Source organism: Bubalus bubalis, chromosome 8 (genome assembly GCF_019923935.1).
Source record: "Bubalus bubalis isolate 160015118507 breed Murrah chromosome 8, NDDB_SH_1, whole genome shotgun sequence".
NCBI classification, from domain to species: domain Eukaryota; kingdom Metazoa; phylum Chordata; class Mammalia; order Artiodactyla; family Bovidae; genus Bubalus; species Bubalus bubalis.
Window position 1 is genome coordinate 55,000,287 of NC_059164.1, and position 72,089 is coordinate 55,072,375.

Sequence of the window (72,089 nt, forward strand, 5' to 3'; positions counted from 1 at the left end):
TTTCAGATAATCTATGGGTACAGTTTAAGAACTTGTGTTCTGTAACAAATACTTGATTTTTCCAGAGGGGTGTATGAAATGTGTTGGACTTCTTAAAGAAAAAATGGATCAGTGAGCTTATTGAAGATAAGGAATCTTAAATTTTTTTTGGGGGGGGAGGTGGGGGGGATGTGATTACATCATTACGTATACCATGGGAAGTGGAGTTTATCCATCTATTGAGAAACATATCTCATTTCCATAGATAAATGCTTTTACATTGACAATGTGGCCTCCACTGGCTTATTCTTCTCTTTGGTGAAATGGCTTTTCCAAGTCTCTCATCACTGTCAATTCAAGTGGCTTAGTGTTGTCAGCACATGTCAAATGCTTTTTCTCCCCCATCCATCCATTTATTAAACAGATATTTAGGGGCTCTGTAACAATCTAGCGGAGGGATGGGGAGGGAGATAGGAGGGAGGCTCAAGAGGGAGGGGGCATATGTATACCTATGGTTGATTCTTGTTGATATTTGACAGAAAACAACAAAAGTCTGTAAAGCAATTATCCTTCATTTAAAAAAGTAAATTAATTTTAAAAACATATTTATTGAATACCTGTTACATGCTAGAATCTTCCTAGAATACTAGGCTTTGAGGATACAGGCACAAACAAAAAAATACAAGGTTCCCACTCTCATGCACCTTGCTTTCTAGTGGAAAGGAAGAGAACAATGGCCTGCATGCTCAATCATGTCCAGCTCTTTGTGATCCCATGGACTGTAGCCCACCAAGCTCCTCTGTCCGTGGAATTTTTCAAGCAAGAATACCAGGCTGGGTTGCCATTTCCTCCTCCAGGCGATCTTCCTGATCCAGGGATTGAACCCTGGTCTCCCACATTGCAGACAGATTATTTACCATCTGAGCCACCAGGGAAGCCCCAGAGGAAAAAATCAAACAAAGAACAAAGATAATTTCAAATAATGATAGGTTCATGATGATGATAAATAAAGGTCATGGGATAGATAAGCCACAGAAGTGAAAGGAAAGACTCTAGAATGTGATATTGATCTGAAATCTCAAAGGATGAGGAAGAGTCAACTGTGGACAGATTTAGGCAGAGAGTATGCAGTAGAGGGACCATCAAGAAAAGGGCCCTGAGATGAGAGCATGCTTGGCTTATTCAAGAAACATTTATGAACAGTATGACTAGAGTATTCTAAAGGTAAGATAAAGTCAGGTGGGTAGTGGGGTACAGACGCTGTAGGACCTTGCATATTATTAAAAAGATTTTAGATTTTATTCTAAATGTGATGAGAAGCCATTAAAGGATTTCAAGCAGAGGAGTGACTAGCATAACCAGATTTGTATTTTTTCAAAGATGATTTTGCCTAATATGACCCTAGACTCTATTGTAGCCACACTAGAGAATGCAGCAAATTCCAGTCAGGGAAGATAAACGAAAATTTCTACTACTGCTGCTGCTACTGCTGCTAAGTCACTTCAGTCGTGTCCAACTCTGTGCGACCCCATAGACGGCCTCCTACCAGGCTCCTCTGTCCCTGGGATTCTCCAGGCAAGAACACTGGAGTGGGTTGCCATTTCCTTCTCCAATGAATGAAAGTGAAAAGTAAAAGTGAAGTCACTCAGTTATGTCCGACTCTTAGTGACCCCATGGACTGCAGCCTACCAGGCTCCTCCGTCCATGGGATTTTCCAGGCAAGAGTACTGGAGTGGGTTGCCATTGCCTTCTCCATTTCTATTACTAATACTAAGTAAAGCAAGTTACAGTCTGTAAGTAAGAAGTTATCTTATGACTAACAACATATGTTTTTTTAGATTTGCTATTAACTGTTAATTTATAATAATGTGAGATATAAAAAACCTCAGGTTCTATCTATACCTTATTGAAAGCTCTAACTTTCCATTTGTCTAATAAGTAATTATTGAACAACTTCCTTACCCAGTTATTGTTCTAGCCTAGTACTTTTCAAACTATCTGTGGAGAAGGCCCAGTGTTTCCATGTTGACCAATATTTTTATAAAATGCAATAAAAATAAAGACATAAAGACAAGCTTAATTTATTATCATCAGGTGCAATAAACAGATAAAATTACATAAAATTTCAATAGATGTACTCAGAAGAAACATACCAAAGCAGAGAAAAAGAATTACAAAGAACTGCAAAACTAAGTGATTTCTAACACACTTGTACTTTTTTGTCATTCCACAATAGTAACTGAAGACTATGTGAGGAAATAGTGATTTCCCATATTAAATGCCTATTCACACACTTCAAAGAAACACCAAGATATCAATACTTAACGTTTTAGTGCAATAAATGAGCTTGCTTCTTGCTTGTCATATTAGCTAATCGAGATAGGATTGACAACAATGTATTTCTAAACAACTTCTTCTTGTTTTTAATAACACTCAAAAGTAGAGAAACCAGTCTTGCAGAAGAATATCAATAGGAATGCAAAAGATTTTTAAAGCAATTCTGGCAAGCTCAAGATACTCTTAACTTCTACACAAAATGAGGCAAGTGTGGAGGGAGGAGGGTTCAGGATGGGGTTCAGGATGGGGAACACATGTATACCAGTGGCGGATTCATTTGGATATTTGGCAAAACTAATACAATTATGTAAAGTTTAAAAATAAAATAAAATAAAAAAAAATTAATCCTCAATCCCTCATCATAGATATACCAAATGACTCTCTAAAAGTATAACTAAAGCCTAAACTGTCTATTCCCATTCAATGACTACAGTCGTAGCTTATGAGTCCACTGATCATGAACTAGAATGTTGCAGCAATGTCGAAAAATTACTGTAGAAGTTTCCAAATCCTTACTTCAACTTTTGCCTGTTTCTCCTCACAGTTCTTAGACCCATACCCGCTTATGAACTTCAGTTTGGAGAGCACTATTCTAGATTACTCTTTCTATGAACAACAACAAAAAAACCGTTATGTTTTCAGAATCATTAAACTCACTGTAGAGGGATGCTTTCTACTCATCAGTGTTGCTGCTGCTGCTAAGTTACTTCAGTCATGTCCGACTCTGTGCGACCCATAGACGGCAGCCCACCAGGCTCCGCCGTCCATGGGATTCTCCAGGCAAGAACATGGAGTGGGTTGCCATTTCCTTCTCCAGTGCATGAAAATGTAAAGTGAAAGTGAAGTCGCTAGTCATGTCTGACTCTTAGCGACCCCATGGACTGCAGCCCACCAGGCTCCTCTGTCCATGGGATTTTCCAGGCAAGAGTACTGGAGTGGGGTGCCATTGCCTTCTCCGCATCAGTGTTACAGATGGCAAATAATAAAAATAGCAGCAATAAAGTCAGTGTTAGAGGGATTTCTCTCCAGATAAAAAAAGATTTGGGGTAATTCATGTCTCTGACAACCTGGCTCTATTTCTGATGTCTGGGATTTGTTGTAACAAAGAGTTTTCTGCAATGATCATCTATTTAGAAGTACTCAGATAATTTTCTTGCTTCACTCCTCTCAAAAACAAGCAAGTAAAAAAAAGAAAAACACAAAACATACATATATATTAATTTAGCATATAACAAAATCTATTAGGACTTTTAAAAACTTCATTTAAAACCTTATAATTTCAATTTTTATTAGGTCAACTGAGTATTTATAAAAATGGAACTAAAATCGCTGGTTGGCTACAGTTGGCTCATACTAGTTTGAGAGAACCAATTACATGCATTATCTTCCCACTCAGCATTTCAATGACAACAGGTTGGTAGTTGAAATCAGCCATGGTGAAAGTATTTACACTGTGGAAATTAGCAAACACTACTAGTTAAGCTTTTTTTTTTTTTCCCTAGAGAGCTGGTTATTAAACATTTACTAGTAATAACTAGTTGTAATTAATATTAACCTCAAATTTCTTTAGAGTAAGAAAATTCACTGCAGATGGTGACTGCAGCCATGAAATTAAAAGATGCTTGCTCCTTGGAAGAAAAGCTATGACCAACCTAGACAGCATATTAAAAAGCAGAGACATTACTTTGCCAACAAAGGCCTATCTTGTCAAAGCTATAGGTTTTGCAGTAGTCATGTATGAATGTGAGAATTGGATTATAAGAAACTTGAGCACTGAAGAATTGATGCTTTTGAACTGTGGTGTTGGAGAAGACTCTTGAGAGTCTCTTGGACTGCAAAGAGATCCTACCAGTCCATCCTAAAGGAAAGCAGTCCTGAATATTCATTGGAAGCACTGATGCTGAAGCTGAAACTCCAATTCTTTGGCCACCTGATGTGAAGAACTGACTCATTTGAAAAGACCCTGATCCTGGGAAAGATTGAGGGCAAAAGGAGAAGTGGGCAACAGAGGATGAGATGGTTAGATAGCATCACCAACTCAGTGGACATGAATCTGAGCAAACTCCAGGAGATAGTGAAAGACAGGGGAGGCTGGCATGCTGCAGTAAGTGGGGTCACAAAGAGTCAGACAAAACTTAGCAACTGAACAACAAAAGAAAAAAAAAAGTCTTCCTGGATTACATAAAAAATCTGTCATTCAGGATAAATTTATACATACACATGCCAAATCACAAATAAAATTAGAAATAGGTATACAAGAAGAAGAAGAGTATATGTGTGTTTATGCCTGTAAAATTGTTTTCAAATAATTATCTTTATGTTGGCCATAATATACTGCTGCTGCTGCTAAGTCGCTTCAGTCGTGTCTGACTCTGTGTGACCCCACAGAGGGCAGCGCACCAGGCTCCCCCATCCCTGGGATTCTCCAGACAAGAACACTGGAGTGGGTTGCCATTTCCTTCTCCAATGCATGAAAGTGAAAAGTGAAAGTGAAGCTGCTCAGTCATGTCCGACCCTCAGCGACCCCATGGACTGCAGCCTACCAGGCCCCTCCGTCCATGGGATTTTCCAGGCAAGAGTACTGGAGTGGGGTGCCATTGCCTTCTCCATAATATAGTAGAAAAAGTTCAATAATTTATTCTAGATAGAGCAAAATCTAGAGCTAATGAAAAGCTTTTTGAAGCAAGAGGAGAAGAGAATTCACATATCACTATACAGGTGAAGCAGAGAAGGCAATGGCACCCCACTCTAGTACTCTTGCCTGGAAAATCCCATGGAGAGAGGAGCCTGGTAGGCTGCAGTCCATGGGGTCACTAAGAGTCGGACACGACTGAGCGACTTCACTTTCACTTTTCACTTTCATGCATTGGAGAAGGATATGGCAACCCACTCCAGTGTTCTGGCCTGGAGAATCCCAGGGACGGGGGAGCCTGGTGGGAGTCAGACATGACTGAAGCGACTTAGCAGCAGTAGCAGCAGCAGCATACAGGTGAAGGCTGTATTACTGAAAATATTAATAACAGCATTCTTATTTCCAATAATAGTATTAAAGATAGAACTCATGCTTATTTCTATAAACAAATAGCAGGCTACACTAAAACAACTTAAATCCATTACTGGAAAATGATATAAATTTTAAAACAGAATCATTTTTTAAAAGAAGTCAGAAAATGATAGATGTAAGGATCTAAAAAATGGTGAAAGAGTGGATAAATATTCAGTTCAGTTCGGTTCAGTTCAGTCGCTCAGTCGTGTCCGACTCTTTGCGACCCCATGAATCGCAGCACGCCAGGCCTCCCTGTCCATCACCAACTCCCGGAGTTCACTCAGACTCACGTCCATTGAGTCAGTGATGCCATCCAGCCATCTCATTCTCTGTCGTCCCCTTCTCCTCCTGCCCCCAATCCCTCCCAGCATCAGAGTCTTTTAAAGAAACAACCAAATTGCCTTGCTAGTTACAGTGAGGTTCCAAAGAAGTTAAGGACAGGTTCAGTTCAGTTCAGTCGCTCAGTCGTGTCCGACTCTTTGCGACCCTCATCACCAACTCCCGGAGTTCACTCAAATTCATCTGCATCGAGTCGGTGATGTCATCCAGCCATCTCATCCTCTGTCGTCCCCTTCTCCTCCTGCCCCCAATTCCTCCCAGCATCAGGGTCTTTTCCAATGAGTCAACTCTTTGCATGAGGTGGCCAAAGTACTGGAGTTGCAGCTTCAGCATCAGTCCCTCCAATGAACACCCAGGACTGATCTCCTTTAGGAAAGACTGGTTGGATCTCCTTGCAGTCCAAGGGACTCTCAAGAGTCTTCTCCAACACCACAGTTCAAAAGCATCAATTCTTCGGTGCTCAGCTTTCTTCACAGTCCAACTCTCACATCCATACATGACTACTGGTAAAAACATAGCCTTGACTAGAAGACGGACCTTTGTTGGCAAAGTAATGTCTCTGCTTTTGAATATGCTATCTAGGTTGGTCATAACTTTCCTTCCAAGGAGTAAGCCTCTTTTAATTTCATGGCTGCAGTCACCATCTGCAGTGATTTTGGAGCCCAGAAAAATAAAGTCTGACACTGTTTCCCCATCTATTTCCCATGAAGTGATGGGACCAGATGCCATGATCTTCATTTTCTGAATGTTGAGCTTTAAGCCAACTTTTTCACTTTCCTCTTTCACTTTCATCAAGAGGCTTTTGAGTTCCTCTTCACTTTCTGCCATAAGGGTGGTGTCATCTGCATATCTGAGGTTATTGATATTTCTCCCGGCAATCTTGATTCCAGCTTGTGCTTCTTCCAGCCCAGAGTTTCTCATGATGTACTCTGCATAGAAGTTAAATAAGCAGGGTGACAATATACAGCCTTGACGTACTCTTTTTCCTATTTGGAACCAGTCTATTGTTCCATGTCCAGTTCTAACTGTTGCTTCCTGACATGCATACAGGTTTCTCAAGAGGCAGGGCAGGTGGTCTGGTATTCCCATCTCTTTCAGAATTTTCCACAGTTTATTGTGATCCACATAGTCAAAGGCTTCGGCATAGTCAATAAAGCAGAAGGACAGGTTAGGTCACTCTAAACTGTGATCCTAGAGGGAACATTTAGTCTGACTGAAAAATGAAAGCCTAGAGCCACAGGAGAAAGCCAGCAAATTCGATGATTCACCACTACAATGAATAACTTACTGGTAACATACTAATTTATCATTCATTATTCCTGGGGGCAGTGGGACAGTAGCCCAGCTTTTGATACGAGGGGCTTCATAAATCATTAACCTCTATCTTATTTGTAGTCATCTCTTCTCCTAATCAAGCAAAAGCACAGTGAAAACCAAGCTGGAAAGAACAATTTTATACTTTAGAATAAACTGTTTTTCAAATATCATGAAAGATGTTTACAACAAAAATGTTTAACATATTAGCCTCATCTGCACCTTCCAACATTATATGTTCAAAAGAAATCATCTTAAGGATTGATATATTTTCCCTTGAAGAGTTCTTTTTTATGTAATTTGAATCTGAGTTATTTTTCACAGCACAGCAGAAACAGGATCTTATGGATAGATAAGTACTACTTAAAATAATGAAATAGAGAATTAAGAAGATATTCTTATCATAGTATATCCACCCTTTCCACTTTGTAAGGATTTGCTTACATTGAAAAATATTTTTTAAATGACTAGGAATCAAAAGTCCACTTCCTTTTAAGTTGTATGACAGGTGATCTCTCTAGTCTCAGTTTCTTGCTTTCTTTTCTCGTTCAGGGAAGAAAAATCTCCATCAGAGTGCTGCTCATAAGCCACTGAATGTGTGTGTGCGCGGATGTTCGTGTGTGCTCAGTTGTGTCTGACTCTTTGTGACCCCGTAGACTGTAGCCTGCCAGGCTGCTCTGTCCATGGGATTTTCCAGGCAAGAATACTGGAGTGGGTTGCTGTTTCTTTCTCCAGGGGATCTTTCTGACAAGTGATGCAATCCACGTGTCTTGTGTCTCCTGCACTGGTGGCAGATACTTTACCACTGAGCCACTTGGGAAGACCATAAGCTACTCAGTAGTCTTAAATGAGCCGTGTCAGTTGATTCCCTGACACCTGTAGCCTTATAATCACTCCCAGTGATGGCTGAGTGCCCATGGTTTTATCAACTATCTGTATCTTCCTTGAACATTTATTACACTCAGACAAAATAAGGTTTATGTCAATATTAACATCAACAATATTCATTTAGCACCTACAAAAAAATTTTAATTAAAATATGAAAAATGTGCCAAATTTCAATCATTGTAAACACTGAAGAAAAACAAGATGTCCTCTCCATTTTTGGATCTCCCTGCTTTTGATTCATAAATTTTTTAAGTTGAAAATTACAATGACAAATATGATATATTCCTGGGATTTTCAAAAGGCTGCATAATTGTCATCAATTGATATTAACGTCTTCACTTGAAATGGTTTTCTTATCACAGGATTAGGACACACCTGCCACTAAGTAATAGCAGTAAATAAGATCAAATCTTAATAAAAAACCTGTGTTTAAGTTGCAAGAGGCATGTTCTCAAGAGTAATTATATATTCATAAGTCATAAACTTAGCTTCATCTATTTCTTTATATTTTGGGAGCTAATAAAAGAAATCTCACCACATTTAATTTTTAAATGGCTGTATTTTTCCTTCATTGTCACATACAATCCCCACATGAAGAATGAACTATTACTATTTCCATTTTATGGATGAAGCAATGGGGATAGGGTATAAATGACTTTAAGTTGAAGCCAGTGCTCATTTACCATCCCCCAAATCCTAGGACTCTCAAGAATTATGCTACACCTACTCTGTGTCTGCTCTATAAATTGAACAACAAAGCTTGGCTGACTGTAAATCTGTTTACAATTTGGTTTACTGAAAGTTTTAAGGCCACTGTTGAGACATGCTGCCCAGAAAAAAAAAATATTACTGCTCATTGACAATACACCTGGTCATCCAAGAATGTTGATGGAGATGTACAAAATTAATGTTGTTTTCTTTCCTGCCATCACAACATTCATCTGTAGCCCATGGATCAAGGAGTCATTGTGACTCTCAAGTCTTATGATTTAAGAAATACAGGTTATAAGGTTATAACTGGCATAGATATTAATTCCTCTGATGAATCTGGGCAAAATTTATAGAAAACCTTATGGAAAGGATTCACCATTCTAGACATTACTAAGAACATTCATGATTCATGCTGCTGCTGCTGCTGCTGCTAAGTCGCTTCAGTCATGTCCGACTCTGTGCGACCCCAGAGACGGCAGCCCACCAGGCTCCCCCATCCCTGGGATTCTCCAGGCAAGAACACTGGAGTGGGTTGCCATTTCCTTCTCCAATGCATTTCACTCTCATGATTCATGGGAAGAGGTCAAAATATCAACATTAACAGGAGTTTGGAAGAAGTTGATTCCAACTCTCATGGATGACTTTGAGAGGTTCAAGACTTCAGAGGAGTAGTTAAATTGTTTCAAATTCCACCACTGAAGATGTGGTGGAAATAGCAAGAGAACTAGAAGTGGATCTGGATGATGTGAGTGAACTGCTACAATCTTGCTATAAAACTTTAATGGATGAGAAGGTGCTCCCTATGAAAGACCAAATAATGTTATTTCTTGAGATGAAATCCTCTCCTGGTGAAGACTGTTGAAATGACAATAAATGATTTAGAATATTACATAAAATTAGTTGAAACGCAATGGCAGGGCTTGAGAGGATTGGCTCCAGTTTTGAAAAGTTCTACTGTGGGTAAAAAGGTAACACACTTCTCATGCTACAGAGAAATCATTCATGAAAGCGAGTCAGCTGATGCAGCAAACTTCATTGCCTTAAGCGTTGCCACAGCCGCCCCCTTGTTCAACCACCATACCCTGACAAGTTAGGAGCTACCAATATGAAGACAAGATCTTCTACCAGCAAAAATTATGACTTTCTAAAGGCTCAGATAATGGTTAGCATTTTTTAGCAATAAAGTATTTTTAATTAGAGTCTTCCTGGTAGCTCAGTGGTAAAGAAGCCATCTGCCAATGCAGGAGAAGCTTCAATCCCTGGGTCGGGAAGATTCCCTAGAGAAGGAAATGGCAGTCCACTCCATTATTCATGCCTGGGAAATCCCATGGACAGAGGAGCCTGGCAGTCCATGGGGCTGCAAAAGAGTCAGACATGACTTAGCAACGACACAATGTTTTTAATTAAGGTATGTACATCAGTGTCTTAGATAGCATCCTATTGCCCACTTAATAGTCCACAGTATAGTGTAAACACTTTTATATGCACTGGGAAACCAAAAAACTTGTGACTTGTTTTACTGCAATATTTGCTTTATTTGCTTTGGGTTAAAACCAAGCCCACAGTATCTCCAAGGTATGCCTGTAATCTAATAGACTGCACTGTACTTGACCATATATGAAAGAGCCAATATAAGACACAACTAGTCATATTGACAATTCAGTACTTATTAGGTAAAGAAAACTAAAAACTAGATCTCTTTTGTCACATTAAAGTTACTTGCTTGCAGCTAGACTTTAAAAAATAATTTGAAACACTTTTTACTTAATGGAAATGTATTTTCTATTATAAAGTAATTCACGTATTCTGTGAAAAATTCAGACAATATGATATAAAAGTCATCTTGTAATATTAATCTTGTTTATAGTTTTCTAGGTAAATCTTACTTTGCCCTTGTAAAGTATGTGTTTTTAGAGCATCTTCTAAGTTCCTAAGTAATCATAGAATCTCAAAATTATAAATGGAAAAATGAATAAATTGTGATCTTTAGACAAAGCAATGCTTGTAGAGACAGAGAAAAAATAAATTCCACTGCCATTGAACAGAAAGTATGTATTGTTTACTCTTGCTTCTCTAATCCATCTGTTTATTATTTCTAAACTCAATTACTTTAATCTATGACTATTTGGTGTTACTAGAAGTTGCAATTCTTTGCCATAATCACTCATTTAATTTTTATTTTTAAATTTAATTTACCCATAAGAAAATAGCTATTACAACAAAGCAGAAAGCTCACGTTGCAATTTGTATAAATTGCTGGACTTATAATACTTTGAAGAGATCAGATTTTAGATCTCTATCATTGATTCACACTTTAAGTGCATATTAGAATTATCTAAGGGAGAAGGCAATGGCAACCCACTCCAGTAATCTTGCCTGGGAAATCCCATGGATGGAGGAGCCTGGTGGGCTACAGTCCATGGGGTCACGAAGAGTCAGACATGACTGAGGGACTTCACTTTCACTTTTCACTTTCATGCATTGGAGAAGGAAATGGCAACGCACTCCAGTATTCTTGCCTGGAATATCCCAGGGACAGAGGAGCCTGGTGGGCTGCCGTCTATGGGGTTGCACAGAGTCGGACACGACTGATGTGACTTAGCAGCAGCATTAGAATTATCTAAAGAGCTTGTCAAAACACAGATTGCTAGGCCCCCATGTCTAGTCTTTCTGAATTCACAGATCTGGGACTGAAATAAGAGAATTTGTATTTTGAACAAGTTCCCAGGCAATAGTATTGGGGCTGGCAAAGACCATATATTGAGAACTAGTGATCTATATAAGGCATTAAACATCATTTCAGAGCTCGTCTTTCTAAGATTTATTATCACTTGGTCTTGATTTTAATGGACAATTCAGTACTGTGTATATAGTAGCTTTCAGTAAATGCTGTTAACTGATCAATTCTAAAATTAAATATAAAATAAATTGAGTTATAAATCTATCAGTTATTAAATAGCCCATTCCCCCTCCATAATTTGCCAGTTGAAAAAATCTTGGCCAAGTTTTCAGATAGCATAGATATATCAAATACTCTTTGGATGCAGAATCTTTCTACCTATTAAGTTTCTTTTCAATGCACTTTTATTTTATTTACTGAAAATAACAATCACAGTCATCCTGGTACAGGGAATATAAAGGTAAAATAAAATACAATGAAATATTAGTAAAATTGTTGATTAGATTGTTGATTCCAAAACTTTTTTTTAGAACAGTATTTTGGTAATAGTAGAGAATGATTTTTGGAACAAAATAAATCACAGCTTGATTTTTTAGTTTTAGTATAACATTAAGCTTGTGTTGGTAAAATCTGCACTGTGTCTATTAGTTTGTTTTGATATCTATCTCTTACTCTGCATGATTAATTTAAGCAAGACATTTCTTTTGTTTCCAACCCTACAGTGATATGTTTAAGTCCTTTCTCATAGTTACACAAGCTCTACCAAATTCTGAATTCTTGTTGAAATATTTAATGATTTTTCCTTTTTCTTTGTCAATATGTTATGGCATTCACATGACTCCCTCTGGTGGCAAATGCAATATGGAATGTTAATCTTTTTCAAGAAATGTACATGTATACATTTCTCTTCCTATAAAGAATTTCTCCCCTCTGCCTGAAGTGTTCTCTATCTTAATGCTACCCACAATCTAATGTGACCATTGGAAACCATCAAAAATTATTAGTTCAATCAATACAAAGACTGCACCTCTTTGTCACACAATCACCCTGGAAAATAGTGTCAAATTATTTTTGTAGCTTTTTTATAATCACACCAGAATAGTAAAATACTAAAGCAACTGATTAGAAAATAACTCCCCAAACTCAACCTCAATTCTTCTAGACAGTCTTAACAGTCATGTATAAACTTAGTCTAAGAAACTTAAATATTTGCATTCAGGAAATACCTCAGAGCTCCATACAAATATGATGTAGAGTCATGCAGAGATGAATCTGAATTCTACCTCTGACACTGATGGAAGAGTAACCTACATCAGGTTATGCAACTGCTAAAAGACGTGATTTTCATACCCATAAAATGGAATAATACCTACTTCATGAAATTTATAAGACAATGCATTTAAAGACCTGTCCCTGTGTCTAACGTTTAATAAGATACTAGCTATTATTATAGTTATTCCTTTTAATTAACAAACCAAACACCTCTCAAATGTATTATTTACAGGAATTATTATCAACTGCCCCCTTGCCTGCACTCTGTCTCACATAGGATCATTTCAATTATACCATTTTACGATGCCTACATTTATGTACTCTCACTGTCCTCTTGTTCATCAGTCAGGGCCCCAGTAGCAAAAAAGATGTTACAGAAAGCTACATAATTTGAGAAGAGCTTAGTAATGAGAATATTTACAAAGAAATGATTGGGTCCAAAGGAAACCATAAGGGTGATGCAGTACCTTGGAAGTTACCTCCCCTAGGCCATAACAGGCAAGAGTAGTGAGCAGTTACCCAACCTGGAGAGGAGAGCTATATGGATACGGTTGCTGGAGACTCAGTATAGGCTTTGCTGGATGCCAGCCTGTAGTGACCAAACTGGGAGGGATCTGCGGGAACTGGTATCTTACCCTCACTCTTCTTTCCTCTGATCATTTACAGGTATCTCCCATTGGCCACATTTACCTGGAAGCCAGAGGGCAAAGCTGATTACCCTGTAAGAGGCAGCTTCCCAAAGCCCAGTGTAGCAGAAAGAAAGGTAGAGGGGGGAAATGGTGATGCAACAAAAGAATTCAAGCACATCCTGCAAACCCAAAGCTTTAATTTTACTACAGTGGCCATCATCTCCTGCCTGGATTATTTCAATGTCCTGCTAACTGGTCTCTGCCTCCAGTCTTGCCTCCTTCTTGTCTATTGTTCACACAAGACAGAGTGATCTTTCTAAAAGTATAAACCTGCTTATGTCATTTCCCTAATAAAGTTATCCAGTGGCTCTCCCATTGTTCCTGGGATAAATTCCAAACCACTTAACATGTGTTTTATGAGGGCTTTGACTATCCAGCCTTGAAGATTTCTCCAGTCTCATTACTCACTGTTTTCCTGGTTACTTTCCACATAAACTGAAGGGAATTTAAGTCCTCTAATAAGTCAAGCTCACTTTCTGATCTATCTGCATGATTGTCCTTTTGCCTGAATGCTTTTTGCCACCATCTCTGCAGGTTTAGCTCAAGACTACCTCCCAAATGTCTCCTCCTCTAGGGAGTTTTCTCCATCCTCCCAGAATTAGGTCATATGTCTTCCTGGAACAGCTCCATCTGCTCCAGACATGGCACTAATACATTATTTTAATTGCCTCTTTACTTATCTATTCCCCCCTAGAGAATCTAGGCTACTTAAGCACAAAAGATTATATTGTTCATCATTGTCACCCTGCCTCCAACCCAGGCTTGGCATCATGTGGGCACCTGGGGAACATTTACTGAATGATTAAATAAACTAAGAAGAAAAAAGTCCAATCTCTTAATCAAAACTTTCAGACTCTCTGAAACCTACCTGACATTACCTAGCCACCCTCACCTTATATTTATCCTATCTGCAATATCTATTTCCCCCATTCCCACTCCCATCATGAACTCATCTGTCCAACAATCTTTCTTCTCTAGGGAGGAAATTAAAGGTCCCTTTTCCTTCCCTACTCCATCTCCTAAATAATGGATTAGAATGTAGGCCTCCCATTCTATCTCCAAGGAGAAGGAATGTGATCCTTGATTACAACACAGTACAAGAAGGTAGAGTATTAAAAAGACTGAAAGATTACTCAAATATAAAGATGGTTCCTTGGGGCTTTTTTTCTTCCTTTCAAGAGACTGAAAGGTAAGGCGGGTCTCCAACCTGCCCCTCTGTTTTCGCGCAGTGAAGAAGATAAGCCTGCAAGTCCTTCCCTTCCGCCACTTCACACATAGGCACTGAGGCAAATCCTCTGTCTCTTACACACTCTTCACACTCTTCTGTGTCTTGCTATCATACGGGCTCACAAAACACACTGGAGTTGTAGGTAATCTTAGAGTCCAACCTTCCAGGGCATACCACTGAGGTTTAATGCTAAGTCCTCAGATTATAATCGAGGGTTAGCTTACCTGGTTTCCATTGTGTGAATTGCTTTCTTGGGATCTCAAGCATCAGGTACTTCATTTGAGGTAAGACTATTTTTCTGTGAACTAGAAAAATACCATCTTGTCAGTTTTTGAACTTGTTGCTGTTTCAATTTTTTTTTTCTTTTTTAAATACCATAGGTACATGGTAAAAAATTCAAAACTGTATAGTGAGGTAAGTGTCTTTTCTTCCCACGTTCTGTCACCTGGGAATTAGAAGTGTCTGCTAATTATATTTTACTACTATCATATCAATCTCAGAATTGATTAAGTATTCTGGTGGCAGACAACAGGTGGGAAAACAGGCAGGTGGACTCAGACAAATGATCACAAGCCCAGGTTTGACTTGGTGGAGAACTTTAATCTTTTTAACCCTGGAAATGTTATAAGGCTGACAGCACAGAGATAACCAGGATGCCAGGAGAGCTTGGTCAAGGCCAAAGCAAAAGGCAGATCCCATTATTAGAATATGGGTATGAGGCCAAAGTTAGATTAGTCACACAGATGATGAATGATGATGAAGCCCACCACGACCAGCCAACTACTCCTCACTTCTCCCCAGGTCGGGAAGATGAAGTAACTTTCAGAGGCTAGAAAATCATGGCAGAAGGAAGGCAAGCACAGCAGTATGGAAACAATCATTGTTACACTGGTATATGATTTGTCTTGTCTATCAGCTAAACCATGAACACCTTGAAGCTAAGTACCAAGGTTTTCCCTATATTTGTTCTCTGTAATAAACATTTTACCTAATTTCTGTGTACCCACTACTCGAATTATAATTTTGATAATTTTGTCTATCAAAAAGTTTACTGTCTGAAGTAGAATGTGCTAGTCACTCAGTTCAGTTCAGTTCAGTCGCTCAGTCATGTCCGACTCTTTGCGACTCCATGAATCGCAGCACGCCAGGCCTCCCTGTCCATCACCAACTCCCGGAGTTCACTCAGACTCATGTCCATCGAGGCGGTGATGCCATCCAGCCATCTCATCCTCTGTCTTCCCCTTGTCCTCCTGCCCCCAATCCCTCCCAGCATCAGAGTCTTTTCCAATGAGTCAACTCTTCGCATGAGGTGGCCAAAGTACTGGAGTTTCAGCTTTAGCATCATTCCTTCCAAAGAAATCCCAGGGCTGATCTCCTTTAGAATGGACTGGTTGGATCTTCTTGCAATCCAAGGGACTCTCAAGAGTCTTCTCCAACACCACAGTTCAAAAGCATCAATTCTTCGGCATTCAGCCTTCTTCACAGTCCAACTCTCACATCCATACATGACCACAGGAAAAACCATAGCCTTGACTAGACAGACCTTTGTTACTCAGTCATGTATAACTTTTTGCAATTCCATGGACTTCTCCAGGCAAGAACACTAGAGTGGGGTGCCATTCCCTTTTCCAAGGGATCTTCCCCACCCATTGATCAAACTCAGATCTCCTGCATTTCAGGCAGATTCTTTTACCATCTGAGCCACTTCCCCCCAAAATTAAGTGTTTCTGAAAACTTGAATGAAGCTATTTTTCTGGTATACACACCCTTTGCCTGCAAGTAGCTAGAAGCAACCAGATTCAGTTCAGGTCAGTCGCTCAGTCGTGTCTGGTTCTTTGTGACCCCATGAATCGCAGCACGCCAGGCCTCCCTGTCCATCACCAACTCCCAGAGTTCACTCAGATTCACGTCCATCGAGTCAGTGATGCCATCCAGCCATCTCATCCTCTGTCGTCCCCTTCTCCTCCTGCCCCCAATCCCTCCCAGCATCAGAGTCTTTTCCAATGAGTCAACTCTTCGCATGAGGTGGCCAACGTACTGGAGTTTCAGCTTCAGCATCATTCCCTCCAAAGAAATTCCAGGGCTGATCTCCCTTTGACACAAATGTCATAATCAAACTAAACTCCCCCATTTTGACCTTGAATCAAAATGTCAGCAATATGATTAACTGACTGTTTAGAGTAAAAGATAATCATTTCTGAGAGGTCCAGTATGATTAAGATCTGATTGTTCTTCACATTTTGCATTCTTTTCAGGGGTTTTTATACATACTGTGATTGGATACACCAGAACAATTTAATATCATCCAGAGTGACATCAACCTCAATGGAACCCATTAGATTACTTATGAAAAACCTTCCATGAAGCCTGAAATACCTGCCAAGTGTGCTGCTCAGGAAAATGTGAGTTTTAATGTCTAAATTATTAGGAGTTGAGGGCTTCCCTAGTGGCTCAGATGGTAAAGAATCCACCTGCAAGTCAGGGACCTGGATTAGACCCCTAGGTCAGGAAGATCCACTGGAGAAGGGAATGGCAACCCACTCTAGTATTCTTGCCTGGAGAATTCCATGAACAGAAGAGCCTGGTGGGCTACAGTCCTTGGAGTGGCAAAGAATCAGACATAGTTAAATGACTAACACTTTCACTTTCACTTTACTGCTGCTGCTGCTAAGTCGCTTCAGTCGTGTCCGACTCTGTGCGACCCTATAAACGGCAGCCCACCAGGCTCCCCCGTCCCTGGGATTCTCCAGGCAAGAACACTGGAGTGGGTTGCCATTGCCTTCTCCATTGTGTGAAAGTGAAAAGTGAAAGGGAAGTCGCTCAGTCGCATCCGACCTGTAGCGACCCCATGGACTGCAGCCTACCAGGCTCCTCCATCCATGGGATTTTCTAGGCAAGAGTACTGGAGTGGCTTGCTATTGCCTTCTCACTTTACTAGGAGAGAAATAAAATAACTAACACTTTTTATTATCACTTTCACTTTATAATGCTCAAAGAAATAGCCCTTCCACTGTAACCCATTACCCCCTGTTACTCTCCTCTCCGCCCGTTTCACTCTAGCTTCAAAGAGGCCAGGCTTGCCTCAAAAACATTAAAACCTTCCCTTTTCCCCCTCCTTGTGTATTCTTGCCTCAGATAGCTACATGGCTGACTCCCTCCAGCCTCCTTCCTCGATGTTTCCTGTGTGGAGCCACCGTCTCTGACCACAGAGAAATCTATGATTTTATGGTACCTATGCTTCCTCAGGGATCAATGCAAAGAAATAGAGAAAAACAATAGAATGGGAAAGACTAGAGATCTCTTCAAGAAAATTAGATAGCAAGGGAACATTTCATGCAAAGATAGGCTCAATAAAGGACAGAAATGTTAGGGACTTAACACAAGCAGAAGATATTAAGAAGTGGCAAGAATACACAGAAGAACTATACAAAAAGGATCTTCACGACCCAGATAATCATGATGGTATTATCACTCACCTAGAGCCAGACATCCTGGAATGTGAACTCAAGTGGGCCTTAGGAAGCATCACTACGAACAAGGCTAGTGGAGGTGATGGAATTCCAGTCGAGCTATTTCAAATCCTGAAAGATGATGCTGTGAAAGTGTTGCACTCAATATGCCAGCAAATTTGGAAAACTCAGCAGTGGCCACAGGACTGGAAAAAATCAGTTTTCATTGCAATCCCAAAGAAAAGCAATGCCAAAGAATGCTGAAATTACCACACAATTGCACTCATCTCACACGCTAGTAAAGTAATGCTTAAAATTCTCCAAGCCAGGTTTCAGCAATACGTGAACTGTGAACTTCCAGATGTTTCAAGCTGGTTTTAGAAAAGGTGGAGGAACCAGAGATCAAGTTGCCAACCTCCACTGGATCATGGAAAAAGCAAGAGAGTTCCAGAAAAACATCTATTTCTGCTTTATTGACTATGCCAAAGCCTTTGACTGTGTGGATCACAATAAACTGTGGAAAATTCTGAAAGAGATGGGAATACCAGACCACCTGACCTGCCTTTTGATAAACCTATAGGCAGGTCAGGAAGCAACAGTTAGAACTGGACATGGAACAACAGACTGGTTCCAAATAGGAAAAGGAGTACGTCAAGGCTGTATATTGTCACCCTGCTTATTTAATTATATGCAGAGTACATCATGAGAAATGCTTAGTTTTCAACATTCAGAAAACTAAGATCATGGCATCTGGTCCCATCACTTCATGGCAAATAGATGGGGAAACAGTGGAAACAGTGTCAGACTTTATTTTTCTGGGCTCCAAAATCACTGCAGATGGTGATTGCAGCCATGAAATTAAAAGACACTTACTCCTGGGAAGGAAAGTTGTAACCAACCTAGACAGCATATTAAAAAGCAGAGACATTACTTTGCCAACAAAACAGTCTAGTCAAGGCTATGGTTTTTTCAGTGGTCAAGTATGGATGTGAGAGTTGGACTGTGAAAAAAGCTATGCACCGAAGAATTGACGCTTTTGAACTGTGGTGTTGGAGAAGACTCTTGAGAGTCCCTTGGACTGCAAGGAGATCCAATCAGTCCATCCTAAAGGAAATCAGTCCTGGGTGTTCATTGGAGGGACTGATGTTGAAGCTGAAACTCCAATACTTTGGCCACCTGATGTGTAGAGCTGACTCATTTGAAAAGACCCCGATGCTGGAAAAGATTGAGGGCAGGAGGAGAAGGGGATGACAGAGGATGAGAGGGTTGGATGGCATCACTGACTCGATGGACATGGGTTTGGGTGGACTCTGGGAGTTGGTGATGGACAGGGAGGCCTGGCGTGCTGTGGTTCATGGGGTCATAAAGAGTCGGACATGACTGAGTGACTGAACTGAACTGATGCCACTTTGTATCTATTCATTATTTACTTCTTTTGTCTAACTGAAATTTCTGTCAAGAGAAGGACTTTGTTTTATCCCCCACTGTCTGTAACAGATAGCCATTCAGGACCAGCTATATGTCAAAAACAATTTTAAAGGACATGGTTATGAAAGGAGTTTACATTATAGAAGAGTGAGAGGTAGACAGACAATAAAAGTACACAAGTAAAATAGCATAATAGTTCAGACAGTACCCAATGATTTGAAGGAAATAAAACAAGGGAATGTGATAAAGAGTGACTAAGGGTTTATTTCAGTCAGTTCAGTTGCTCAGTTGTGTCTGACTCTTTGTGACCCTATGGTCTGCAGCACGCCAGGCTTCCCTGTGCATCACCAACTCCTGGAGACTGCTCATACTCATGTCCACTGAATCGATGATGCCATCCAACCATCTTATCCTCTGTCATCCCCTTCTCCTCCTGCCTTCAATCTTTCCCAGCATCAGGGTCTTTTCCAATGAGTCAGTTCTTCACATCAGGTGGCCAAAGTATTGGAGCTCCAGCTTTAGCATTGGTCCTTCCAGTGAATATTCAGGATTGATTTCCTTTAGGATTGACCTGTTTGATCTCCTTGCAGTCCAAGGGACTCTCAAGAGTCTTCTCCAACACCACAGTTCAAAAGCAGCAATTCTTCGGTGCTCAGCTTTCTTTATAGTCTAACTCTCACATCCATACATGACTACTGGAAAAACCATAGCTTTGACTAGATGGACCTTTGTTGGCAAAGTAATGTCTCTGCTTTTAATATGCTGTCTAAGTTGGTCATAGCTTTTCTTCCAAGGAGCAAGCATCTTTTAATTTCATGGCTGCAGTCATCTCATATGCAGTGATTTTGGAGCCCAGGAAATAAAGTCTGTCACTGTTTCCATTGTTTCCCCATCTATTTGCCATAATGTGATGGAACCAGATTCCATTATCTTAGTTTTCCGAATGTTGAGTTTTAAGCCATCTTTTTCACTCTCCTCTTTCACTTTCATTGAGAGGCTCTTTAGTTCTTCACTTTCTGCCTAAGGGTTGGAGGGTTAATTTAAGTGGTCTGGTGGGGAAGATCTCTCTAAGGAAGTAACATGATTTGAGATGAAAATTATTGACATATGAAAGAGATAGCCATGAGTGGTCCTGGTGAGCACTCCAGAAAGAGAAAGTGCAAAGAACTCAGATCAGGAATATCTTTGACACGAAGAAGCATAAAGTTCACTGTGTCTAGAGCTTCATGAATGACAGGATGAGACGAAATGGGAATGGCAGGCAGAGGGCAGTTCATACAGAGCATTGTAGATCATGTTGAAGCATTAGATTATCTTGCCACCTATATGTAGAATAGATGATATGTGAGCAAGAACAGAATCAGCAGGGAGGTGTATCCTGGCATTGTTATGGGAGATAACAATGACTTGGACCATGTGTAGGTAGGGAGAAGTGGAAAAATGAAGATAGTAGAGCTGGAGATAGCAGAGGTAACAAAGTGCTGATGGACAGAATGTATGCAGTGAAGGAAAAAGGAATCAGGGATGACTCCTACACTTTGGTCCAAACTTATTTGGTGGATGGATGGCATTTCCACTCACTAAGGCAAATATTCAGTGCTTGTCACATAATAAGTGCTTAATAGTTATTGAACATATCAATCAATACTGAGGTTCTAGGTGAAATTTTGTTTGAACCAAAAACAGTTCTGATGAAAACAGAGGTTGGAAACTACTGCAATTAGAGGGATTAGAGTTGTACACACTAGCTTTAATATCATTTGGCTGAATTGGAGGCGATGGCTCTTCTATTCCAATTTCCTTTAACAATGTCTCAGACAGAGTAACAGTGGGTACATGCATTCAGAGCTGGCTTCTGGTATAATGAGGGTAATGGGTAGTCCTTAACAGGTTTGAAGATTATATCCTATGAAGCAAGGGCAGTTTGGTTGTGAAGAAGTTCTCAATTGTGAGAAAAATGGCTTAGTCAAATACGGTACAGGTTGATGTTGATTAACAAGGAATTATAAAAACTAAAAAATCAAAGAGTGAACAGAAGTTTTAATTTCATCTAGGGAAGATGACTGTGTCCCCAAAATTATTTAAATCCTTTTTAATAAAGTAATTTGAGACCTTCTAGGCATGCCAGTTTTGTAGGAAATTAATCCCTAGAAATTAGATGGGGAATGAGAGACTTTGCAAGGTATAGCAAAGTCCTTTATTGAGGGTCTTGTAAATCATACCATAGAAGCAGTTACCTTCTTTTTATTTTTTAAATTTCTCATGTATTTTATTGACATCTTTATTTCTCCATGTAGCTTTTGTTTGTGTGTGTTTTTTTTAATCCTTTTTCAAATTCTTTCCCCATTTAGGTTATTGCAGAATATTGAGCAGAGTTCCCTGTGCTTTAACTATACTTAAGGCCACCCATGGGTCTGATTGATTGAAAAAATTATTGTGTTTGGAGAGATTATCCACCTTGCAGAAATGCTGGCAGAGAAGTTAGAGCAGAACCAAAAGCAAATACTTTATCTCCTGATCAACACTGGAACTTTAGGTTGCTCAGACCTGGGTAATCTAGAGCCCTGCTGGCTGACACTGACCAGGCAGCTAATAGGAATAGCAGCAGCCGCACAGCTGCCCAGGATAGAAACCTACTGGGGCATCTGCAGTTGAAGATTATAGATGTCCACTGGTGTGTCCTCTCAGGAAAGTTAGAACTCAATTTCAGCAGGATTATGAGGTTTAATTGATTAGTGCTGCTAAAGTGTGTACTATCTTGTTGTAGAGTTTGTAGTCTTAGCTTTGTAGTTTTAGGATTGAGTTATTTTTCTCCCAAGGGAGACATGTGCAATTTTCTCAAGTGATAGCTTTAACCTAATACCTTTAGTGGTTAAAATCTTGATAGTTGAAAGTTAACAGGTTTCTAACAAGCTATTCCCAACATATGCATAATTTGTTTTGTTTTCTTTTTCATGGTAGTTCCACCTTAAGGTTGAATTGATAAAACAAAAGAAATGCAAATTTCTTCTTCAGAATTTGGTTTCTGAGACAATATCAAGTGCCAGACTTATTGTTTAAAAACAATGGCATTTTCATTTTCATTGAAAAATACTATCATTTTCTGGCTATAAGAATTAACTATACTGAATTAAAATTCTACCACCTTGTATCTATGTAAACTCAGGCAAGTTACTTAATTTCTGTTTAAGTCTTAATTTCCTCATCTATAATACAGAAATAACAATAATTGTGACTATTAAATGAGATAATGCAGAAATGAGTTAACACTTATTTGTCAGATATTTTCTGTCAGTTTATTTTTATTATTAAATGTTTTGAGAATTGGTTTTATCCTCCTACTAAATAATTAAATATGTGGATATTTAATTTGAAGGACCAAACTTGAGCTCCAAAACATGAGTGAAGACAAGTATTTTAAATGATGTTTCAATTTATTTGCTGTTATAACTTTGTGTCAAATCTGTCTAGTTTATCTGTCAGAACACCGGCTAAAATAAAGTGATTATTATCGTGACAATTCTAATTATCTAATCTTTTAAAGATTCTAATGTTGGTGTTGTTTAGTGGCTAAGTCATGTCCAACTATTTTGTGACGCCATGGACTGTAACCTCCTATGTGGTTCTGTTTATGGGATTTCCCAGGCAAGAATACTAGAAAGTGAAAGTGAAAGTGAAGTCGGGTCGGACTCTTTGCGACCCCATGGACCATAGCCTACCAGGCTCCGCCGTCCATGGGATTTTCCAGGCAAGAATACTGGAGTGGGCTGCCATTTCCCTTCTCCAGGGGATCTTCCCACCCCAGGGATTGAACCCGGGTCTCCTGCATTGCAGACAGATGCTTTACTGTCTGAGCCACCAGGGAAAGGTTGTCAATACCTTCTCCAGGAAATCTTTCTGGATCTCCAGGGATCGAACCAGTGTTTCCTACATTGGCAGGCAGATTCTTTACTGCTGAGCCACCAGGGAACCCAAAGATCTTAATGCACATACACATTTTCACAGAAATCTTTGAAAGCTTCAGCTTGTTAGTTAAGGAATGGCCTGTTGACAAAAATCGTTTTTTGTCCATATTTACAGAGCGAAAGGGCACATGCTACTGTTCTGTTTTATTTGTTGAAATAACCTGGGTCAATTCCTAATTTTACTTTCTATGATAGTCTTAAAGAAGAACAGTATACTTATATTCAATTCAGTATCCTTCTCTATCCTGCCATGTGCAAGTCACTGAAAAAAAATAATTAGGTCACTAAAAAGTAAGAGAAGCAGCTGCATCTACTGTATAGCTTGTCTATACCAGAAGCTGGTAGATCCTGAGAAAAAGGCTGTTTCAATAATTAAGAGAGCTTTCTCAGTCTCTAATATAAACTATAAAGTAGTTTAGTGAATGAGTGAATATGTATTGAGAACACACCACTCCCCAAAAATCTAAATCTACATTTAAATCTAATAATAAAATATATTTAAAGCTATAAAATGTAGCTCTTACTTTTTTTGTTGACCCTTGAAATTGTCTTAGGCTCTACATTCAGCCACACCTAACCAGGACTGAGCCATACTCTGCCACTAACAATAGGAAATTCAGAACAATATGCTCCCTAGCAACAGAGTAAATTCAAAAGTTTTTATGGTAGAAAAGTAAACTTTAGTTGAGTTTGTCCTTTGGATCACTGAGCAAATTTAGAATAACAGAACCTATTTTTCTTTTGTACAAATACTTAGGAAAAAAACACAACAAACAGCTTTAAAACTATAGAAATGTATGTATTAAACTTTATGTAGTATAATGCCAATATTATAAAACAATTATCCTTCAATTAAAAGTAAAGAAAAATTTTTAAAAACTTTGTGGATTACAATGAAAATAAAATTTTGAATAGCATAAATATTAACAGTGATGATTAATGACTTTTTAAATCAATCATGTCTCTCTTTTCACAAAACATCTTGTTCGTTATGCTAAATTAGTATATATAAACAAGCAGAGTTTTATCTGTAAAAAATAGGTGGTATATTTAGTTTTATAGATTTATATACATATATAATATGGCTGGATGGCATCACTGACTCGATGGACGTGAGTCTCAGTGAACTCCGGGAGTTGGTGATGGACAGGGAGGCCTGGTGTGCTGCGATTCATGGGGTCGCAAAGAGTCGGACACAACTGAGTGACTGATCTGATCTGATCTGATAATATATATATATCAGAATCTAATCAAAATATGCTTTTATTAAAAAGCAGCAAGCTAATAAATAAGCCTGCCACAAACTAACATACAAGCTACTTTGAAGTTAACAAGTTAGCCCTGCCAGTTTTATGGGTATTGGTAGAAGACATGAAACCCTGGATCAGAGATAAAGGACAAGTTATTACTCAAAGCAATGGCAATAACTAGACTGTTAACATTTGCACTGATACCCAGACCCACCATTCCCATAGCATTTAATAAAAACAGAGGTACCCTGACCTTAGGGAACACAAATCTTGTGTTTGTGAGAGTTGCTGCCCATTGCTCCAGAGAGAGATACTATCTCTATCTTCCTACTATAAACAATCCTACCCTTTCCTTTGGAGAAGACAATATCTCCATCTTCCTAACAAACATCCTTGAAAATATAGTTGAGAACAAAAAGTAGTCACTGCCTTGCTTTATAAGAGGTGCAGAAATGCAAGACTCATGAATAATTGTCTCTCAACAAATCTAAGCAGTGATTTCTGGGGCAAGAGGTTGAAAGAAGAGAGAGAATCCTCTCCTGGTGACTTTTCTGGGGCTGAGGTTAGATGAGCCCTCTTCATCCTGGATAATCTGATGAGAAAGTTTAGTTTGGGGTGCACTTCTACTGCCACATGTGGCCTGACAAGAAGAAAATTCTATCTCCTATTCTTCCTTTTTGCCCTCTCTCAATCTCTAAGTTTCCCAGAACATATTTTAGTTGCGGTCTTGGCATCCTGAAGTCTGACTTGGAAATCAATTACCTTAGAAATAATTTACAGCGTCAAATTCCCTGACTATTCCTCTCACTGCCTCCAATCTCAACCTCCCCAAAGGCCCTATTAACCTGTAATGTATCTGATTTATAGAACATTCAGTTTCAACTGCATTTTAAATTAAATAAGCATGGCTGGCTAGCTGGAGACCATAAGCACCACTTATGCCGTCTCTAGTATGCCGTCTCTAGTATTCTTTATTAATGAATGCACTTAAATGATTTTATCAGCCATGCCTCTTATTATATTGTATCTCTGTATTTAAAAATCAAGTTTTTAGCATGTTATTAAATTCACTTTTGCAAATGTCTGAAAGATGGCACTATTTTCTGTGGCAGCAAAAAAGTTATCCCAAGCCAAAAGCCTGGAGAAAAAGTAGACTTACTAACAGGAGATTAAAGTTAAGTGTAAGAGCCAACATGCTGTCAAATTATTGTATTCTCTCCCTAGAGAAGTATGATGGCCAAAAAGTAGGCGGTAAAAGCAATAAATATTTTAATGATAATTCACAAAATCCTTGAAAAAGTGAATAGCTTATAATATGTCAAAGAGAAAAAATAAACGAGGAATTATAGCTCTCTCACCGGACAAGGATTGTACCTTTGAGAACCTCTCTGAGTATTTCTAATTTACATTCAAATTCTCATATTTTGAAGGGCTCTTGCTATGCTATAGAACATTACCACTTGTCATCAAAATATTCTCTGTGATATTTGACTTTCAAGTTTACTTTGCTTGACTTCACCCCCATTGCACAGAGCAATAGGATCTTTTCTTATCTGCATTCCCATTTAGAACTTGTCAAACATTATCATTTTGTATCAATTCTTACATTTTTTTTAAAATTTATGTTCCTTTATTTCTGGTTGAAAATAATCCAATTAGTTCTATTTTTCCTGTATGAAGACACTAGACTGAAAGCAGACTAGCAACGCCAAATGTGATCTTCCCCAGCTGTAGTGAGAGGGACATTCACTATTTCTGTGCTCTAAAAGACTGATGACATCTTTTAAAAGCTGTGAAAAGAAGAGAAGCGAAAAGCAAAGGAGAAAAGGAAAGATATAAACATCTGAACGCAGAGTTCCAAAGAATAGCAAGAAGAGATAAGAAAGCCTTCTTCAGCGATCAATGCAAAGAAATAGAGGAAAACAACAGAATGGGAAAGACTAGGGATCTCTTCAAGAAAATCAGAGATACCAAAGGAACATTTCATGCAAAGATGAGCTTGATAAAGGACAGAAATGGTATGGACCTAACAGAAGCAGAAGATATTAAGAAGAGATGGCAAGAATACACAGAAGAACTGTACAAAAAAGATCTTCACAACCCAGATGATCATGATGGTGTGATCACTAACCTAGAGCCAGACATCCTGGAATGTGAAGTCAAATTGACCTTAGAAAGCATCACTACGAACAAAGCTAGTGGAGGTGATGGAATTCCAGTTGAGCTATTCCAAATCCTGAAAGATGATGCTGTGAAAGTGCTGCACTAAATATGCCAGCAAATTTGGAAACTCAGCAGTGGCCACAGGACTGGAAAAGGTCAGTTTTCATTACAATCCCAAAGAAAGGCGATGCCAAAGAATGCTCAAACTACTGCACAATTGCACTCATCTCACACACTAGTAAAGTAATGCTCAAAATTCTCCAAGCCAGCCTTCAGCAATATGTGAACCGTAAACTTCCTGATGTTCAAGCTGGTTTTAGAAAAGGCGGAGGAACCAGAGATCAAATTGCCAACATCCGCTGGATCATGGAAAAAGCAAGCGAGTTCCAGAAAAACATCTATTTCTGCTTTATCGACTATGCCAAAGCCTTTGACAATGTGGATCACAATCAACTGTGGAAAATTCTGAAAGAGATGGGAATACCAGACCACCTGATCTGCTTCTTGAGAAACCTATATGCAGGTCTGGAAGCAACAGTTAGAACTGGACATGGAACAACAGACTGGTTCCAAATAGGAAAAGGAGTTCATCAAGGCTGTTTATTGTCACCCTGTTTATTTAACTTATATGCAGAGTACATCATGAGAAACGCTGGACTGGAAGAAACACAAACTGGAATCAAGATTGCCGGGAGAAATATCAATAACCTCAGATATGCAGATGACACCACCCTTATGGCAGAAAGTGAAGAGGAACTCAAAAGCCTCTTGATGAAAGTGAAAGTGGGGAGTGAAAAAGTTGGCTTAAAGCTCAACATTCAGAAAACAAAGATCATGGCATCCTGTCCCACCACTTCATGGGAAATAGATGGGGAAACAGTGGAAACAGTGGCTGACTTTATTTTTCTGGGCTCCAAAATCACTACAGATGGTGACTGCAGCCATGAAATTAAAAGACGCTTACTCCTTGGAAGGAAAGTTATGACCAACCTAGATAGCCTATTCAAAAGCAGAGACATTGCTTTGCCAACAAAGGTTCGTCTAGTCAAGGCTATGGTTTTTCCTGTGGTCATGTATGGATGTGAGAGTTGGACTGTGAAGAAGGCTGAGTGCCGAAGAATTGATGCTTTTGAACTGTGGTGTTGGAGAAGACTCTTGAGAGTCCCTTGGACTGCAAGGAGATCCAACCAGTCCATTCTGAAGGAGTTCAGCCCTGGGATTTCTTTGGAAGGAATGATGCTAAAGCTGAAACTCCAGTGCTTTGGCCACCTCATGCGAAGAGTTGACTCATTGGAAAAGACTCTGATGCTGGGAGGGATTGGGGGCAGGAGGAAAAGGGGACGGCAGAGGATGAGATGGCTGGATGGCATCACTGACTCGATGGACGTGAGTCTGAGTGAACTCCGGGAGTTGGTGATGGACAGGGAGGCCTGGCGTGCTGCGATTCATGGGGTCACAAAGAGTCGGACACGACTGAGCGACTGATCTGATCTGATCTGACTAGACGGACCTTTTTTTGGCTCACTCGGTTGACCATTTTACTCTAAAGGACATGGGGAGTCACTGGAGGGTTATGAGGAGGTAAGTGCTGATATAAACAGGCATGTTTCTAAAAGATCACTCTGGATGATGCATTGAGAAGACACTGAAATGTTAAGGGTAGAAGGTGAGACAGATGTTAGAAGTCTAATTAGGAAGTTATTGCAGTAATCCAGACAAAGGATGATGGTGGCTTGAACAAAGATAGAAAACGGAAGTGATGAGAGGTGGTTGAATTTTGAATACATTTTGAAGATACAGTCAATAGGATTTCCCAATATTGGTCTGGATTGGGTCTCAGCCAGGGGCCATTTTCCACCGAAGAGGCATTTGGCAATGTCTAGAGACATCTCTTTGGATGAAAGTGGAAGAGGAGAGTGAAAAAGCTGGCTTAAAACTCAACATTCAAAAAACTAAGCTCATGGCATCTGGTGTCATCGTTTCATGGCAAATAGATGGGGAAACAATGGAAACAGTGAGAGACTTTATTTTCTTGGGCTCCAAAATCACTGTATATGAGATGACTGCAGCCATGAAATTAAAAGACCCTTGCTCCTTGGAAGAAAAGCTATGACCAACCTAGACAGCATATTAAAAAGCAGAGACATAATTTGCTGATAAAGGTGTCCATCTAGTCAAAACTATGGTTTTTCCAGTAGTCATGTGGACTACTGTGAGAGTTGGACCATAAAGAAGGCTGAATGTTGAAGAACTGATGCTTTTGAACTGTGGTGTTACAGAAGACTCTTGAGAGTCCCTTGGACTGCAAGAAGATCAAACCAGTCAATCCTAAAGGATGTCAACCCTGAATATTCATTGGAAGGGCTGATGCTGAAGCTGAAGCTCCAATACTTTGGCCACCTGATTCAAAGAGGTAATTCATTAGAAAAGACCCTGATGCTGGGAAAGATTGAAGGTGGGAGGAGAAGAGGGTGAGATGGTTGGATGGCATCACCCACTCAATGGACATGACTTTGAGCAAGCTCTGGGAGGAAGTGAAGGACAGGGAAGCCTGGCGTGCTCCAGTCCATGGCTCGCCAAGAGTCAGATGCGACTGAGCAACTGAACAACAGCACAGACATCTCTGATTGTCATGACTAAAAGCATGCTGTAGGCATTTAGTGAACAGAAGTTAGGACTGATGCTAAACATTCTGCACTGCACAGGACAATTAACACAACAAAGAATTATCTAGTCCAAAATGTCAATTATGCTCTCACATGCACTTTGAGAATCATCCTGTGTTTCCCTACTATATGCTTTAGGAGAGCCCTCTGTAAGAATGTTGGCACTAAGCTAAAACTATTGTTCAAATGCCCATGGAAGAGGACAGACTCTAGCAAAATCCATTCTGCCAGTGGACCCAGCCTAATGAGAAAGAAACCTCCACAATGAGCTCATTTTAGGAATAATGAGTAAGCCTGTTTTGAGGTGGCTTTTATTCACCACATCCAGATGAGAGGGTAACCATAGTCAGGACTTCTGCTTAGACCCCCAGCATCCAGCCTCTACAAGAACCATTGAAGTCTACATTTATGAGAGTTCTTTCTTAGTTTCCTGGCAGAGAAAGAGGAACAAACAGGGACAAAGGCTTACCTCATGAGCCCAAGTGGAGCGTGCCCTGACCATATGTCTCAAGCCCATTATTTTAGAGGAGGGAACTGTTGACCAAAGCAAGGTGGCCACTGGACAGATTTGCCATTTTAAGAATTACTCTAGATGGATGTCTTCACTTTCTGAAGACATATCACCTTCATGATAGATGTCCAAAAATTACAACTTGGAATTTGGAGCACTACTCTATGAATGTAGTTATCCTCTTACTTTTAGAAATCTTTGGTTTGAGAAGAGAATCATCAAATCTGTAAATCCCAATTCTAGAAGGTAGAGCTAATAGGTTGGAACCAATATTAAAGTAATGTGGGTGCTTCTATTATCAGTAACACATTCGGACAGACAAAGCCATAAGATTCCTGCCCTGAGTAGATAGCAAAATTACACAGGCCATTCTTTTTATCCATGTAGGTATTCTTCCAGCTGTCAGACTTACAAGGTTTCATAGGCAAGCAAAACTATTATGACAGAAGAATATTTGCTAAGGAACTCCCACACATAAAATTAATTCATACTCAAAAATCTTTTCCTGCTTCACACTAGCTTTTATCCTATGTACCATTTTCATATCTTTGTCATTTTCCTATAAAAATTATGATATAATTATCAGTGAAATTGAAAATCTTACAAAAGGTGCAGGATTTCTTGAAGTCCATAAAAGTGAAATTAGAAAACAGATAAGTCATTGAGAAATAAAGATCTGATGACAAAGTAAATCCTTCAAAAGAGGCTTTGAAGAAGCCCTTGAATATTTTGTAAAAATAACTCCCTTTATGAGCACGCTGCAAAAGTCAAGTGAGAAGTGAAGAATGTCCTACTGTGCTCTTCTATAACTTGGTTAGAAAAATTAAACCCTCAAAAAGACTTTGATTTATTTTTTTGTGCATCCTAAGAATTAGCATAATAATATGCAAACTCTAACCTAGATGTTGTTAATTAGGAGTCTACTTTTATATAGACTAACAGCTTTATTCTTCAATATAAAAATTCACAGGAATTTTCCTCTAAATTCCCTATTTCCCTGTCATTCCTACCGCTCACATTATAAACTCAATTAAACTTAAAGCTACAGTTGGCTTCTGTCTTCTCATTACAATCTGAAATGTATCCTCTGCCTCAAGACTAGTACAAATTCCTTTTCTGTTCAGTGGTTATATACTCCTAGATTAGTCATTGCCATTAGTTGTACACATCTACAAAGAACTATAGGACTACCTCAAAGTACCTCAAGAAACTCCAGAACCCATTGTAATGTCCTATTAGGTTAAGATCATTTCCTGTTTGAGAAACTTGCAATCTAAACAAATGGACTATCCTCACAGAATGCCAGAATGCCCTCTATCCAGAAAAACTTGCCAAAGTGGCAGAACAGCTTAAAGTTGAACACTCTAAACAGATACATCCAAGCTTTAGATGATTCTAGCTTGGTCTATAATCGGTCAACTCTCCAATTATAGTCAAACAAAACTCCAGCTGTGTTCCAGGAGAAATTCTTCCTTTTTGAACTTTAGAGATTGACCTGGTTCCAGAATGACTTTATTACTGTTGCTTGACCCTCATAGCAATTCAGGCCCAGCTCCTGCTAAAGTCCATTTACAGACTGGGAACCTCAGGTTTAGAAGGATTAAGAAACTGTCGCAAGGTCACAGACCTAATGTATTAGTGGAGCTGAAATGTGAACCACAACAACTTGATTCCAGACCCTTCCCATGTCACCATTCTGTAATACTGACGACACTGGCAAGAGCATCAGGCAAAAATAGGAACTAGTTCACTAGCATGCCACTGAGAGAGAGATTTAATAAAGATGACACTCTAGTGGTGAAACTTGAATCACACTAAGAGCAACTGCCTGCTACGCCTACACATAAGATGAACTCAGCTATGAAGAAATTAACAAGTTTAAATCCCTGGAAATTCCTTCCAAAACAAAGGCTGTTACAAATCTTACATTTAAAAAAAAAAATATGCGGTCTGGTGTTTAAAGCTAGACTAAAATTAAAACAGCAAAATGAACAAACCAGCAAAAGTAATGATCCTATGTACTTATCCTAAGTCTTAAGTATCAAGCCTTGGGAGCATCAGGAAAACTTCATGCATCTCTATATCCATCTTAAACATGCAGCAAAATAAGCACTGATGCTTTCCTACTTCCTCTCAATATCACTGCGAGTGCAAATTAGTGTTTTAAATGTCAATATTCTTTGAGAACATCAGAAAAAGGATGTCAAATAATACATAAGCCATATTTAGCCCACTTTTAGCCACTTCTGCTATTTATATACTTGTTTGCACCACATTCAACTCTTTCTTGTCTGATAACCTCAAGTCATTGCTTGTACTTTGTACCATGTGTATGTACAGTTACAGAAAGAAATGGATCCATCATTACTAACTTATCATTATATTATTTTCATCATTAAACAACCAAGAAGATTCCTTCAAGGAGCCAATCCATGGAAAATTGGGTCGTTTTCTTTTTTTTTTTTTTTTTTTTTAATTTTATTTTATTTTTAAACTTTACATAACTGTATTAGATTTGCCAAATATCAAAATGAATCCGCCACAGGTTTACATGTGTTCCCCATCCTGAACCCTCCTCCCTCCTCCCTCCCCATTCCATCCCTCTGGGTCGTCCCAGTGCACCAGCCCCAAGCATCCAGTATCGTGCATCGAACCTGGACTGGCAACTCATTTCATACATGATATTTTACATGTTTCAATGCCATTCTCCCAAATCTTCCCACCCTCTCCCTCTCCCACAGAGTCCATAAGACTGTTCTATACATCAGTGTCTCTTTTGCTGTCTCGTACACAGGGTTATTGTTACCATCTTTCTAAATTCCATATATATGCATTAGTATACTGTATTGGTGTTTTTCTTTCTGGCTTACTTCACTCTGTATAATAGGCTCCAGTTTCATCCACCTCATTAGAACTGATTCAAATGTATTCTTTTTAATGGCTGAATAATACTCCATTGTGTATATGTACCACAGCTTTCTTATCCATTCATCTGCTGATGGACATCTAGGTTGCTTCCATGTCCTGGCTATTATAAACAGTGCTGCGATGAACATTGGGGTACTCGTGTCTCTTTCCCTTCTGGTTTTCTCAGTGTGTATGCCCAGCAGTGGGATTGCTGGATCATAAGGCAGTTCTATTTCCAGTTTTTTAAGGAATCTCCACACTGTTCTCCATAGTGGCTGTACTAGTTTGCATTCCCACCAACAGTGTAAGAGGGTTCCCTTTTCTCCACACCCTCTCCAGCATTTATTACTTGTAGACTTTTGGATTGCAGCCATTCTGACTGGCGTGAAATGGTACCTCATAGTGGTTTTGATTTGCATTTCTCTGATAATGAGTGATGCTGAGCATCTTTTCATGTGTTTGTTAGCCATCTGTATGTCTTCTTTGGAGAAATGTCTATTTAGTTCTTTGGCCCATTTTTTGATTGGGTCATTTATTTTTCTGGAGTTGAGCTGTAGGAGTTGCTTGTATATTCTCGAGATTAGTTGTTTGTCAGTTGCTTCATTTGCTATTATCTTCTCCCATTCTGAAGGCTGTCTTTTCACCTTGCTAATAGTTTCCTTTGATGTGCAGAAGCTTTTAAGGTTAATTAGGTCCCATTTGTTTATTTTTGCTTTTATTTCCAATATTCTGGGAGGTGGGTCATAGAGGATCCTGCTGTGATGTATGTCAGAGAGTGTTTTGCCTATGTTCTCCTCTAGGAGTTTTATAGTTTCTGGTCTTACCTTGAGATCTTTAATCCATTTTGAGTTTATTTTTGTGTATGGTGTTAGAAAGTGTTCTAGTTTCATTCTTTTACAAGTGGTTGACCAGAGTTCCCAGCACCACTTGTTAAAGAGATTGTCTTTAATCCATTGTATATTCTTGCCTCCTTTGTCGAAGATAAGGTGTCCATATGTGCGTGGATTTATCTCTGGGCTTTCTATTTTGTTCCATTGATCTATATTTCTGTCTTTGTGCCAGTACCATACTGTCTTGATAACTGTGGCTTTGTAGTAGAGCCTGAAGTCAGGTAGGTTGATTCCTCCCGTTCCATTCTTCTTTCTCAAGATCGCTTTGGCTATTCGAGGTTTTTTGTTTTTCCATACAAATTGTGAAATTATTTGTTCTAGCTCTGTGAAGAATGCTGTTGGTAGCTTGATAGGGATTGCATTGAATCTATAGATTGCTTTGGGTAGTATACTCATTTTCACTACATTGATTCTTCCAATCCATGAACATGGTATATTTCTCCATCTGTTAGTGTCCTCTTTGATTTCTTTCACCAGTGTTTTATAGTTTTCTATATATAGGTCTTTAGTTTCTTTAGGTAGATATATTCCTAAGTATTTTATTCTTTCCGTTGCAATGGTGAATGGAATTGTTTCCTTAATTTCTCTTTCTGTTTTCTCATTATTAGTGTATAGGAATGCAAGGGATTTCTATGTGTTGATTTTATATCCTGCAACTTTACTATAGTCATTGATTAGTTCTAGTAATTTTCTGGTGGAGTCTTTAGGGTTTTCTATGTAGAGGATCATGTCATCTGCAAACAGTGAGAGCTTTACTTCTTCTTTTCCAATTTGGATTCCTTTTATTTCTTTTTCTGCTCTGATTGCTGTGGCCAAAACTTCCAAAACTATGTTGAATAGTAATGGTGAAAGTGGGCACCCTTGTCTTGTTCCTGACTTTAGAGGAAATGCTTTCAATTTTTCACCATTGAGGATAATGTTTGCTGTGGGTTTGTCATATATAGCTTTGATTATGTTGAGGTATGTTCCTTCTATTCCTGCTTTCTGGAGAGTTTTTATCATAAATGGATGTTGAATTTTGTCAAAGGCTTTCTCTGCATCTATTGAGATAATCATATGGTTTTTATTTTTCAATTTGTTAATGTGGTGTATTACATTGATTGATTTGCGGATATTGAAGAATCCTTGCATCCCTGGGATAAAGCCCACTTGGTCATGGTGTATGATCTTTTTAATGTGTTGTTGGATTCTGATTGCTAGAATTTTGTTAAGGATTTTTGCATCTATGTTCATCAGTGATATTGGCCTGTAGTTTTCTTTTTTTGTGGGATCTTTGTCAGGTTTTGGTATTAGGGTGATGGTGGCCTCATAGAATGAGTTTGGAAGTTTACCATCCTCTGCAATTTTCTGGAAGAGTTTGAGCAGGATAGGTGTTAGCTCTTCTCTAAATTTTTGGTAGAATTCAGCTGTGAAGCCGTCTGGACCTGGGCTTTTGTTTGCTGGAAGATTTTTGATTACAGTTTCAATTTCCGTGCTTGTGATGGGTCTGTTAAGATTTTCTATTTCTTCCTGATCGAGTTTTGGAAAGTTGTACTTTTCTAAGAATTTGTCCATTTCTTCCTCGTTGTCCATTTTATTGGCATATAATTGTTGATAGTAGTCTCTTATGATCCTTTGTATTTCTGTGTTGTCTGTTGTGATCTCTCCATTTTCATTTCTAATTTTATTGATTTGATTTTTCTCCTTTTGTTTCTTGATGAGTCTGGCTAATGGTTTGTCAATTTTATTTATCCTTTCAAAGAACCAGCTTTTGGCTTTGTTGATTTTTGCTATGGTCTCTTTTGTTTCTTTTGCATTTATTTCTGCTCTAATTTTTAAGATTTCTTTCCTTCTACTAACCCTGGGGTTCTTCATTTCTTCCTTTTCTAGTTGCTTTAGGTGTAGAGTTAGGTTATTTATTTGACTTTTTTCTTGTTTCTTGAGGTGTGCCTGTATTGCTATGAACTTTCCCCTTAGGACTGCTTTTACGGTGTCCCACAGGTTTTGGGTTGTTGTGTTTTCATTTTCATTCGTTTCTATGCAAATTTTGATTTCTTTTTTGATTTCTTCTGTGATTTGTTGGTTATTCAGCAGCGTGTTGTTCAGCCTCCATATGTTGGATTTTTTAATAGTTTTTCTCCTGTAATTGAGATCTAATCTTACTGCATTGTGGTCAGAAAAGATGCTTGGAATGATTTCTATTTTTTGAATTTACCAAGGCTAGCTTTATGGCCCAGGATGTGATCTATCCTGGAGAAGGTTCCATGTGCGCTTGAGAAGAAGGTGAAATTCATTGTTTTGGGATGAAATGTCCTATAGATATCAATTAGGTCTAACTGGTCTATTGTATCGTTTAAAGTTTGTGTTTCCTTGTTAATTTTCTGTTTAGTTGATCTATCCATAGGTGTGAGTGGGGTATTAAAGTCTCCCACTATTATTGTGTTATTGTTAATTTCTCCTTTCATACTTGTTAGCATTTGTCTTACATACTGCGGTGCTCCCGTGTTGGGTGCATATATATTTATAATTGTTATATCTTCTTCTTGGATTGATCCTTTGATCATTATGTAGTGACCATCTTTGTCTCTTTTCACAGTCTTTGTTTTAAAGTCTATTTTATCTGATATGAGTATTGCTACTCCTGCTTTCTTTTGGTCCCTATTCGCATGGAAAATCTTTTTCCAGCCCTTCACTTTCAGTCTGTATGTGTCCCCTGTTTTGAGGTGGGTCTCTTGTAGACAACATATGCAGGGGTCTTGTTTTTGTATCCATTCAGCCAGTCTTTGTCTTTTGGTTGGGGCATTCAACCCATTTAGGTTTAAGGTAATTACTGATAAGTATGACCCCGTTGCCATTTACTTTATTGTTTTGGGTTCGACTTTATACACCATTTTTGTGTTTCCTGTCTAGAGAATATCCTTTAGTATTTGTTGGAGAGCTGGTTTGGTGGTGCAGAATTCTCTCAGCTTTTGCTTGTCTGAAAAGCTTTTGATTTCTCCTTCATACTTGAATGAGATCCTTGCTGGGTACAATAATCTGGGCTGTAGGTTATTTTCTTTCATCATTTTAAGTATGTCTTGCCATTCCCTCCTGGCTTGAAGAGTTTCTATTGAAAGATCAGCTGTTATCCTTATGGGAATTCCCTTGTGTGTTATTTGTTGTTTTTCCCTTGCTGCTTTTAATATTTGTTCTTTGTGTTTGATCTTTGTTAATTTGATTACTATGTGTCTTGGGGTGTTTCGCCTTGGGTTTATCCTGTTTGGGACTCTCTGGGTTTCTTGGACTTGGGTGATTATTTCCTTCCCCATTTTAGGGAAGTTTTCAACTATTATCTCCTCAAGTATTTTCTCATGGTCTTTCTTTTTGTCTTCTTCTTCTGGGACCCCTATGATTCGAATGTTGTAGCGTTTAATATTGTCCTGGAGGTCTCTGAGATTGTCCTCATTTCTTTTAATTCGTTTTTCTTTTATCCTCTCTGATTCATTTATTTCTACCATTCTATCTTCTAATTCACTAATCCTATCTTCTGCCTCTGTTATTCTACTATTTGTTGCCTCCAGAGTGTTTTTAATTTCACTTATTGCATTATTCATTATATATTGACTCTTTTTTATTTCTTCTAAGTCCTTGTTAAACCTTTCTTGCATCTTCTCAATCCTTGCCTCCAGGCTATTTATCTGTGATTCCATTTTAATTTCAAGATTTTGGATCAATTTCACTATCATTATTCGGAATTCTTTATCAGGTAGATTCCCTATCTCTTGCTCTTTGGTTTGGTTTGGTGGGCATTTATCCTGTTCCTTTATCTGCTGGCTATTCCTCTGTCTCTTCATCTTGTTTAAATTGCTGAGTTTGGGGTGTCCTTTCTGTATTCTGGCAGTTTGTGGAGTTCTCTTTATTGTGGCGTTTCCTCGCTGTGTGTGGGTTTGTACAGGTGGCTTGTCAAGGTTTCCTGGTTAGGGAAGCTTGTGTTGATGTTCTGGTTGATGGAGCTGTATTTCTTCTCTCTGGAGTGTAATGAAATGTCCAGTAATGAGTTATGAGATGTCTATGGTTTTGGGGTGACTTTGGGCAGCCTGTATCTTGAAGCTCAGGGCTGTGTTCCTTTGTTGCTGGAGAATTTGCTTGTTATGTCTTTCCCTGGAACTTGTTGGCCCTTGTGTGGTGCTTGGTTTCAGTGTCGGTATGGAGGCGTTTGATGAGCTCCTGTCAATTAATGTTCCTTGGAGTCAGGAGTTCCCTGGAGTCAGGGATTGGACTTAAGCCTCCTACTTCCAGTTATCGGTCTTAATTTTACAGTAGTTTCAAAACTTCTCCTTCTATACAGCACCACTGATAAAACATCTACGTTAAAGATGAAAAGTTTCTCTACTGTGAGGGTCACTCAGAGAGGTTCACAGCGTTACATGGAGAAGAGAAGAGGGAGGAGGGAGGTGACCCAAATGAGATGAGGTGGAATCAATAGTGGAGAGAGTGGGCTAGCCAGTAGTCACTTCCTTATGTGCACTCCACAACTGGACCACTCAGAGATGTTCACGGAGTTATACAGGGAAGAGAAGAAGGAGGCAGGAGACAGAGGTGGCCAGAAGGATAAAAGGGGGAAATGAAAAGGCGGGAGACAGATCCAGCCAGTAATCAGTTCCTTAAGTGTTCTCCACCGTCTGGAACACACAGAAATTCACAGAGTTGGGTAGAGTAGAGAGGGGTTAGGGAGGAGATACAGGTGACCTGGTGGGGAAAATGGAGAGTCCAAAGGGAGAGAGAGCAGTCAAGCCAGTAATCTCGTACACTAGTGAAAAATGGGTCCTGAAGATTGGGTTCTTAAAGGTACAAAATTGGTAACAAATACATAAAAACAAAAATTAGAAATCTAGAGTAGAGTTTGGAATTTCAAAAATGCGATGTTAATGAAAAGGAGAAGGAAAAGAAAGAGAGAAAAAACGAACAAAGAAAAACAAACAAGGTCATGAAAGTAATAAAGAAACTACAGGTACAAAATTGATAACTAATACCAAACAGCAAAAATTAAAAATCTAGAGTAGAGTTTGGAATTTCAAAAATACAACGTTAAAAAAAAAAAAAAAAAAAAAAAAGAAGAAGAAGAAGAAAAATAAAGAGAGAAAACAAACAAACCAACAAAAACAATGTCGCAAAAATTATAAAGAAAATACAGGTACAAAATTGATATCAAATACCAAAAAGCATAAATTAAAAATCTTGAGTAGAGTTTGGAATTGCAGATATACTATGTTATATAAAAGAAGAAGAGAAAGAAACAGAGGAAAAAAAAAAGTCACAGCAATTATGAAAAAAACTATAGGTACAAAATTGATAACATATATCAAAAGGCTAAAATTAAAAATCTAGAGTAGAGTTTGGAATTTCAAAAATGCAATGTTAAAGAAAAGAAGAAAAAGAAGAAAAAAAAAAAAAAAAAAAAAACCACGGTCAAAAAATTATAAAATATATATATGAAGTTTGCTGAAGAAGAAGAGAAAAAAAAAAATAGGGTCTTTTTTTTTTTTTTTTTTTTGCAAAGTAATAGTTATAAAAGTGAAAATTAAAGGACAATAGAGGACTTAAAAAAAAATTTTTTTTTTAATTAAAAAAAAAAAGAAAGAAAGAAAGATTGATCGTAAAAATAGTAAAAATATATCTAGGTCTTTCTCTGGTTTTGTTGTGAGTATTGTGGGTTCAGTTCATTTTTGGCAGTTCCTTAGTCCGACTTATATTTCTCAAGATCTATAGGCCCCTTCCTATGTAATCCGTAGTAACCACAGGGTTTTAATCTATGGCCTGTAGCTTCCAAGGCGTTTCCCTCTGTTATAGCTTCTTCTGTTTGCTGGTCTCTTCAGTGTCTGGTTCCCGCCCTGACACAAAGGAGACGGTGGAGGACCCTATTTTTTTTTTTTTTTTTAATTTAGGCTCACTTGTTCAGCCGCGCTGTGGGGAGGGAGGGAGGGATGCTGCAAACAGATAACACTGGCGTGCGCTCGAAGTGCCTCGGCCACACTGGGTCTGCCCCCGTTCACGGCGCGTGTAACCTCCCTGCCCACACTGCTTGGGCTCTAGGTTGTTCCGCCGGGAACAATCAGAGGCCGGCCCTGGACTGAGCTCCCAGGTCCAAGCCGCTCAGGTTCAGGCACTCGGGTAGTCCTCAGAGGCGCAGACTCGGTTGGGCCTGCGTTTTGTGTTCTTCCCAGGTCGAGCAGCTCAGGTGATGAGGTGTTTGGCGGGCGCCAATGCTGCGACTTATCGCCTCCCCGCCACTCGGTTATCTGGGTGTAAAACCGGCGCACCTTCTCAGGCAGATATTGACCGTCCAGACCCCCAAGAAGTTTTAGTTAGCAAAGAAGCCTGCTTACAGTTTTATAGATAGTGTCTCTCTGGGGCTGCGATTGCCCCCTTCCGGCTCTGGCTGCCTGTCACCGGAGGGGGAAGGTCTGCAGCCGGCTACCTCTGTTCAGTCCTTTGTTCTGTGCGCGGGCCTGGCGGTGTCTTAGGTTAGGGCTGGCTTTTCGCGTGGTAGATATCCCACAGTCTGGTTTGCTAGCCCAAATTATTTCGCTCAGATAGCGCTCAGGACATTCGGCCCGATTCTTACTCTAAGGGACACAGCCCGTGCCGCACTTCCCTGCCCAGCCCCCGCTTGCTAATGCCGTGTGCAGGCGTCTGCGCTGCTTCTCCGCTGGGGGAGTTACCGTAGGGCTCACAATCCGCGATTTTTAATTGTTTATTTTTTTTTTTTTTTTTCCCCTCCCTTTTATGTTGCCCTCTGTGCTTCCAAAGCTCGGCACAGATTCGGCAGTGAGAGGGTTTCCTGGTGTTTGGAAACTTCTCTCTTTTTAAGACTCCCTTCCCGGGACGGAACTCCGTCCCTCCCTCTTTTGTCTCTTTTTTTGTCTTTTATATTTTTTCCTACCTCCTTTCGAAGAGTTGGGCTGCTTTTCTGGGTGCCTGATGTCCTCTGCCGGCATTCAGAAGTTGTTTTGTGGAATTTACTCGACGTTTAAATGCTCTTTTGATGAATTTGTGGGGGAGAAAGTGTTCTCCCCGTCCTACTCCTCCGCCATCTTGGCTCCTCTCCCTGGGTCGTTTTCTTAAAGTAAAACACAACCACTTTTGTATTATATCAAAGTACATACCAATTATTTTGTTCTCTGTTATTTTGTTTTTAATGTAACAGGACAACCATTAAGGGTTTTTTCTTATTATTTCTATAACATTCGTGAGGCTTCATTGGGTTATGAGCTTTTAGTAGGGGTAGTGGAGAAGGCAAGGGCACCCCACTCCAGTACTCTTGCCTGGAAAATCCCATGGATGGAGGAGCCTGGTAGGCTGCAGTCCATGAGATCACTAGGAGTCGGACACGACTGAGCGACTTCACTTTCACTTTTCACTTTCATGCATTGGAGAAGGAACTGGCAACCCACTCCATGTTCTTGCCTGGAGAATCCCAGGGGGTGCCTGGTGGGCTGCCATCTCTGGGGTCGCACAGAGTCGGACACGACTGAAGCGACTTAGCAGCAGCAGCAGCAGTAGGGGTAGGGGGTTGTACATTTCACTGATTTGAAGCTTTTTTTCCTAAATATTTTTACTTATATCTCATGTACCTTACTGGGTATCTCTTTTTGTTGATAATATACTAAATATGTTTCAAGATCTCCAAAACTGTTTCACTGGGTACCTTTTCTTCATATCTTTTTTTAAAAAAAGAAATACACATGAATACAGAAAAATAGACATGTATAGATATGAATATAGCTATGTCAGAAGCATAATTATTTTAAATTCACTTTTACAGCCAATGTTAATTGCACAGCCTCAGTTGACTGTGTAAAGCCTCAATATTTTTAAAAATTATTGATTTATTTGGCTGCACTGGGTCTCATCTGTGGGACACAGGATCTTCACTGCAGCATGAAAACTCTTAGCTGTGGCTGTGGGATCAGTTCCTTGACCAGGGGTCGAACCTGGATCCCCCTGCATTAGGGGCACAGAGTCTTAACCACTGGACCACCAGAGAAGTCCTAAACCTCAATATTTTTATTACATACAATCAAACAAGGCTTTTACAAGTAAAAATTTCTAAATTTAGAATTTCCTTTTGCTGACACAAAAGTTCCTTTATAATCGTGGTTTGCAAAGGGTGGTCCCAGGACCAGCAGCATCAACATCCTCTAAGAACATTTTAGAAATGCAAATGTTTGTTCCCCAATCACTGCCCATATCTACTGAATCAGAAAGTAAACGGTAGTATCTGGCAACCTCTGAATAAGAGCTCCATGTGATTCTGATGTTTGAGAGCACATCACAGAGAGTATTTATAAGGTCCTTGAAATTAAGAATGGTGTCTTTTTCATCTATATCATTTCCATGTGTGTCTAATACTATACCCTGGCACATAATAGATATTTAGTAAATATTTCCTATGTGAATAAATTTAATGTGCGATCATTTCTGTGATTTGTTTGACATTGTCTTCTCCTGACTTCTCTCTTCTTCACACTTATCATCCATAAAATTGGGGTGATAGAATAAAGAAATGTTAAGTGTGAACCGAACATGACTCTCACCAGGCTGTCACTGTTCCCCCCACACGATATTCTCACAGTGTCCAGTGTTTTAAATTCTCCATGATCTGTATTTTTTCAGAATGCTTAGAAGTATCTTGCATACCAAGCAGGAAGAAAACAAAGAAACTGCAGGATTTTGTACTGTGCAGAGCACTACATTACACTTATATTATCACATCTTATTTCTCTGCACAGTGCAAGAGAGAAAGTCTGTCATCAAATAAACATTTAGCAGTTTCTGCAACATTGTACCCAAATATATAGCCATAAAGAATAACAATGATATGTGAAACTGTAGATATAATTCTCTGCTCCAGAAGTAGTATTTGCCTGACCTGGAAAGTATATAAGGAACATTGTTAACGGGTGTTTTTCTTCAAAGAAAAAAAATACCTTCATGAAGCTATCAAAAACACTGTATTTCTATTTTTCATGAAATATTTACAGATAATGACAGGTTAAGGGAAATTATGTAATCAGCAATTCCTAAATTGCTACCATTATAATTACTGTTTATTTGAAAATCCTCAGAGAAAGACAGAAGACATGTCTCCAGTTTTGTAATGATCTGAGATAGTCTCCTGCTGCTCTTCCACACACCTGGGCTAATACCAATGTAAATCAGATAATGCTAATTTGAGCATATTGATGAGGGTCAAGCGTTACTGTTCCCATAGCTAACTTAAAAAAAAAATTTCCTCCCCTTGGCACTATTACTATCAACAGATTCTCATCCTTGCAAACACAAACATAACACTAAAGAATAGAAACCTCCTCCATCATGCTTCTAACGTCTCATCTCTCTTAAGATCCTCTTGATTGCCATTTCTAATAGCTTTGTCTGATGTATTGTGAGAATCCTTCTATAGTATATAAACCCTTGTACTTGGGTTCTAAAAACCTGAGTTCAATCATTTAGCCACTGTTAACAGGAATCACTGCTCCTTTGAACTACAATCTCCACATTTGTAAAGAAAAGGTGATAGTTTGGTGAAAGGGACCTTTAAAAGTCATTGATAGAGCTGCTATCAAAACAAAACCAAACTTCAAAACAATCAGAATATAAATGTTGGCAAGGCTGGAGAAAAATTGAAGCCCCTCTTCTCTCTTGGTTGGAATGTAAAACAGTGCAGCTACTTAGGTAAAAACACTATGATAGTTCCTCAAAAAAATATAAATGTAATTACAAAATAATCTGACAATTCCATTTTTAGGTATATACCTAAAAGAACTAAAAGCAGCATCTCAAAGAAATATTGGTACACCCCTATTCACAATAGTCAAGAGACAGAAACAACCCAAGTGTCCATTGACAGATGAATGGATAAACAAAATGTGATACACACATATAATGTAATATTATTTAGACTTAAAAACAAAGAAAATTCTGACACAAATAAATAAATCTTGGGGACATTATGCTAAGTGAAATAAGCCAGGCATACACTCAAAAAAACAAAACAAAACAAAACACTGTATGTTATATGAAGTATCAAAAGCAATCAAGCTCATAGAAACAAAATGCATATTATTTCATACCTGCTACAAAATGAATGAAACTGGAAAACACTGTGCTAAGCAAAAGAAGCCAGTCACAAGAGTTCACATCCTGGTATAAAATGTTCAGAAAAAGTAAATCTATAAAGACACAAGACATTAGTGGTTGGCAACAACTGGGATGGGGGAGTCAGATGGTATGATCGAAGCATGATCGTTAAAGGTCATATTTTTTTTAGGTGATGAAAATTTTCTAAAATTAATAGTGGTAATGGGTACACAATTCTATACTAAAAACCATTAAATTGTACACTTTAAAAAAGAAGTAGAATGGTTGTTGTCAGTTGGCAGGGGGAAGAGGCAATGGAAAGTAGTTGTTTGATGGGTATAGAGTTTCAGTTTTGAAGATGAAAAAGTTCTAGAGATTGGTTGCACAACAATGTGAACATATTTATTACTAAACTGCACCCTTAAAGTAGTTAAGGAATTAGAACAACAATAAGATATCATTACACACCTATTTGGAAAAGGAAATGGCAATCCACTCCGATATTCTTGCCTGGAGGATCCCATGGATAGAGGAGCCTGGCGGGCTACAGTCCATGGGATTGAAAAGAGTCGGACACGACTGAGCAACACACACACAACCCACCCACCCACACGCCTGTTAGAATGACCAAAATCTATCACTCATCTGCTCTTCTTTTGCTTCTGACAATCCCTTCCTTTCCCCCAGAATGAAGGTCTCATGAATGGAAAAACCAGCATAAGGAAGGAAATTTTCTCAAGGCTCCAAAGGCAAACAGAGTGACAGTTAAGCTATTCTCTGGAGAGTTCAATAGACAACCAGTTGGAAGAAATGTCTCCCCCACCCCCTTTCAGCCCTCTTGGCCATAAACAGAAAACTAAGGGAGTAAGTTGGACTAGTTCTCTTTCTTTCACATGTGGACTAAATTGTAAAGGAGGTCCAACTTCTCCTCAGTTGACCCTACACCTCTACCTGCCACCACCACAGCCAAAACCACCTTCTCTCTGCTGGCCCCCCTTATCAGAGAGTGTCTCTCCCCTGACCAGCCCTCTCCTCACTGCTCCTAAGATTCAAGAAACAAACATTCCAGATTCTAAACGTTTTCCCCCTCCATTTCTCATCCCTCTTCTTCAGAAATCAAAGATTTTTCTTTCTAAAGCTCTCACACTGATGACAAACTAGCTCACATGCCATACTGGTTGACGCTAGGTTTTATCTCCAGAATAAATCCCATTTTAGTTACTCCCAGTATTCAGTGCCCAAACATAAAGTGAAAAATTGTAAACCGAAGGTGAGAATTCCAGGTACTATGTTACATCTGCCAAATTAAGGGACCAAGCAGTCTTTATACTGCCTTTCAAATCACATCAAGTAATTAGCAGCCTGCTTTGCTATGCATGAGCTGATTTTACTCTCTTAATTTTGCTCATGCAGTTGTTTGCTCATCACCAGAAAAACCAACTGGGGTTCCTGAGAAAAATAAGATGGTATTTAATGATAAGATAAAGTCTAACCTCTTCTTAGTCCAGTTTCATCTGCCTATAGCTGGCATGTGCAGAAGGGTTGTGCATGTTGCCTCAGAGGTAAATTTCCACAGCTGACTTTTGTGTAGACACCTCATTCAAGATGGTAGCCGCATATTCTGCATACAGCAGCCACTTGGAGCACCTCAGTCTGAAGTGTGGCGTAAGCAGCAGAGCCAGACCTGAGCCACGAGAACTCACCCCTTCTCCCCACAACCCAGGAGAACCCTATAAGGCAGCCTTGCCCACCTGCTATTAGGAAGAGCTGTGCTCTATTATGCAAGCTCGTATCTCCCTATTCTTTCATTGAAGAATAAAGCTTTCTCATATGTACACACAGGGGCTTCCCAGGTGGCTCGGTGGTAAAGAATCTACCCCAGTGCTGGAGACTCAAGAGACATGGTTCAATCCTTCCATTGAGCAGATACCCTGGAAGAGGAAATGGCAACCTCTTCCAGTATTCCTGCCTGGAAAATCCCATAAACAGAGAAGCCTAGCAGGCTATAGTCGACGAGGTCACAAAGAGTTGAACACAATTGAACACACACAAACACGTATACATATAGCTGATCCACTTTTTTGTACAGCAGAAACTAACACAACATTGTAAAGCAATTATGTTCCAATAAAAAATAAATTAGTGTGTAAAAATAGAAAAAAAGAATAAAGCTTTCTTTTGCTACCAAACAGAACTCTGTCTCATTCTCTTGGCTCAAATAACACCAAGCAGGAGGACCCTGGTTGGGTAGTGACTCGAGAGGGTTGGTAACCTTTTCAATAATTACTTATTAAGCCCATGCTGAGTACAGGATACTGTACTTTGCACATTTCCTCAGCAACCCTACACAGAGCCTTTCCCCACTGCTCACCAAAATGCCAAAAAAGACACAGAAAGAAGAAAGCAACTACCACACTGGTAATCAAGACAGTAGCTGACCTAACTCTGATATGTGGGAAAGAGTAATGCTAATTTCAAAACAAGGAGAACTTGATAGAGGCATCTTCTCAGAGAAAAGCACATAACATTTACCACCTTCATTATGTGAAAAAGATGTTCTTAGAGAAAGGTGGGGGGAAAGCAATGAATAGTGCATTGCTTTTAAGGCCTGGATCCTAACATAGAACTTAGCTGTTATTCAGCTGCTAAGTAGTGTCTGACTCTTTGTAACCCAATGAACTGCAGCACACCAGGGTTCCCTGTCCTTCACTGCTTCCCGGAGTTTGCTCAAATTTATGTCCATCGAGTTGGTGATGCCATCCAACCATCTCATCCTTGGTGGCCCCCTTCTCCTGCCCTCAATCTTTTCCAGTATCAGGGTGTTTTCTAATGAGTCGACTCCTAGCATCAGACGGCCAAGGTATTGGAGCTTCAGCTTCAGCATCAGTCCTTCCAATGAATATTCAGGGTTGATTTCCTTTCGGATTGACTGCTTTGATCTCTTTGCTGTGAGGTGACCTGGGTTTGATCCCTAGGTCAGGAAGATTCCCTGGAGAAGGGAATGGCTACCCACTCCAGTATTTTTGCCTGGAGAATTCCAAGTACAGAAGAGCCTGGTGGTTTTAAACATAGAATACAGTAAATTTTTTGCACAAGTAATTACGATTCATGATAAAAGGTGTTTTCCTGTTCAATGTTACCGTTATCTCCAAAGAGGCTTGCTTCTTCTGCAGAGTTCATTTAACTCTGGGTTTAAAATATACAATTGAATGGGCTTTACTTTCTCAATTTTTATATTATACTGCTTACCTAATCCTGTATAATAAAATGATAATAAATTCAACATATTGAAGCCAAATTTGCATAGATAATTGCTTCATTTATGCATTCCTTTTTTTGATAACAGCATTTCATGGCTGACTCACATCCAGTTTAAAGTATGCTAACACTCCCAGGGCTCAGTTTCTTTCCAATATTGCCATTAAATATTCTTCTTCTGTAACTGATTTTCACTGATTTTGCCAGTCCTGGGCTTTAAAAATAGTATCTGAAGTGCAGAACAGTTGCACAGTCAATACAATTCAAATAAATTCAGTTTTTTTTTAAAGAGAAAATACATCAAAAATGTAAGTAAAAAACAAATTTGCTCTGTTCTCAAGCAAATTCCATGTTAAAAAAATTATCCTGATGCATTTGAAACAAATTAACAACCCCCAAAGATGAGAGTTAACTGGCATAAAAATTACTTAAATTATTCCACCTGTAGAAAAGAAAATGCAAGAAAGACAATCACAGATTTAAGGCTTAAAGGATTATTTTTAAGTGTATATCAAATAGCAAACTTGTCCAAAATTTATGCTCATTTATAGATGAAGAAACAGAAGTGTAAAATAATCATTGATCAATATAGGTAGAAGAATAGAAGTTTCTGAATTTAAGAGTCTTTTTAGTTTGTTTTGTACTCCAGCCAGTATTCCACTTCTCCATTTAAAATGCATTGCCAAATAATCAGAATGGAAAGAAAAGGAACATGAAGAAAGACCCCAGGCTAAAAATGACATAAAAACAAATCAGGAACATATAAATAAGTAGTTTAGGCATAGTCATGTTCGCAAGTAACAATTTTGTGGAAGATAATGAACTATCATATGGGTATAAGGAACTAAATGTTCAGTACTGATTCTCTAAAATAATGTTACAAAAAATGCTCATTTTGACAGCCCTGTGTCGTTTATTAAATACTATCTGCCATAGCCCAGATGTAAATCTGACCTAACTTTTGATACAAGATAGCCTATGAGCATGCTAGAAAAGCTAAATGTCAGGATTATGCAGAGCCAAAATTAGCTGAGCATGGATAAAAGTATGGAGAGTTATACCCCAAATTACTAACAGTAGTTGCCCTTTCACGATGGAAATAGAGTTGAGGAAAGAGAATTATCACTTTTAAATTCATGTATTTTGCATTTAAATTTTTTGTTTAAATTGATTATAATAGTCACATATTACTTTTATAATTTAAAACATACATTACTGAAATTTCTGACCAGTTGTCAAATAATGTTGCTTCTCAGTTGAAGCAGTTCTGACTTAGAGAAATAGCACTTACTGATGATCCACAAATTTCATTCCCTGAATCCTATCTCAACCTTTTCTCCCTCTAGCTAGACATACCAGTGGCCCCATAGAAAAGTCCCAGAGCTGTTGCCAGGTGAGCTATCATAACATGTAAAAAAGGAGGCGTACAGGTAGGAGAAATTCTTTTAGACAATCCTTACATTCAGAAGAGTGAGTAAGAGAAGCAGTTGTGAAGACAGTGAATGGACCCTGAATCCAGATTCCCAAACAGAACTTCTTGCTTAAGTATTGTCCTGCATGCCCAAAATACTTCCTCGTTTGTTTGGGTTTTTTACACTTCAGTTATTACACCATAGAATTAAACTATGGAATCCTCCCCAAAAGATCTTCCACTGGCTTATATCTTTCCTTAAAACACAAATTCTTCTTGAAAGGGTAAATGTCTCTCTACTCTCCACACATTAGCACATGTTAGCTTAAACACATGTGCTCATGACATCCAGATGAAACTAGACTTCCTGATGAGACCAAAAGCATATGAGAGAAGGTAATTGACAACGGGAGATCTGGATGTTGAACTTAAGAGGACTTGGTACGACTGAAAGCATATATGCCTGGGAATTATAAAAAGGACCTCAGAAAGTTATTTTAAAAAATAGATGTGTCATAAATGAAGGTAGTGGATATCAAAAAAGCTGTGGACTGCTGAAAAAAGCACCCAGTGGAAAAAAACACTCTGTTTCCTTCCCTTTCTTCCCTTCTTTCCTCTCCTTCCTTCTCTCTTACTTCAAATACTAAAGTGAGTATTGTACCATATGTGAGTTAGATACAATGGCCTAAATAAACTTCAGTTGAAGGTCCCTTTTCCATCTCTAGATCTCAAATACTCACCATCACCTCCCACAGCCTAAACACACAATCGTTCACCCACTTTCAGGAAAGGGTTTAAGAAATAGCCCATTGAAGCCTGCCAGCCAGAAATAGATTTTGTCAACGATATATCTGTGGACTGGATGTTTATGTCTCCCTCCCATAATTCTTATGTTGAAGCCTAATCCCCAGTGTAATGGTATTTGGTGATAGGGCTTTTGGGAAGTGATTAGGTCATAAGGATGGAGCCCTCATGAAAGGAATAAGTACCCTTATAAAAAGGACCACAGACAGCTTCCTAGCTCCCTCCCCCAATGTGAGGTTACAGAGAGAAGCTGCCATCTATGAACCAGGAAGAAGGGCTTCACCAGACACCAAATATGCCAGTGCTTTGGTCTTGGACTTCCTGCCCTCCAGAACTGTATAGAAATAAATTTCTGTTGTTAGAAGTCATCCTGCTGCTGCTGCTGCTAAGTCTCTTCAGTCGTGTCCTGTGCGCAACTCTGTGCGACTCCATAGGCGGCAGCCCACCAGGCCCCCCCGTCCCTGGGATGCTCCAGGCAAGAACACTGGAGTGGGTTGCCATTTCTGTCTCCAATGTGTGAAAGTGAAGTCACTCAGTCGTGTCCAACTTTTCATGACCCCATGGACTGCAGCCTACCAGGCCCCAGTTGATGGTATTTTTTCATAGTAGCCTGAACGCAGTAAGATAGGCATGAAATTTACATTGAGAGGATGAAATTACACCCCAGAGGGACACATCTGAAAAATAATAGATGGCTGATCATTTTGCCATGGTGGAAGTGAAAACCAAGGAGAAGATCCGAAAAGCTAAGGCTAGTTGCTGGGGACTATAAAGGGATGGGATGAAGGGACCAGAAGAGAGAAGAAACCTTGAGCAGGAAACAAGAATATTGAAGATGCTATTATGCAATCTGAGTCCTCTTCCTCAATTCCCTACTACATGCTTAGGAAACTATCCACTTCTCACTATTGGAATTAGCTCTATTTTTTTCAGGTAAGAAGTTGAGGGAGGTAAGCATAAGGTAAAACAAAGGCTTTCTCTTAGAGGCCTGTAATATTCCACTTTATCTAAAGATAGAGGAGTGTTAATATTTATGTTTGTGACAAGATAAAAAGAATTGTTTTTATAGGATGATGACCATCTAAGTAACTTTTTCTTTTCTAGTATTATTGTTACACTGTTTTACAATACAAAAATATTTTGTAAATAGGAAAGAACTTTGAATTCTAGTTCACATATATATTGTCCAAGGCATGGGAAGTTTCCAGCAAGGTCTTCTCTCCAGCCTGGCTGAGTCACAACGCCTCCGCCAAAGTTTCATATTACATTTGCCTGCAGGTTTTAGAGCTCTTCAGAACAGAGACATGAAACAAGACTCTGAGATGAGTCTCCTGTGCATCCCAGAGAGAAAGTAAGTCATCCAGAAGCAGAGATGGCTGTGCCTTATAAAACTGAGGTAATGAAATTCAATCAGGACAGTCAGGGATAGAGAACTCACTATACATACCATCAAAAATGGTTGATAAAGTGAGCTGAATGAAAGAGTGACATTCACTAGAGGTGTTTTCTTGATTTCCCTGAGTTGTTTCTCAATTGAGGATGCCTGATACTTTTAAAGAGGATTGGGAAGAAAAGTGGGATGGCATACAAACTAGAACTCTCAATTCAAATCCAGGTATCCCAGGAGTAGCTAGGAAATATTTACCTATAATATATAGGCCATGGAGCTGATATAAATAGTTTTTAAAAATAAATTTCAAAAATCTTTGAATAATTTTTGACCATCAGTTTATATTAACTTCCCTCAAACTTATGCTTTCCCAGCTATTTCATCTTTCTTCCTCTCAGTAGGAGTGCACTAGAAGAACACCAGCATTCTGTTGAAGCAAAAGTAGTATTTAAAGCAGTATCATAGACAATGACGTTTATGAAGACAAAATCCGGAGGACTTGGGGGAAAATGGGGCTTAGGCAGCTTCGGGGAACATATTGGTTTCCCTTGTAGCCTTTGTGATTCCAATTTCAATTTTTGTACTTCATTTAGCATATTAAGGTTAATGGAAGGATTATAACTAGAGTTTCATAATGCATGCATGCTAAGTCACCTCAGTCTTGCCTAATTCCTTGCAATTCTATGAACCTTAACCCCCCCAGGCTCCTCTGTCCATTGGATTCTCCAGGCAAGAATACTGGAGTGGGTTCCCATGCCCTCCTTCAGGGGTTCTTCCTGACCCAAGTATCGAACCCACATCTTGTATGTCTCCTGCATTGGTAGGCGAGTTCTTTACCACTAGTGCCACCAAGGATCCCCTAAAAGGAACATTAAAATGTGTGAATATCATGGAATTGTAGAATAATAGAGCCAGATGGTCTAGATTCAAAATCTCAGCTCTTCCCCTCACTAACTGCATGGCCTCTCTGTGCCTCAGTTTCTTCATTTATAAAGTTGGGATAGTAAGTTCAGGTAAGTTCAATTCAGTTCATTTCAATTGCTCAGTCATGTCCGACTCTTTGTGACCCCATGGACTGCAGCATGACACGCTTCCTGGTCCATCACCAACTCCTAGAGCTTGCTCAAACTCATGTCCATCAAGTGGATAACTCCATCCAACCATCTCATCCTCTGTCATCCCCTTCTCCTCCTGCCCAACATCAGGGTTTTTTCCAATGAGCCAGCTCTTCACATCAGGTGGCCAAGTATTGGAGTTTCAGCTTCAGCATCAGTACTTCCAGTGAATATTCAGGATTGATTTCCCTTAGGATTGCCTGGTTTGATCTCCTCACATTCCAAGGGACTCTCAAGAGTCTTCTCCAACACCACAGTTCAAAAGCATCAATTCTTTGGCTCTCAGCTTTTTTTATAGTCCAACTCTCACATCCTTACATGACTACTGGAAAAACCATGGCTTTAACTAGATGGACCTTTGTTGGCAAAGTAATGTCTCTGCTTTTTAAAATGCTGTCTAGGTTAGTCATAGCTTTTCTTCCAAGGAGCAAGGGTCTTTTAATTTCATGGCTGCAGTCACCATCTGCAGTGATTTTGGAGCCCAAAAAATAAAGTCTGTCACTGTTTCCATTGTTTCCCCATCTGTTTGCCATGAAGTGATGGGACCAGATGCCATGATCTTAGTTTATTGAATGTTGAGTTTTAAGCCAGCTTTTTCACTGTCCTCTTTCACTTTCATCAAGAGGCTTTTTAGTTCCTCTTCACTTTCTGCCATAAGGGTGGCATATCTGCATATCTGAGGTTATTGCTATTTCTCCATGCAATCTTGATTCCAGCTTGTGCTTCTTCCAGCCCAGCATTTCTCATGATGTACTCTGCATATAAGTTAAATAAGCAGGGTGACAATATACAACCTTGACGTACTTCTTTCCCGATTTGGAACCAGTCTGCTGTTCCATGGACAGTTCTTAACTGTTGTTCTTGACCTGTATACGGATTTCTCAGGAGGCAGGTAAGGTGGTTTGGTATTCCCATCTCTTGAAGAATTTTCTACAGTTTATTGTGAGCTAGTTTGTTGGGATAGTAAGTACCTACTTTCTAAGTTTGAATAAATTGAATAAATTCATATCAAGTGCTTAATACATAGTCTATCATGTAGTAAGACCTCAATAAACATGACCATTAATATTAGAAGCATCAGATTGACTTTTGTGGCACTTTAGAAACTCATAGTGTGATGTGCTTGGAGTTGTCACTGGAAGGTAGGCAATAAGACTGCAGAAAAGGGCTATCTTTACTTTCACAATCATTTTGAGAGTTGTTCAGCTTGTAAATGGAGAAATATAAAGGTTTCTTGATAATATAATGATCCTATAAAAATAACCTTGCACAAAATTTATAATTTACTTATGAGTCACTGAGATTAAATTATCAGTGTGAAAATTGAAGGAAAAAAGAAATAGAAATTTTATTTGCTGTTAATGAAGTGAGTTGTAGTGTTGGAAATGACTTTCCACTTGCTTGCATAACAATAGCAAGGGCATAAATATTAAACAATTTCTAGTCTTGTATTGGAGAAGGCAATGGCAACCCACTCCAGTGTTCTTGCCTGGAGAATCCCATGGACGGAGGAGCCTGGTGGCCTCCAGTCCATGGGGTCGCTAAGAGTCCGACACGACTGAGCCACTCTACTTTCACTTTTCACTTTCATGCATTGGAGAAGGAACTGGCAACCCACTCCAGTGTTCTTGCTTGGAGAATCCCAGGGATGGGGGAGCCTGGTGGGCTGCCATCTATGGGGTCACACAGAGTTGGACACGACTAAAGCGACTTAGCAGGAGCAATAGTCTTGTATAATTTTAGGTTCCACCATAGTTAAAGGAAACAAAAAGGAAACATATTAAAAACTTTGCAATAAGCAAAGAATAATTTTTAACACTAGAATTGTTCGTTTTACCTGACAGTTTAATATCCTACATAAAAGTGAGATAGAACCTAACACATGCCGGTAAGACTGGTTGGGTGAGAAAAGCTGATATTGAACAATTACATAAAATGACTCTTGGCAGACAAAGAAAAACCAAAGAATGACTGCAAATGTTCCATTGCCGGTAATTTGATGCTCCTGAAATAGGTGAATAAAATAACAGAGGAAATTGGGAGGCTGTTAAGGAAATGCTGAAGCAGAGCTGTAAGTTAGAAATACGAGGTTGCTTTAAAAAAGAAAAATCAGAAAATTTCAAAATAACATGGATTCCCAAGTATGGCTTAATAAGTACTCTGAATGCAATAATACTATAATCATCTCTGCAACTTCAAGGTTTCTTGCTGTTCCCAAAGACAAACACATGGGACTTCTGGTTTAAGGGGATAACAAAACCAAAACGCATGGGAAAATCACCCATTTGAAAGGCATTATTGCAATTGCAATATGTGTTAACTTTTAAAAAAACACAAAATGATGAAAATAACTGGATGTAATCAAGTTCAAATAGTCTAAACTGTGCTCCCAAACTTTAAGTTGATTCATACTAAATGATGATTTTAGTAGTTGAAGTAGGAATTACAAGTGTAGTACCACAATAGAACAGATTTTAATTAAAATATCTTAATAAGAAATGTAAAAGTTAAAAATAAGCAAAATAACAAAAACATCTAAAATCAGAGTAGTCTTCTCTTTAGTTTGATTTCATATTGATGTCTTAAGTGTACCATCTTTATGCTTCTGATCTATTAATATTTCTGTTTTGTTTCATTTTTGCCTCTTTGACTTAAAATAAATTTTAAATGTAATACTTTAAAAATTTTCCACTTTCACATTTTTACAACTCTTTTAATTTGTGCTTGAAGTTAAGGAACCTTCAAAAATGTTTTCATACCTTGAATGAGTAGCATTCCTCTTATTTACAAAGGGTCTTTACTCTGAGATAATTGATACCAGAATTATATTTATAAGAATCCAAAACCCAGAGTACCAAATGAATAAACATGCATTTTCTACAATTTATCATAGATCTTAGGGAAAACAAACAAAAATTTTCTCTAGGAAGATAATTAAAATAAATTGAATAATTAATAATTATATGGGTTATTTTATCCTATGATTCATAACTTTTTTCTGAGCCAAAACTTTTACTTTGGAAGGTTTTATGATTAACTTCATCTGACCTAAATCAAATTTATCATTCTAAATTAAGATATCAATATAAGAAAATTTAGTAATCAATCTTTAGTTTATTGCAGTTATCAAATCATTTATCAATGAATAATTTAGATCAGTTCAAAAGAATCATACCTTTCATCCATTCATTTCCCAAATATGTATGGTAAGGAATAGCAGTAATTGTACAATATGCTACCAGTAATTTTACTTTATTTTCACAAAAATCAACTTTATATCAAATTATTTTTCATTTTTATTCTTTTCCTCACCTGTTAAAAAATAGAATAATATACACTTTCAGTTACCTGCATTCATGGCCAGATTTTTTAATAAGTCGGTTAAGTAGTGGATCCATATATTACTTGAGATCACCATCAACTTCTTCTTATTAGGCACATAGCTCATCAAGGTGGGTATATCAGATGATTGTCAAAACAATTAAGTGTCTTGAGGGCAGATTTAATGTTTCCTTATAAAATAAAATGCCACACAGAGAGAAGTCACTCAAACAACAAAACAATACAAATCTGAAGCTAGAGTGTTTTAAATTCTAGGAAGAAATAGCATGAAATGCAAAAATGTATAAATAGAATGTCTTTTATGTGAAAATACTGCAGGCTAAAACAGCTATCATATTGAGACTTGATATTTTACAAGTTAGGGCCCTTCTGTAGGTATGCAGCCAATAATCTCCATATTTAAATATATTAACAGTTTATATCCATGAAACCAAAGTCATAGAAGATTAATGTGTATCAGGTGCAGGTAGACAACTCAATAGGTACAATTCTTAAGACAATTAGAATTGGTACTATCCTGAGGCTATGGAAGGAAAAGGCGGTTGCCAGGAACATAAAACCAACTGACTGGACATGTATGGCACTCAGATGCTTTATGATAACACTGAGTGCATGAGGGCACACGCAGAGGAGCATACACAGAGGGTGCACTGATGTACGTGCAAGAGCTCATTGGATGTTGCCATGGAGGCAGCCAGTAATGGTGTACAGGGAACAAACAGAAGGACATAAAAAGAGATGACTGTGCCGCATGTACTGAGAAAGAAACCTGTGAAATCCTCTCTGCTCATTGGCCATCACTATGGAGACAGCCTTTCAAAGCCCATAGGAAATGGAAATTTGATTCTGGTTTAAACACGCACACACACTTCATAGTGGTGAGTATCATCATGAAATATATTTAAGGTCAATTTCATAAGCTGTTTTCAGGAACAATCACTAATGTACAGCAAGGAAAATCCCCCTAGACAGAAAACATTGACATTATTCAATAATGATGGAGAGAATCGTTTCTTCCTACCCTGGTATTCATTCTTAAAAGTTACTCATTTCACTCAATTTTATCTCTAGCTTATATGTCAAATACCAATACCACTGAATCCCATTAACACGTCATTCTTTCAAGTAATGAATACAACTCTGTGCTGCACAGAAAGTACTTAAGAGACCTTGAAACCTTGATGCTTGACCAGTAGATATATTTCAAGTTTTATCAGCTCTGTATGCATTTGGCAAATGTTTTTCAGTGATGCATTACCAGCAAGTCTCCCTGGTACTTGGTATCCTGTTATGTAAAAAAAAAAAAAAAAAAAAATCGGTTGAGCTTTAACCAGCTGCTCAAGAGGCATAAAGGAAATCATTGTTTCTTAAATTATCCTCTTCTGCTTTTCTTTTGAATGATAGTAGTTTGCCCTTACTCAGTTACCAGTATAGCCATGATCTCTTGAATTCTTTCCCATTTTTCATTTGCTTAATCTTGTTATGTTAAGCTGCCTAAGCTTAGGTTTATCCTGGTCCCACAAAATACATAGACACATACAACTTGGTATAAGAAATATACATATTGCAGGGGAAAATACAAAAATGATGCCTTTTGAAAATATGGAAATTAATCACCACTGTGCTCTGCTGTGCTCAGTCATCAGTCATGCCCAGCTCTTTATGACCCCATGGACTGTAGTCCACCAAGCTCCTCTGTCCATGGGGATTTTCCAGGCAAGAATACTGGAGTGGGTTGCCATACCCTCCTCCGGGGGGTCTTCCCAACTCAGGAATCGAACTGGGGTCTCCTGCATTGCAGGCGGATTCTTTACCACTGAGCTACCACGGAAGCCCTAATCAGCACTACTTATTGACTAAAAAAAGTACTCAGAAATTAAAAAGTGGAATATCTTATGCGAAATAATTAAAGGATTTTTCCTTCCCTTTGTGACACAACACTGTTAAGTAATAAATTGAGGAAAGTGTATGGGTTTGAATTTTCTTGACATTTCTTATTAGGTAGAATTGCCCCAGGGGCTGAATTCTTTAGACGTCTGAAACAGGGTTACAATAAGTACATTTGAAGTGACTTGGAGGTAGGACACATGGGTGTAGTTTATTACTCTTTATAAGGACTATTCTAACCATGGAATGGAACTTGAGAGAGGGGCAAAAGAGAGTCACAGGTAGCAAAACTCCCTAATTTACTCCTGGCAATTTTAAAATAGAAATTCTACAACCAAGGGAGGCACATGTTTCTATTGCAAAAGTAAGAATATTAATAGAGGTATAAATTACTGTGGAATGTTCCCCTCTAGCTAGGTGGAAGGGTTATGTCTTCTGCCTGAGAAAGAAAGCACTAGAGAGAGAAGGCAAAAATAAGGGTAAACTTGTCCACCAACTCTATGCAACCAAACATTTAAAACAAACACTTCTGTCATCCAAAGGCATAGCCAAATGAGATAGTTGATGACAATGTAGCTGAGTCCTCACTGATGCCCCCCAAATTACAAATTTTCTGGACTAGGGATCAGCCTGTATTTGGAAATGATAAAGCTCTATTCATGTACTTGGGGTTAGAAGCAACCGTGATCCCAGGGTACCTTAGCGTTTGTCGAATACATCTGCTACAAGCTGCCTACACAACAGTGGAACAGATTAGGAAGCACCAGAACTATTAAGAGGATTAAGACTGAGAAGTGTGCCTACATGGGCTCTGAAATATTCCACAGTACCTAACTTTATTCATTTGATGCCTAGAAACTTTGACTCAACCTTTAAACATGTCTGGTATGGTATTTTTAATCAGAGGGGGATATCTGGTTCAGTGTAAATATTAAGTATTATTGTTTATATAGGTCCTTTTATACTAGGATTTGACCCAAACTTTTAGCAAGTTGAAGAATGGATTGTGAAGCATATTATCACATTCCTTTGATACTACACACTATCCTCAGAAATTTCATTTGCAGAGTAATCTTTATTTTCAAGGACTTATTATATAAATAACAATAATAACAACTTATTTCATGCTATCATAAAGCTGTAAAAAAAACCTTTTAGAGAATTGTTTAACTTTCCTGTTGGGGGTCTAACACTCTTACTTTAGGTTATTTTGCACAAAGATCATTGGTATTTTCTAAGTTAATTGACTTTCCATACTCTAACTTTAGTTTCCACTATAGACATTTTCAGTTGAAAAAACAAATAAAAACCCTCTAGCGGTTATTTCTAAGTTACATGCCTGAAATTTTTGTCATTAAACAGCCAATAAATGGGAGATCCTAGGCTATGGCCTGGAGAAGGCAATGGCACCCCACTCCAGGATTTTTGCCTGGAAGATCCCATGGACGGAGAAGCCTGGTAGGCTGCAGTGCATAGGGTCGCTAGGGTCATATACGACTGAGCAACTTCACTTTCACTTTTCACTTTCATGCATTGGAGAAGGAAATGGCAACCCACTCCAATGTTCTTGCCTGGAGAATCCCAGGGATGGGTGAGCCTAGTGGGCTTCCACCTATGGGGTCGCACAGAGTCGGACACACTGAAGCGAATTAGCAGCAGCAGCAGCAGCAGCAGCAGCAGCAGGCTATGGCCTCCAGATCCAAAAACTCTGACTTTCCATTACTGTATAATGAAAACAAAACACTTATTTATAACAATTATGTTACTTCTATAAAACATTTACTCACATTATGATGTTATCTTTCATGTGTAAACATAGCAAAGTGTCAATATTCCTACAAATATGTTTGTCAAATCAGTAAGAAAAGACACAGAAATCACAATAACAGATAAGAAAGGGCACGAATGAATCAACAGTTCACATAACATGATGACTGTAAAAACTGTTCAACCTCACTAAAATTTAAATATGCAAAATGAAATAATATTTTAGCATATTATAGTTAAATTGTCCAAAATAAATAATGGTGTATCTTCAGTTCAGTTCAGTTCAGTTCAGTCACTCAGTTGTGTCCGACTCTTTGCAACCCCACGAACCGCAGCACACCAGGCCTCCCTGTCCATCAGCAACTCCTGGAGTTCACCCAAACTCATGTCTATTGACTTGGTGATACCATCCAACCATCTCATCCTCCATCATCCCCTTCTCCTCCTGCCCTCGATCTTTCCCAACAACAGGGACTTTCAAATGAGTCAACTCTTTGCATCAAGTAGCCAAAGTATTGGAGTTTCAGCTTCAACATCAGTCCCTCCAATGAACACCCAGGACTGATCTCCTTTAGGATGGACTGGTTGGATATCCTTGCAGTCCAGGAACTCTCAAGAGTCTTCTAACACAACAGTTCAAAAGCATCAATTCTTTGCTGCTCAGCTTTCTTTGTAGTCCAACTCTCACATCCATATGTGACTACTGGAAAAACTATAGCCTTGACTAGACAGACCTTTGTTGACAAAGTAATGTCTCTGCTTTTTAATATGCTGTCTAGGTTGGTCATTGGAGAAGGCAGTGGCATCCCACTCCAGTACTCTTGCCTGGAAAATCCCATGGATGGAGGAGCCTGGTGGGCTGCAGTCCATGGGGTCGCTAAGAGTCGGACATGACTGAGCGACTTCACTTTTCACTTTCATGCATTGGAGAAGGAAATGGCAACCCACTCCAGTGTTCTTGCCTGGAGAATCCCAGGGACGGGCGAGCCTGGTGGGCTGCCACTTATGGGGTCACACAGAGTCAGACACTACTGAAGCAACTTAACAGCAGGAGCAGCAGGTTGGTCATAACTTTCCTTCCAAGGAGTAAGCCACTTTTAATTTCATGGCTGCAATCACCATCTGCAGTGATTTTGGAGCCCAGAAAAATAAAGTCAGCCACTGTTTCCACTGTTTCCCCATTTATTTGCCATGAAGTGATGGGACCAGATGCCATGATCTTCGTTTTCTGAATGTTGAGCTTTGAGCCATCTTTTTAACTCTTCTCTTTCACTTTCCTCAAGAGGATGTTTAGTTCTTCTTCACTTTCTGCCATAAGGGTGGTGTCATCTGCATATCTGAGGTTATTGATATTTCTCCTGGCAATCTTGATTCCAGCTTGTGCTTCATCCAGCCCAGCGTTTCTCATGATGTACTCTGCATATAAGTTAAATAAGCAGGGTGACAGTATACAGCCTTGATGTACCCCTTTTCCTATTTGGAACCAGTCTGCTGTTCCATGTCCAGTTTGAACTGTTGCTTCCTGACCTGCATATAGGTTTCTCAAGAGGCAGATCAGGTGGTCTGGTATTCCCATCTCTTTCAGAATTTTCCACAGTTTATTGTGGTCCACACGGTCAAAGGCTTTGGCATAGTCAATAAAGCAGAAATAGATGTTTTTCTGGAACTCTCTTGCTTTTTCCATGATCCAGTGGATGTTGGCAATTTGATCTCTGGTTCCTCTGCCTTTTCTAAAACCAGCTTGAACATCTGGAAGTTCACAGTTCATGTATTGCTGAATCCTGGCTTGGAGAATTTTGAGCATTACTTTCCTAGCGTGTGAGATGAGTGCAATTGTGCAGTAGTTTGAGCATTCTTTGGCATTGCCTTTCTTTGGGATTGGAATGAAAACTGACCTTTTCCAGTCCTGTGGCCACTGCTGAGTTTTCCAAATTTCCAAATGGTGTATCTTAGAGCGTACAAATTCATAACCTATGATAAAATGTTTTTAAAGATTAGATTATTTAGATCAAAGTCTGAAGAAGTACAAATACTTGGGTAAAATGAGAGCATCTTTATTAAATGTAGCAATTATGAACCTTAATCCAATTTTATTCCCTACAGATTTTTAAACAATTTTTCTTTTTTAATTTATTTCTTAATTGGAGGAACGTGACACTGTTGTGTTGGTCTCTGCTGTACAATAACACAAATCAGCCATAATTATACATATATCACCTTTTTTTTGAGCCTCTCTCCCCTGCTCCACCACTACAGATTTAATCAGAGTATTCATATTCTCAAGTTTTAAAAGTCCAAATTTCCTCAATTGTTGGAGTTAAAATTTTACTGCACCTTTTCTCATTTTAATAGTTATCTATGATCTCAGCTTACCTTTGACTTAGTGAATTCCCCAGAGGCTTAATTCTCTTTGCTTCAGAGTTCTAACTTTTCCTTCCTTACAGGATTTGACAGAAAGAGCCCAAGGTTCAATATGTCCTATATTTCCCATTATAACTTCCATGTGACAGCATTTTTCAAATCAGCAGAAAATTTTCCTTTTCTGACCATGTTTCTTTTTCATGCCCATTCTTTTCCCTTTTTCAAGCCAGGGCTTCAATACAAATTTGAAGTGCAAAGTATAGTGCAAATACAAATACAAATTTGTACTATACTTTGGCTCATATTGCATTTTCTCTCAGTAATAGGTATAGCAGGCTTTAGATTATGCATAAATTTACTTGTTTTTGTTGTCATTTAAAAGGGCATGCCCTTCTCATTTCAAAACAGACTATCAGATCAGATCAGTCACTCAGTCGTGTCCGACTCTTTGCGACCCCATGAATTGCAGCACGCCAGGCCTCCCTGTCCATCACCAACTCCCGGAGTTCACTCAGACTCACGTCCATCGAGTCAGTGATGCCATCCAGCCATCTCATCCTCTGTCTTCCCCTTCTCCTCCTGCCCCCAATCCCTCCCAGCATCAGGGTCTTTTCCAATGAGTCAACTCTTCGCATGAGGTGGCCAAAGTACTGGAGTTTCAGCTTTAGCATCATTCCTTCCAAAGTAATCCCAGGGCTGATCTCCTTCAGAGTGGACTGGTTGGATCTCCTTGCAGTCCAAGGGACTCTCAAGAGTCTTCTCCAACACCACAGTTCAAAAGCATCAATTCTTCGGCACTCAGCCTTCTTCACAGTCCAACTCTCACATCCATACATGACCACAGGAAAAACCATAGCCTTGACTAGACGGACCTTTGTTGGCAAAGTAATGTTTCTGCTTTTGAATAGGCTATCTAGGTTGGTCATAACTTTCCTTCCAAGGAGTAAGCCTCTTTTAATTTCATGGCTGCAGTCACAATCTGTAGTGATTTTGGAGCCCAGAAAAATAAAGTCTGCACTGTTTCCCCTGTTTCCCCATCTATTTCCCATGAAGTGGTGGGACCGGATGCCATGATCTTCATTTTCTGAATGTTGAGCTTTAAGCCAACTTTTTCACTCTCCTCATTCACTTTCATCAAGAGGCTTTTTAGTTGCTCTTCACTTTCTGCCATAAGGGTGGTGTCATCTGCATATCTGAGGTTATTGATATTTCTCCCAGAAATCTTGATTCCAGCTTGTGGTTCTTCCAGTCCAGCATTTCTCATGATGTACTCTGCAGACTATAACATACATTTAAACATATATAACATGGTTTCTTTCTCTATAGCAATTAAATAAACTGTCCTCACAGTTACTCAAAAGCACAGATTCAACCTGGAGTGGGTAGTCTTTCCCTTCTGCAGGGGATCTTCCAACCCAGGGATTGAACCCAGGTCTCCTGCATTGCAAGTGGATTCTTTACCAGCTGAGCTACAATGGAAGTCCAAATCAGTGCTACTAGAACACAAATTACAAATTCAGAAATTTCATCATATTTCTTAATGATATGGCTATATTAACTTTTGATATTGATAAAATAATGTTGCTTACTTGGAAACAGATAAAATATTTTTGAACCCACACTAGCTTACCAGATACTTTCAGGAATTGAAAATAAGCTCTGTATTTTCAGTAGCTAAGTTATTTTTTAAAATCCTTATTTGCGTGCATGCATACTAAGTCGCTTCAGTCGTGTCCAGCTCTGTGTGACCCTATGGACCGTAGCCCACTAGGCTCCTCTGTCCATGAGATTCTCCAGGCAAGAATATTGGAGTGAGTTGCCATTTCCTCCTCCAGGGGATCTTTCCAACCCAGGGATAGAACTGCATGTCTTAAATTTCCCTCATTGACAGGCAAATTCTTTACCACTAGCACTACCTGGGAAGCCCCCAAATTCCTATTTATATAGCATTTAATAGTAAAGTTAAAGATTCAGGTTACCAGGTGGGTATTCTACAATTCTGATTCTATCCATTGAGAGATAGGCTCAGATTCCACAGTTAAGGGCCCAGCCCTACAAGACTGCCCTTCCCCTCATCTGAGATACTGGTCAGTCCCAAGTTCAAGTTTTTACCTGTGCTTTTGACAAATTGGCTACAAACAGGAGGTTCTAACAACCTCCTCCAATTCAAGAATAGCAATCACAAGCCCTGGTTACCATCTGTATGTCTGACCAAGGGGCTACAGACCAGAGGCTCCAACAAGTCTCTCTCTGAGTTTGAATAATTCACAACAGTGGCTCACAGTACTCAGAAAACCTATTTACTCACTAGATCATTGGTTTATTAAAAAGGATACAATTCAGGAACAACCTGATGAAAGTGATGCCACATGGTAAGGTATGAGAAAAGGGCTCAGAATTTCCATGCTCTCTGGAAGTGCCACTTTCCCGGAATCTCCTCATTTACCAACACAGAAGCTCTCCAAACCCCATCCTTTTGAGTTTTAGGAAGCCTTCATTACTGGGAAATGGTGAAGGACAGAGAAGCCTGACATACTGTAGTCCAGAGTCAGACATGACTGAGTGACTAAAAGCAACATTACATAGACATGATTGATTAAATCATTGGCCATTTAACTCCAGCTCCTCTCTCCTCCCAGCAGATCAGGAGGTGGAACTGAAAGTTTCATCCCTCTAATCACCTGGTTGGTTCGCTTAGCAACCTGCCCCCACCTTAGGTTACCCAGCTAAGTTGCTTCAGCCGTGTCCAACTCTTTGTGACCCCATGGAGTGTAACCCACCAGGCTCCCTTGTCCATGAGATTCTCCAGGCAAGAATACTGGAGTGGGTTGCCATTTTCTCCTCCAAGGGGATCTTCCCAACCCAGGGATTGAACCCGAGTCTCTTGCATCTCCTGCATTGGCAGGCAGGTTCTTTACCACTAGTGCCACCTGGGAAGCTAGGTTATCCAACAGCTTTCCAAAAATCACATCAAGACATAACAAAAGACACCTTTACTGCTTCCATCACTTAGGAAATTCCAAGGGTTTTAGGAGCTCTATTCCTTTAATGCAAATGAAAACTATATGTATATTTCTTATTATTAATCACAGCATCACATAGCTCACAAGTTTCAGCCAAAATAAATATTCAGTGCCCTTGAAGAAGAAAAAGATACCTGCACATTTACATATTACAGGCATTCAAGACTTCATAGACTCTTGTTTCTCAATTCTAGTCCTAAAATAAGATTAAGCTGAGTATCTTCATCCTTAGGACAGCCTGATCTGATAATGGATGGGATGATAATCACCTCATTGAACCATTCTCTAATTTATGGAATCATATTCTTCATTTATCCCTGGTTCATGGAGAATATCTTGTAAACTTTTATTTACAACTATCAATATTTGTAGGCCAAAATAAAAGTGTGAATACTTAGGACACAAATTCATAATTAGCTGAACCAGTTTTTTCCCCAAGATTTTTTACCTTACCTTTGAAGTGGTGAGAGCACATTCATGAAGGTCCAATACTACATATGTACAACTTTATTGTCTCTTATTTCAGAGGAAGATGAATTTTGCTTCCCTTCTAGGTTTTACCAGTCTGCCTCTTTCTAATCTCAATAACTTATTTTTTCATTAAATGTTTATGTGACATTATTTTATATCAGCTACTTTGCCAAATCCTGAAAATATAAAGGTAAACAGGATATGAGGCTTGCTTTTAAGGCTCTTAGAGTCTAGAAGGAGACATAATGTGAGATGAACTACAATAAAAGATAACAGGTTTTTGGAAAGAAATGTGGACAAAGACCTAGGAGATCACAGATAGTGCTGTAAAAAACTTAATACACAGAAAGCTCAGTTAAATAGAGTCAGGAAATTCCCTGGCAGTCAAGTAGTTAGGACTCCACATTTCCAATGCACAGGGCCCAGGTTCAACACATAGACAGGGAACTAAGATCCCGCAATCCTCCAGATGTATTGTACAACATGGAGAATACAGCCAAAAATCTATAATAACTGTAAATGAAGTGTAACCTTTAAAAACTGTATAAAAATTAAAAAAAAAACAAAAAAACAAAAAAAAACCCCCATGTTCCTATGTTCCGGTGAGAAGTGGTCTTACAAAGGTCCATTGCCTGACTCCCAGGGACTGGGACTCATTTTTTGGTCCCCACTTCTACCCAGGCTTCCTGGGTGACACTCCTTACATAACAGACCCCACCTTGATTTCAGTCACTACAGGCTGAAAATTGCTGCTCCCCATTATAGATCTGGGCTTCCCCTGTGGCTCAGCAGTAAAGAATCTGCCTGCAATGCAAGAGACACATGAGATGTGGGTTTGATTCCTGGATTGGGAAGATCCCCTGGAGGAGGACATGGCAGCCCACTCCAGTATTCTTGCTGGGAAAATCCCATGGACAAAGGAGCCTGGAGGGCTACAGTCCATAGGGTTGTAAAGAGTCTGATATGACTGAGCAAATGCACATTATAGATCTATTTGGTGGGAGATGGAAGGAGCTGTCTCCTCTCAGTTCAGTTGTAACCTGGGTGCTTGCATTTTGTGGTCATTTTTTTCCCTTCGCCCATGGTAAAAGCAAAGAAATTTTGTCTTCAAAAGGTCCAATTAAAAACCTAGAGTAAGGCTAATGGATCAATTAGGTTATGTTCTCAGACTTAAGTCTTGAAATAATATGTCAGAAAGTCTGAAGAATTGGTTAACTTATTACTTCTTCCTCAAACTGTTCACAAAATTTCAGTGTTTCATAGTTACAAATGCCAAGCTTTTCAAGACAAAGAGTTCAACCACAGTAAAATGCTGTAAACTGTCACAATTCTCTTTCTCTTTTGTCCAATATGGCGGTGGCGGTTTGGTTGCTAAGTCATGTCCGACTCTTGCGACCCTGTGGACTGTAGCCTGCCAGGCTCCTCTGTCCACAGGATTCTCCAGGCAAGAATACTGGAGTGGGTTGCCATTTCCTTTTCCAGGGGATCTTCCCAACCCAGGAATCGAACCCTACAATCTTCTGCATTGTAGGTAGATTCTTTACCAACTGACCTACAAGGGAAGCCCTATAGCCATTACGTAAATAAAATATACATATCTAGTTTGTCCATTCTGCTTAAGGTGGAGAAAAAACGTTTACAGGCTACCTTATCCTTTTAGCACTGATTTTGTGGAGATTCAAAATGTGGTACATATGTCCATATATCTACTGACCATTTCCATGTCAGGGCATGCGTATATATTTAAGAGTAACTGAAAACTGTTAGAAATAACATGAAAATTCGTAAGCCCAAGGGTTACACAGTAAATATTCAAAGTAATGTTAGCTTTGCAATATTTCAGAAACAACCAGATAGAAACTGTACTGGAAGAAATTATCCCATTTACAAGAACAGTAACAAGTTTAAATATTTAACTATAAACTTGCAGGAAATTTACAGAATCTATATGCCTAAATCTAAAACTACACAGGAGAGTATATAGAAGAGTTTAAATAAATTGTTATACACACTATTCACTTGTATAAAAAGGAGACAATATTGTCATTTCCTCTCTAAATTACTCTGTAGGTTAAATGCGGTCACAAAACACCAAATGGATTTTTTTTTAAGCTGGACAAAATTATACTAAAGATCATTTGGGAAAATAAACACACAAAGATGATGAAGAAAATTCTAAAAGGGAAGAGTGAATGGGGCTAGCCCTATTAGCTCTTAAGACGTCATGTAGCTTCCATAATTAAACAGATTGGAACATGAGAAGAAATAGATCAATGAAACCAAAAAAAGTCAAGTGGTGCACAGCATGCATAGAGATTTTCCATTATGTTAAAGTTGTCTTTCAAATCAATGTGGAGTAACTTCTGAATGGTAAAAACTAAAATCATAACTATAAACAAAATCAAAGACTATGTAAGAAAAAATATTTGTAACATATTTGCAAAGAACTCATAAATTAATAAGGAAAAATGATCATTTTGTGAGAGATAAGAGGAAAGATTTGATTTTTCCTCTAGAAAAAAGCAGCAAAATAGTGCCTATCATTATTTTACACAAAAAAAGACCGTGGCTATGAATAAAGATGCTTGGAGAGAGATGGGGAAGGGAGTCTCTCCCCTGGTCCCCTGGAGAAGGAAACGGCAACCCACTCCAGTATTCTTGCCTGGAGAATCCTAATGATAGAGGAGCCTGGAGGGCTACAGTCCATGGAGTCACAAAGAGTCAGACATGACTGAGTCACTAGCACACGCTTCTACGGTATGTATTTTTCCAATCATATTCAAGTATTTACTCATTTAACCTGTCAACATATTACCTGGGTAATGGAATTTTAGGTCAGTCTTTATTTTCTTTCTTTATTTATAAAGAAACACTTTTTTTTTTTTTATCAGTCACCTCTTCCCTTCATTTACTGAGGTGCTCATGTTGTCAGAGAAACACTGATTACAAAAGGACAGCCATACAGCTGGAGAGAGTTATCAGGAAAGGAAGTTTGTTCCCTTTATTTTTATTTCTTCTCAACTGGGATTGAAGGAGCCAGGACAGAAGGATTACAAATTCAAAATTAGAAGGTTCAATGAGGGTGCAAGAGAAACTGTGGGAAAGAAAGAGAAAGGTGAGTGCTGACGAGTGGCACCCCCTTCAAAGATAAACCCATATTATTGTTTCTGGAGGAGGGCATGGCAACCCACACCAGTAATCTTGCCTGGAGAATCCCCATGGACAGAGGAGCATGGAGGGCTAGAGTCAATGGGGTCGCAGAGTTGGGCACGACTGAGCGACTAAGCACACACATTACTGCTATTTTTAACATTTTAAGGAATCTGCTCTATATTGTCTATAATTTACCCTAAAGCACCCTGATGTGGATGGAGAGATATATGAATCTCAGTTTAATTTTACCCTAGAAGTAAGTAGAGGTGTTAGTCACTCAGTCGTGTCCAGTTCTTTGTGACCCCATAGACTCCAGCTCACCAGGCTCCTCTGTCCATGGGATCCTCCAGGCAAGAATACTGGAGTGGGTTGCCGTTTTCAACTCTAGGGGATCATCCTGACCCAGGAATCAAACCTGGGTCTTCTGCATTGTAGGCAGATTGTTTACTATCTGAGCCATCAAACAGGTAATTATCATTGAAGTGTCTTAATAAGGAACATACACATAATGGGTGGTCAGCTGGATTTTAATGGCTCTAATCAAAACAATCCAGAAGCATCTACACTAGCCTTTCAAATATCTTTATCTCCAATCAGCACATGAGGCTTTGTTAGAAGTAGTTTTTCACTGTGAAATGAATGGTGTTCATGGTATGTGCATTGGCTACAAATGTACAGATTTTCATACCTTCAGGTGAATAACCTAATATCTAAGCAACCCAATATCCTATGCCTTTTACAAGAAAGCCCTGATTTATGGTTTATGAGTACATTGTTTGGCTGCCTAATGGCAGATTTTCTCACCTGACTGTAAGTAAATTTTAGCTATATTTGGCATTACAATATAGCCATATTCATCTATATTGAAGTTTATGTGCAAGATTCTGTCAGAGTGCCTAAAATGATGCAGTTTATAAAGCATCATAACTTTTTCCAATAAACATTGCTATGTAATGTTTGTATTTGTGACAAATTTGGACTTGCCTTCACTGTGACATTTCACTACACAGTGAAGCTATGAGGGAAAAGACCTATAGTCTCACCTCACTTATCTATACCAAAACTTAATTATTATGTATGGCCAAATTTCCTTAGGTCAGTTCAGTTCAGTTCAGTTGCTCAGTTGTGTCCGACTCTTTGTGACCCCATGAATCGCATCACACCAGGCCTCCCTGTCCATCACCAACTCCCGGAGTTCACTCAGACTCACATCCATCGAGTCAGTGATGCCATCCAGCCATCTCATCCTCTGTCGTCCCCTTCTCCTCCTGCTCCCAATCCCTCCCAGCATCAGAGTCTTTTCCAATGAGTCAACTCTTCCCATGAGGTGGCCAAAGTACTGGAGTTTCAGCTTTAGCATCATTCCTTCCAAAGAACACCCAGGACTGATCTCCTTTAGAATGGACTGGTTGGATCTCCTTGTAGTCCAAGGGACTCTCAAGAGTCTTCTCCAACACCACAGTTCAAAAGCATCAATTCTTCGGCACTCAGCTTTCTTCACAGTCCAACCGTCTCATCCATACATGACTACTGGAAAAACCATAGCCTTGACTAGACAGACCTTTGTTGGGAAAGTAATGTCTCTGCTTTTCAATATGCTATCTAGGTTGGTCATAGCTTTCCTTCCAAAGAGTAAGCGTCTTTTAATTTCATGGCTGCAATCACCATCTGCAGTGGTTTTGGAGCCCAAAAAAGTAAAGTCTGACACTGTTTCCACTGTTTCCCCATCTATTTCCCATGAAGTGATGGGACCGGATGCCATGATCTTCATTTTCTGAATGTTGAGCTTTAAGCCAACTTTTTCACTCTCCACTTTCACTTTCATCAAGAGGCTTTTTAGTTGCTCTTCACTTTCTGCCATAAGAGTGGTGTCATCTGCATATCTGAGGTTATTGATATTTCTCCCGGCAATCTTGATTCCAGCTTGTGCTTCTTCCAGCCCAGCATTTCTCATGATGTACTCTGCATATAAGTTAAATAAGCAGGGTGACGGGGAGCCTGGCGGGCTACAGTCCATGAGACCACAAGAGTTTGACACGACTTAGCGACTAAACCACCATCCAGAAAAAAACAAGGGTTTTACATCTACCAAATTATGTACAAAATCTAACATCTTCTAGAGCCTTTCAAGGTGCAAAATAACTTAATGTGTTAACATATACAATAACTTAGAAATGTCTAAATATTGTTAAGTATTGCTGATTAATTTTTTAAATGTATTGCTGATTAATTTTTTAAATGTATTGCTGATTAATTTTTTAAAAATTTATTGCTGTTTATTTTTTTAATTTTTTAAAATTAAAATTTTAATTTTTTAAAATTTAGCTGATTAATTTTTAAAAATTTTTTTAATTGTAAAATTAAAAAAAAAATACTAAATTTTAAAAAGTTAAAAAATTAAAACAACAAATTTTCTTGTTTTATTTTATCATGCTTTCTGTTTAGCTTTTTAGTACCCCTCTCTAAACAAAACTCTGCTATTTTTGCTATGTAATCTGCACTGTCAACGCAACCCCATCTCCCATTCTCATAGTGTAGTCTTAATCATCTTCAAGTACCAGGAATAAACATTTAACATTTGCAAACAGAAAACTATGTGTTTCTACATGCATGAGACTTGATACACTTGGAGAAATGACTATCAACTGAATTCATATGTGGGGAAATGAAAGATGTCAATTTTAAAATAATTTCTTTCACTTCTTTAAGAACTTTCTGTGAACAGCTTCTGTGAACTTTCCTCATCTGTATAACAGGGATGCTAAACTATATAACCCAAGATCTAATTAGGAAGTTAAAATAGCCACTTCAATGTCTATACCATGATATATCATGTTAATATAATCAGATAATAGTATGGTCCAACAATTTGTTACGCAGCAAATGCATCTCTCCTTATATGCTGCTTTACTAAATTCAGGTTTTTAATAAACATTCATTTGCAAAAGCTCCATAAAGATGTAATTATGAGATTTTCCCATTATGGTGGCAGGTCTACAGAGGAATGAAGTGATATTCTCTAATTATAAGATTATAACACATGTGAGGTGAGAGACATTATGGTAAGCCTAACAGGTTGCTGTAAAGTATTCAGAATTTTAAAGATGAAATAAGGTGGACATTCTATGAAGTTGCAACTAATACACATAATTTCTCATTTCCCTTAGATTTTTGAACTATTTCCTTTGTGTAGTTAGAACTGGAAAAAAAACTGACAATAAATCAGCATTATCCCAAATACTGGAACACTCAGGGGTTCCCAGGTGGATCAGCAGTAAAGAATCCACCTGTCAACATGGAAACTGCAGGGATGTGGGTTTGATCCCTGGGTCAAGAAGATCCCCTCAAGGAGGAAATGGCAACTCCCTCCAGTATTTTTGCCTGGATAATCCCATGGACAGAGGAACTGGCAGGCTATAGTCAGTGGGATTGCAAAGGGTCAGAAACAACTGAGCAACTGAGCCCAGAGCAGATGCAAACAGTAAGCAAAACATCATATATTACTATTATAAAATTATATAAAATCAATTATAGTATTGGGTTATAGATTCTTATGATAAAATATTTATTTTGCTAAACAATACTAGCAATATAGGAAAGTGAACTAAACAGGAAAAACTAAAAATCCCCCTCCCTTTGTCAACAGTATACACAGGAATGATGGTAAAAGATTTTTTATTCTGTAATGCTTGGATTTCAGTGGTGCCTACCTCTGAAGATAATCTTGAGTGGCACACATGACCCTATATGAATCTAAAGTAGGTTTGGTGCCACATTTTGAAATACAGTGAGATATCGCATTCCACTGTCAGTCCGTGTTTCTAGAGAATTTCAGAATCATTCAAGAGTTCTAAAGAATCAGATCCTATCTTCTTATTTGTGAATATGAATTATTTAAGAATAAAAATAACAGGGAGAGGACAAGAAAACTTAAGATAAGTGATAGTATTACCTGGTCAGAGAAATCTAAATAGCTTTTAGTTAGAAACCCTAGTAGTTAACATCATGAGTTTAATAATGAATAGTCAAGAAGGTTTCAGTCTTGATGTATCAGACCTCTTGGGCTACCATAACAAAGTACCACACTGGTGCCTTAAACAATTCATTTTCTCACAGAAGTCCAAGAGCAAGGCACTGGCAACTTTTGATTTCTGGTGAGACCTCTTTGTTTGACTTGCTGAAAGTCACCTTCTCCACGTATCCTCACATGGCCTTTCCTCTGGGCATGTGTCTACAGGGAAAGTGAACAAGCTGTGGTGTCTCTTCCTGTAAAGACACAGTCCTGCTGGACTAG

At 38.9% G+C, this 72,089-nt stretch overlaps 1 long non-coding RNA gene across 1 annotated transcript; it reads right to left on the bottom strand.

The window, feature by feature from the left end:
- Positions 1-13,086: 13,086 nt before the first annotated feature.
- Positions 13,087-45,537, bottom strand: LOC123334887. Its single transcript, XR_006553079.2, has 3 exons — positions 45,307-45,537; positions 14,708-14,788; positions 13,087-13,256 (listed from the first exon to the last, which is right to left on the bottom strand). It is a non-coding gene; the product is annotated as an uncharacterized LOC123334887 (long non-coding RNA).
- Positions 45,538-72,089: the final 26,552 nt, after the last annotated feature.